The sequence below is a fragment of the Cajanus cajan genome, chromosome 7 (assembly GCF_000230855.2).
Source record: "Cajanus cajan strain Asha chromosome 7, NIPB_CcT2T_4, whole genome shotgun sequence".
Lineage (NCBI taxonomy): Eukaryota > Viridiplantae > Streptophyta > Magnoliopsida > Fabales > Fabaceae > Cajanus > Cajanus cajan.
In genome coordinates, this window is record NC_138523.1 from 27,210,496 (window position 1) to 27,282,584 (window position 72,089).

The 72,089-nt window shown below is 32.8% G+C and overlaps 2 protein-coding genes and 1 long non-coding RNA gene across 5 annotated transcripts; 1 reads left to right on the forward strand and 2 right to left on the reverse strand.

Annotated features, from left to right (window-relative positions):
* Window positions 1-4,811: 4,811 nt before the first annotated feature.
* LOC109806269 (bZIP transcription factor TGA10) lies at window positions 4,812-14,280 on the forward strand. Of its 2 annotated transcripts, XM_020368645.3 has the most exons (11): window positions 4,812-5,390; window positions 5,470-5,570; window positions 6,211-6,299; window positions 6,443-6,565; window positions 6,805-6,873; window positions 6,976-7,035; window positions 7,191-7,268; window positions 7,644-7,719; window positions 7,937-8,208; window positions 9,364-9,603; window positions 14,010-14,280. In XM_020368645.3, the coding sequence occupies exons 1-11, from the start codon at window positions 5,203-5,205 to the stop codon at window positions 14,157-14,159; spliced, it is 1,446 nt and encodes a 481-aa protein (XP_020224234.1). In that variant the 5' UTR covers window positions 4,812-5,202; the 3' UTR covers window positions 14,160-14,280. The 2 variants fall into 2 exon arrangements, with proteins under 2 accessions (XP_020224234.1, XP_082915599.1); XM_083059473.1 differs by lacking the exons at window positions 4,812-5,390; window positions 5,470-5,570 and adding an exon at window positions 5,615-5,981.
* A 7,573-nt stretch (window positions 14,281-21,853) lies between these two features.
* LOC145949613 (uncharacterized) lies at window positions 21,854-22,771 on the reverse strand. Its single transcript, XR_014427992.1, has 3 exons — window positions 22,140-22,771; window positions 21,959-22,060; window positions 21,854-21,886 (listed from the first exon to the last, which is right to left on the reverse strand). It is a non-coding gene; the product is annotated as an uncharacterized LOC145949613 (long non-coding RNA).
* Window positions 22,772-61,771: 39,000 nt separating this feature from the next.
* Window positions 61,772-64,669, reverse strand: FTIP1 (C2 calcium/lipid-binding plant phosphoribosyltransferase family protein). Of its 2 annotated transcripts, XM_020348611.3 has the most exons (2): window positions 62,542-64,669; window positions 62,121-62,378 (listed from the first exon to the last, which is right to left on the reverse strand). In XM_020348611.3, the coding sequence occupies exons 1-2, from the start codon at window positions 64,343-64,345 to the stop codon at window positions 62,260-62,262; spliced, it is 1,923 nt and encodes a 640-aa protein (XP_020204200.1). In that variant the 5' UTR covers window positions 64,346-64,669; the 3' UTR covers window positions 62,121-62,259. The 2 variants fall into 2 exon arrangements, with proteins under 2 accessions (XP_020204192.1, XP_020204200.1); XM_020348603.3 differs by having other exon boundaries at window positions 61,772-64,666.
* Window positions 64,670-72,089: the final 7,420 nt, after the last annotated feature.

The following is a 72,089-nucleotide window of genomic DNA, read 5'->3' on the forward strand; positions in this document are numbered from 1 at the left end:
GAAACACAATATGATGGAGGACCATTCATAGAGAGCTCACACATCAAGACCATGCCATCCATAGGGAGTTCACACATAAAAACCATTGAGCCTTTAACAAGGCCCATGGTTAGGAGGCTAGAGGAAGCTTCTACGTACAGAGGAGGTGTTTCTTAGACCTATACTTTACATGAACATTGAGTATGATTCCTCTTATTAATTCCTTAGTCTCTATTGTATATACCTTGTATAGTACTTTATACATAGTAGATACTTGTATATGTGTATTTTTGCCTTTGTATTTGTAAGGAACCTTTATATTTCTTTGTAGGTCATACCCTTAGGATTTTAGGGTATGTTACTTGGAGACTTTTACTCCATTTAACCTTGTATTAAGGGTCATGGTTTTTCATATTTTTAGTATTATTAGTGAGGTAGCAAATAGCAAATGTGTAGGTGAAGTTAGAAAGTGGGCCTTTAGTGGGCCTAGGCCAAAATTTACATATTGAACTTGTTTTCCTCCATTTTTTTCTGATGAATTGATTTAGTTAAGTCTCACCATCATTTGATAAACCTAACTAAACCAATTTCCAGATTTTGGATTGGATTGGATGAAGAAAAAACAAGCCTTAGCTGCCTATAGGGATGGCAAATATACCCGTACCCGCGGGTAATACCCGAACCCGTCCCGACTTTGACGGGGAATACCCGATTTGACCGGGTACGGGTACGGGTACGGGTAAAACTCGATATATTAAATCGGGTACGGGTACGAGTACGAGTATGTACTTACCCGCCCCGTACCCGTACCCGTCCCCATTCTCATTTTTAATTTAATATTCACTTCCAATTTAATTATATTAAAAAAATAATATTTTTTATGTGTGATTATTTATTATAATATGAGATAAAGAAATAACTTAATTATAATTATAATATAATAATTTTTTTTTTAAAATATCATTTTTTTACAAAAAATAAAAAATAAAAAAATTGACGGGTACGGGTATACCCGATACCCGACGGAGACGGGGATGGGGATGAAAATCTATACCCGACGGGTATGGGGACGGGGATGGGGATGAGTTTAACTTGCGGGGACGGGGAAGGGTATCATGAAACCCGTACTCGCTCCGCCCGTTGCCATCCCTAGTTGCCTAGCTCACTACTTGGCCAAAAATTTCACTGGCTTTTCCAATACACTTATCTCTTGGTTACCTAAAGAGAAAAGGTGACACTTCATACCTATTGATTGGTTCTTCTAAATCTAGGTGTCTCCTCCTTATCTCCCTAAGAGACAAGCTGACACTTGACACTCTATCATTGACTAATCTAGATCTAATTAAGTGTCCCTACTTTGTCCCTACCTTGTCTAACTTGTACTACAAGCTACTTCACCACTATATATAGGTTGTTTGACTTGTAAAAATCACTTTTGATAATTTGTCTATGAGATAGCCGAGATTTTCTCAGAGTTTTCTCCCTCAAAAGTCTTAAATTGTCTTTGATTTAGTTCTAATTCTCTTATCCTTTCTCTAAGAGTGTGGTGAGAGTTAAACTGATTCATCTTCTTCCTTGAAGTGAGACTACTTGAAGAGAATTCTTCACCTCCTAAGGTGAAACCAGAGGTCTCTATACTCAAAGATCTAAGGAGGAACTTAAAGGAGAAGCCAAAGTCATTTAGTTAGCTCCTAAGGTTTCAATCACAATATAAAGATAACTTTTCTAATCAAATGATGAAACTTTTAAGCTTTACAACTTTTCGTCCAACGGAAGAATATGAAAAAGTATTAGAAGAAGATGAGAAAGAGTTGTGACAAGGTTTTTACAAGTTGAATCTCTTACGTCTTTTTCGAATGATGTTCGAAACTTGTATTTATAGTATCCTATGAGATATTCATTAAGGATGCTTTGATTCTTGTTCTTCTTGTTTTAATTTCTCATTCAATGCATGAGGTATTCACGTTATATCTGCGATGACTTGTTTTTTTTACTTGAGGACAACAATATCGATCAGTTCTTTCTTCTTCACCAAAAAGGCACTACCACTTTTTGTTGCCGATACTACTTTTCTAATCATTCCTCTTTAATTCTTTCTTTTTTACTTGTCTCATTGTTCGCATTTGTTTTGATTAAAAGTTGTACTTTAACATTAGACACACTATCTTTTCATTAAATACATGGATATTATAATTATAACGCATCAATTTAATTATAGCGTATCAATGAAAATTTGTTTAAGGTTTGAATATATATTAAATGGGCACAAAACTTTAAACAAAACTAAGCAAACTTTGGACTTACCATAAAAGATTTGGAAGTTCATTGTATTTTTTTTTTCATTTGTTACTATGATAACGTAGTAAGCCTCTTGTATCAAAGTTCTTTAAAGGAGAATTTGGACACTCATATAAAACATTTGATTGCATATTTATAAAACGTTTTTGAATATTAAATGCATTTTTTTAATCTGTTAGAATTAAAATAATAACACTAAAATTTACAATTAAAATATTTTAATCTATATTATTTTAACTCTCATCACTAATATAAATCGAAAGCATTTGATAATTAAAAATATTTTAAAAATATATAAAACATAAAACTTAATGTTCGATCATGTGAGAATATTTTAACCATAGTTTGCACCCAATGATTTATCATCAGTCAATACTCTGATGCACGTGTTTCCGTATCCGCCGCCCCATTTTTATTGTTGAGTTTATGTTGACTAATTAATTAAAAAATATATAAATCAAATTAACAGATAAATGTTGGATATTTTAAAGAGCCCTGTCTACAATTGCAACTAATTCAACAAAGTTGTAAATAAGTTTCATTGATTAAGAATTATAAGAGGTATTGACTTTGGTGGTTGGGAGGGGTTGTATATGTTTTTTAAAATAATAGAAAGATAATTTAGTATTAAAAAATTAAACGACTTAAATATATAACTAAACCTGATTTTCCAAGAACAATATTTGAACTTACATTTTCTTATGATTTGGTGGAAAAAGAAAAACGGGGGCTTCTTCTATAGGAATATTTTATGTAATTTCTCATTGACATTCGCATAGTAGTCTTCAAGTAGTAGGCGATCACTGTCATCTGTGAAGTTGTGGAACTAGGAAACAGAAAGCGTATGATCTGGGCTTTGAAATTTTGTTGTAAAATTATGAAGTTGTGATATTCCAAGATATTTATTTATTTTAAAGGTCAATTTTATCCAAGTTAAGAAGAAAAATGTTAGAATTAAAGTATTATTTTCAGTGAAAAATAATAATAAAAGAAAACATGTAAAGAGATAACTTACGACTGCAAGTTAGTTCTTATGACTGAAATTATTCTATAGATATTCCTCAATCTGAAAAACGACTTATAAGATTCAACTTGTGAGAAATTATTATTTTTGAAAATTATTTTTCTCCTCCTCAACTCAAAGGGAGTTTTCCAATCTGGTATTTATTCAATGACTTAATTTAGACGACATCTGAATATAATTTAATATATATCTGCGTCGAAATCATTAAGGTCGGCGAATATATGTTAATTACCTCTCCAAGTGAAGAAGGGATTGCGAGGTAAAAAAGTTCACGCAATTAGCCAAGTTATGATTATAAAAAAAATATTCTTAAAAAGAGAGAACACAAGAATTAAATGCCAAAACATTGAAAAATTTGAGAAAAAAAGAGAGAGGCAAGTCAAAAAAACAAGAGCAAGCCAAAATAAATGTATCAAAAACAAAATTGGCTAAGTTATGATCCAATGGACAGAGGTGCCTCAAGAAACTACGTGTAAGTTTGCATGGAAACGTCAATAGTAAAAGTTGAACACAATTGAAGACTTTCTCGTCATTTCACACCAATAGCATACGAGGGCTGCCCAAGAAAGCCATTGCCCGTTTTCCATTTCACATAATCTCCGCCTCAACTCAAAAGTGGTTTTTCTATACAATATTTTTTGTTAAGTTCCATTGAATATATACTCTCTAGGGAAAAAAGAAAAATCATACATATAATATACAGTATGATAAAAAAGAAAAATTATATTTAAAACAAGTGTAAAACTGATTTTTATTAACATTCATTTTAAAGTAACATAATTTATGTTTCAATGTTTTTATTAAAAAAAACTAAGTTTCATATTATTTCTATATATACAAGACCCTATTTTTTTCATGGACATAATATATACAATTTTGAGTCAAAGACTAATTTGTCTAATTATATTATGCATTATATAATTTATCAAAATTAAAAAAATAATTAATCAATTAGTAATAATAAATCTGTCTTATTTATATATATTTTTATAAAATTATCATTATATTACTCTTCTTCCTAATTAATATTTTTCTTAATTTTTAGAGTCTGGTTATGTAAAGAAGATAATTTGAATACATACCCTTTAAAAAATTTATAATTAATATATTTTATTAAATAAATAAAACATATTTTAAATAAAAATATTTTATTCTAAAAATAATGAATTCGTGAGACAATTAATATAAATTGAATCATTTATATAAATGGGTCATATAAATAAGTATAAAATTTTTTTAGTCAATACAAAATTACTAAAAGCTTTTCAATTCACAATTAATTTTAATTTTAAAGTCAATTCCTTAACCTAAAATTGTATAAGTTAAAATTTACTTGAAATCAAGTTTAAGTAACATTTCAATGATATTTTGGAGAATTCAACTGAAATTAGTACGCGCTAATATTGTATTCTAAATAAAAACACACTCCTATTCATTAAAATAATAATAATAATAATAATAAACACACTTCTTCTCTTTCTTAAATAGTTTTTCTAGAGAGAGAGAGAGTTGAAGAAGATATCCTTGGAGAACCGCTTTGTCCGAATAAAATTGCAATAGTGAGAAAGTTGAGAGAGAAAAAGATGCAAGAGAGCTAAAGAAGAGAGAAAAGAAGCTTTGTCTTTTGTTTCCTAGCATTCAATTCCATTTCCTCTCTTCATTACCACTCTCCAGCTATTCGATCCCAAAGTTTATTATAACCGACTCTCTATCCCTTATTCTCTCTCTATCATCTCTTTGGGTGGACAAAGCAAAATGGTTTCATGTGGAAAAAACACAAGGCGGTTTCACCATTAATGAATGGGATTCAAGATAGGTATTGAATTAGAATAGAAGAGGAAGAAGAAGACCAACAACAACAAGAGCAAGAGACAAAGCTTTTAGGTTCATCCCCTTTGATCATGGCTTCAAGTGTTAAGAGCACCAACTCAACAACTCAACTTGAACCACTCCCCCCACCCCCACATCTTCATCAACAACAACCACAACATCATTTTCATCATCATCATCATCAAATACCAGACCAACAAATTTCTTTTGGAATGATGCCATCTTCCTCATCATCACCCTCTATCCCCGGAAATTACTTGTGAGAACGAAGTTAACACCAATTATATATTATAATATTATTTATTTTTATTAAATTTTTTTTTTAATTATGACAACAGAAGCAAAGATTCTGGAGCATATGATTTGGGGGAATTGGATCAAGCCTTTTTTTTGTATCTTGATGGACAAGCTGACCCTTCTAGTGTTCAAGACCAAAGACGTGAGCTTTCTCTCTCTCTCTCGCTCTAAGCACTCACACATAAAGACCCAAGAAAAAAAAACAAAAAAAAAAAAAACTTCTTTTTTGCTTTCAACGATCTTCTTCTTCAAATTCAGAAAGAGGGGCACTTTTCTTTTTTCATTTCAGTTTGAAAGATTCTCTAAGGCATGGGTTGTTTATTGGGTCACAACAAAAGCATGTTTCAGAAGATTCATATCTTATCTGCCGTATAGTACTTTTGTTTGACCAGATCCTTGCACAGAAGTAAAAAACCGAAAAAAATAAAAGAAAAACATGAGAGTGGCAGAAAAAATGAAAATTTGATCCTCTCTCTCTCTCTCTCTCTCTTTCTCACTAACCCACTTTAGTCTTTCTTGATTTTATTCATGTTCTTCACATGTACTGAAAAAGGTTACATGGTTGCTTTCTGCCTTTTACTTTTTCCACTCTCCTTCTTCTGCCAGAGCTACAAATGCATGACAATTTCCCATACCTCTTTAGTCTGTTGTATATTTTTCATTTCTCACAATATTTTTCTGTGATCATATGCATATATTTGTTAATTAATTTCTTTCATGATCATATATATATATATATATATATATTCATATTATTGATGGTGCTGAATGCATTTGGGCAGAGAACACATCGTCAGGAATGAGGCCACCACCAACGCTCAACATTTTCCCATCTCAGCCTATGCACGCAGTGCCACCATCCAATTCCAAGGTATAGTAATAATAACAATAATAGTCTTATCACACTCTCAATCGATTAATATTGTTAATATATACTATATAGTTCAGATTAGCCCATGTGTTAGCTAGCTTCTAATACTTAAATAACAATTTAATATATTAATGTTTTGGTAGGTTAGCATGGAAATTCCCTCTACACAAACCAGTGGCTCCAAGAGACCACCAGAGCCATCCTTGGCCAAGCCCAACCCACACACTGAAGCCCCCTCTGCACCTGAACCACCCAAAGCTGTGAAGGTACATACACAAATAATTTAGATGTGGTAATATCATGAAATGTGGGGTTTCTATTAAGTTATGTGTACACAAATCTACATGTAATTTCTTAAAAATTCTTCTTTAGAATTATTTTACTTCAAAATTACCAAAGGAAATTTTTTTCTTCATTAAATTTGGTCATTATTTAATCAATTTTTATTTTCCATTTTTGTCCCACTAATCATGTGTGTTTAATATGCATGTGTTGTATATATCAGCGAGAGGGCAACCGCAAAGGAACAACGTCAAGTTCTGAGCAGGAAGCGCCCAAAACACCTGATCCTAAGGTTGATTACTCTAATTAATTTAATTTCTTAATTTGATGTTATATATTTTTGGTTTTTCTATGTTATAATTTGGATTTGATAAAATTAAATTGTTGTGCATAGACACTAAGAAGACTTGCTCAGAATAGAGAGGCAGCAAGGAAAAGCAGACTCAGGAAAAAGGTACATTGAATTAATTTCGTGGAAGATTAAGATTATTTTATGTCAAAGTACTACGTGTTGTTATGCACATTTTAAGCAAAACTTGCCAACGGGTCTCTTATATTTAAAGTTTGAGATATAAATAACCAATTTATTTGTATTTCTCTCTTTCTCAGGCGTACGTTCAACAGCTAGAGTCAAGTAGGATTAAGCTTAATCAACTAGAACAGGAGTTACAGCGTGCTAGATCTCAAGTAAGGAAGAACTACTTCTTTATGGCAAAGGCTTGGTGCATTCTTTAAGTAGATTATTTTGGAAACGTATTTTAAAATAATAATAAAAATTTGACAAAAAAAAAATAATCATTCTCTAAAATACATTAGACTAGATATACACTTTATTAAAAATCCCATATCATTTAATAATATGATCAATAAAATATATATAAATAGAGAATAATCTTTATCTTTCAAGTTAATTTATAAGATTGAGTTAAGTTCAAATTCATATTTTAAAAATATTATTAAAATTTATTCTAACTATTGTTTTTGGATTTATTATGGGTTAATTACAATAATTCAATTTCAAACTGCAATAACACTATCAAGTAATTCGTGTTTCTATTTTAGGGCATATTAATGGGTGGAAATGCACTTCTTGGAGGGGAGCAAGGGATTCCTATGTCTATGAATGGCATTAGCTCAGGTGATTTTTCCATTACACATAAATAAAATACTTATTAATTCTACATTCTCTCAACTATATATACCCAGTATGAGATTACACTCTATAAATCCAGATTAATTTTTATTATCAATTTTTGGACATTGTATGAATTATATTTATAAAAAAAACACCCAATATGATATTTGTTCATACGTATGTTATATATTTATGCGCATTGATAATGAATTAATTTCAGAGGCTGCAATGTTTGACGTGGAATATGCGAGATGGTTAGAGGAGCACCATCGCCTAGTGTGCGAGCTAAGAGCTGCGGTCCAAGAACACCTTCATGAAAACGAGCTTAGGTTATATGTTGACAATTGTTTGGCTCACTATGATCATGTGATGAACCTGAAGAGCATAGTGGCTAAAACGGACGTATTCCACATTGTTTTTGGCATGTGGAAGACCCCAGCTGAACGTTGCTTCATGTGGATCGGTGGCTTCAAGCCATCTGAACTCATCAAGGTATGTATGTATACATAATTTTAACCCAATCTAGATTAATTACTCAAATGCTATACCTACATATGTCACACACAATGTTTTGTAACAACTATATGGTACATTTCACCACATATATAGATCTAGAGTTCTAGCTTATGTGGTCTAGCTGCTGATCTATATTTTTCGAAATTCCATCCTCATTGTATTTTTTTTTTTATACTTTTTTGTTCATTAAAAAATAAGTTTTGGATTGCAAACAGGGATAGATTGATATAAATGTATTTAGGGAATGGACAAAAATGAACAAACTTTGATGAACAACATGCTACCCTTACTACTTTTTAATAGCTTTTCTACATATAAACCAAGAAATGCAATAAATGCATACTAGTTATTAATATGAAAAATTAATTAAAATTTAAATAGCAGGTAAGAGCATAATTTTTTTTTCAAAAATAATTTATATTATCTTAAACTTTGAAAATAATAAATAAATTTATTCTAAAACACCAACAATTAAAAAAGAAATATCATATTAGTCTATCCTAGTTATATTATCATAAAAATTGTTATAAATAAAGCAGGGTCCACATATGATTTTTTATAAATAAAATAAAATAAAATTGGCCTTCCCTGGACTCATTCCTAATTTTAGATAACTTTGGAAGAAGATGATTACACAAGTGCATTGACTTGTCGGTGGGGCTTCTTCCAAAAAATAAAAATAAAATTGTGGGCGATGAATTTAATGCCATGAATGAAAATGGAATTAAAGGTATTATGAAGGTTTCCGGTAATGGGTAGAGTTAGGTTTCATTCCCGTTACGCCATAGCTTTCACTTCAATTTCTGGTTGGAATCAGAGACCAACCAAGAAAGGAAGAAAGAGTATAGGAAAGTGGCACGGGTCTTAATCTCTCATTGTCTTCTTCCTCTCTAGTTGATGCAAATCAAGTTCCTCTCTCCATGCCACCTTTTTCCTTTGTAGTGAGGTTAATCACCAAACAACCCTTCATTGACCACAACATTGTGTGACACACATATGAACAAAATGAACCTAACTCCTATAGACAATGACCTAATCATTATATAATTAAATCCTTTTTTTTATTTTTATTTTTTGGGTGGATACATATATATTAATTTCATTTGATTAACTAACGTGTGCTGATTTTAGATTATTCTAAGTCAAATTGAGCCTCTTACGGAGCAACAAATACTTGGGATATGTGGGTTGCAACAATCTACACAAGAGGCAGAAGAGGCTCTTTCCCAAGGGCTTGAAGCTCTCAACCAATCTCTCTCAGAAACTATAACTTCAGACTCTTTGTGGTGTTCTCCAAATATGACCAACTACATGGGACAAATGGCTCTGGCAATGAACAAGCTCTCCACTCTTGAAAGTTTTGTGAGACAGGTATGAATGTTACATTTTTTTTTGTCCTATTACAATTATTCTTTAATTTATTGGTTAGAAACTAATCTTGTTTGCGATAATATGACTATCACTGATTCATTACGGCCTTTGACTAGTTATATCCACAATTTTCAAGTAACTTTTTAAGAAAGTGCACATATAAACCTTCTCTACGTAGAAAAACTAATCTTGGATCATCAATGCATGTTGAATTTTTGTGGTGGTGATTAATTTGGGTAAGATTTGTGATCTTGGTTAACTAGTTTTTGTGGTCCCCCGTGACATTTTTACAAAGCTCTTCGTAACTGATCTCGTGGGGGGTAAGGTGAGAACGAGAATTTGTTCCTCTTTGAATGGGTAGGGAAACCTACTCCAACCCTTTGATGAACAACTACTTACATGCATTTCTCATTCACTCATGAGGTTGTTACATGGAATCTGTAGACAGATTATAAAATCCCACTCTTATTTTGATATTATATTAGGTGGTGGAAGGAAGGGGATGGCGTTAGCTATGCTTAAATATTTTCTAAACGTTTTGTTCTTTTTAGTTCAATTAATTTGGTTTTCATACTTGGAATATAAATATGGAATGAGGAGGGATATAGCAAAATGAGGAACATTCATTCTTATATTATAAATAAATTTATATAAAATATAAAGTTTTTTTTATTTAATTTATCATTATATATATAGTACCTATACATTATGTAAAAACTCCACAATAATAAAAATTAATTAATCGGTTTTCATTTTTTAACATTATAAAATATATATTACATTAATTTTGATATATTTAAATGAATCATTAATAATTTTAAATTGATCTTAAATTTTGCAAATATATGTGAATGATGTAATAGTGATGTTACTTTGGTGATTAGATTTTTCTACCTAATGTATTTGTTATGTGTTTGTGTGTCCAATTATATGAAACCAATTATTGAAGCTGGTACACACATATATATATATATATATAGATTTGTAGTCTAGGTAGAAATTTTTGGGAAAATCAATTCGCTCTTTTAGTTCTTGTTAATTAGGATTAAGCACTAAGAATTATACATCACAAAATGATAGGATAAAGTTTATTGTACTTAATTATATTTAGTAACCTTAAAAAAAGTACTATAGCAAAGGCTAGGCCGCACGGCCTGTAAGATATCCTGTGTATGTGATAGGATATATATATATATATATATATATATATATATATATATATATATATATATATATATATATATATATATATATATATATATATATTTATGAATGCAATTAAAATTCAAAACCTAAGTTAGTACTAATCAGCAAGTGTACCATTGGTCATATACACGTGAGTCTAAGGAAATTTGTGGTCCCTCATTGATATATGTTCCTCGTGGAAAGATACGTTTTGAATTCCATACCTGTATGATGTCATGGTGTAACCGCAACTTGAAGACACAACATAGAGCCCTCACTATAATTTGCATTTTGGCTATTTCTAAAATCGCACCCACATAATTATAATCTAAATAAAATTAAAAGTATTTTTTTCTTGACATAAAATATATCATATTTAGGATTTGCTTGTTTATTTTTGGTAAGATAGATACTCTTCTATTTGAACTTCAAATGTTTTTACATTAATTAACGATTCATAAGCTGAGTTATTTAAAGTATACTTAACATTATTATTTTAAAAATGATCTCATATATATATATATATATATATATATATATATATATATATATATATATATATATATATATATATATAACCCCACAAACATGATATAATTTTTATTCTTTTACAATAATATATTAAATTTCAAACTTAAAGTTTCTTGTATATTACTCCAATTCTTACCATTTAGTAGATTGTACTAGTTACACTTACATGGTATAATTTAATCTACCAAAAGTAATTTACCTATTAGTGTGAACATGTTTGATCCCAAGTTTTCAACAACAAGCACTCACACAAAGAAAAAGAAAAAGAAAAGAAAAAGTGGAAATAGAAGACTGCAGTGGTAAGATGTGATAAATTTCTTTATGACGTTCATGGTAACTAGGTCGGTTCACCAACTATGCTTAATTTTTATGATGAATAATTGATTTTAATTACTAGTTTCAGAAGAATACACTTTTTTTTTCTTTTTTTTTTATCGATTACGAAGAATACGTTTGAATCTATGATAAGTAAGCAATCAAAACAATATCAACAGAAACTACAGAAGAATCCTTAGGTAGCCAACACATCATCATAATAATTATAATATGGATTTTATCGCAAGGAACCTTTCCCATTAAATAGTCTGAAAGCTAGTCCTGTCGAAATTTGACCAATTTGTTGTTATTGTTTGGGTATGACTAAAACATTTGTTGTCAAGTACTCTGTCTAATATTTGACATCTTTAAATAATTTGTATAATAAGTATTCATAACAAAAGAATAAAAAAATAAAAATGAAATAACTTTAATCATAAATTAAAAATAATTTATACACTAAATAAAATTTAACTTTTAAAATAATTAACATGAGGCAACTTGTGTAAAATAGTTAATAAATCTCTAATATTAGCCACAAAGTTGACTCGAAAATTCTCTAATTTAATTTGACGGTCCAAGGTTTTAGTGTGAGTAATTGATTATCATTCTTCCTTTTGTCATTTTGGACTCAGAAATTAATCTAATGTTTTAAGATGCTGTAACAACGTTGAAAAATAACATTCAGACTCTTTATGTTTCCATCTATACTGGCTGCTTTTATTAATAAAAGAGGCTAGGTCCCAATCCAATGTTGTCCATATGCTAAAATTTCTCTATGTACTATATTTTTCTATGCTTCAAATTTTGACTACAGCTAAACTTTATCATAGTAATTAATAAATCAGTGGGGATAGTTTCCTAGCTGTTACAATTTCAGAACAGAAGGCACTATTCTAGTATCCCATTTGCTTCTCACAAATTAATTTTTATATCACTTCATTAGCTTCTAAAGTCCAGGTAGCTCATAGTTCTTTTAATTGCTACATTAGGTGTCACTATAATCACTGATATAATTTTAACTTTACTTTATTTCAAAAAATGTGGTCGTATATTTAACACGTATGTGCTTAAATATGTTTTTTTTTTAATTTAATATACTGATATATGTCCTATATATTTATCTAATACTGTCAACTCTTATATTCTCCAGCTCTGACTGCGTGAATGTGTAAAAAATTTACTATATTCTAAGGAATCTAATTCGAAGATTGATGTCTATTACATAAAATAAAATTATATTTTTCTATTTTAAACAAAGTAAAATAATATTAATAAAAATTATTATATAAAATATACAGAGGTATTAAATGCTTATTCAAAACAATAAATAGCATACTTAAATAGGTATATTAATACTCCTAACAAATGCATTTAATACATAGAATGAAAAATCAATAATCAACAAAATCATACAACTTGTACTTGTATTAACAGATTTATAGTATGTTTGAAAAAACTTATAATCCTTATCCAACATTTCAGTTTTTTTTTTTTTTAAAAAAAAAAAAAAGAGCAAAAGTTGTTTGTAGAATAAGTTGTATATTTGGAACAACAACTTAAATTTGTAAATAATCTCTTTTCTTATGAAAAATAAGTTTTTATTAAGAATATGAAAATTTAAAGCTTAAGATTATCTCTTAACAGTTTTTTCTTCTTTTAAGTTAATTTATTATATAAAAATTGTTTTTCTAATTATATCTAAACAAAATTAAACATTTTAAAATTGTTTATCAACAAACTTATATAAATAAAATTTTATTTTGATTATAATTAATTAGTAGAATCAAGAAATTTATACCTCTATTAAAAATAAAATAAAAATTAGATTAAATAATGAAATATGTTCATTCAATTGGTACTATGATTGATTTGTTTTCAAATTTCAAAATTTTGAGTTCAAGTCTTAAATTTGATAAATAAAAAAAAAATTATTTTTAATTTTTTAATAATAAAAATATAACAGTCTATCAAATATAAAGACTAAAATAGTTATTAAAAGAAATATTTTCTTTATATATAATATAGATTATAATAATAATCAATTATTCAAATAATTTATTATGAAAATAATCTAATTTTCAAATTAAACTTTCTCAAACATACCCTTAATAATCATGTATGACAAATTAAAACAAATTTATAATGTCAATAAAACAAAAATTATTATCAATACGACTTCAAAAGTAATTATGATAAAAGTTAATAAACTTATCGAACATTACCATTGAAATAAAGACAAAGTAAAATTTAGTGTATATTCTCTTTCTTTTTCTTAATCTTAAATATTTCTTACCATTAATATTGAGTGAGAATTTAGTAATAACAAAACTTGAAAAGTGATGAAAGTGTTTTGATAACTTACAATGTTACAGGCTGATAATCTGAGGCACCAAACCATTCACCGTCTGCATCAACTTCTAACAACACGCCAAGCCGCGAGGTGTTTGTTGGCCATATCTGAGTACTTCCATCGCCTCCGAGCCCTGAGTTCTTTGTGGTTCACACGCCCTCGCCAAGAGTAGTGGTTTCGCATTAATTTCATGCATATCTCTCAAGTTATGCCTAGCTAGAAATATTATAGATAGATCTATGACCTTGTAGCTTCTTAATTTCTCTTAAATTATAAATTAAATATTCTCTTTATTTCACTCGGGTACCACCCTCTTTCTCTCCCTCACCGCTTCCCCCACACAAACACAATTAACTAACTAAAAAGAGGAATAATTTGTTCTAAAAAATATTTGCCAGCCATTCTTGACTGGGATGGGATAGAAGAGCATGAAGAGGAAGAGAATGGAAACACGATTTTGTGTAGAAGTTAATGTTAATTTAGCAGATCATAATTTGCCGTCTGTGGAGAAGAAAAAGGAGATTATAAACATGAGAAGTTGAACTTGACTATCCACGTGGCCTTGAATTGTTGCATGCATAGGTTGTCGATCTCTATCAATTATGAACATATATTTTGGTTGAATCGTGTCGTCGGCGTCCAAGTTGATATTTGGTAAAAATAATTATGAGGTCTTAGAATATTAATGTGAAAAAAATATGTATATATTTTGGTCAAGTCATGGTTGCTTCTATTTTTCTCTTAATATTTATTTATACGTATTTGAGATATTTTTTATAGTATAGCATTTTTTTTTATTCATAAATGAACAAATAAATTAAGTGGTCGATCGCTAGGTGGAGAATGTGTTCTTTTGGAGACAACAATCGAACATTTAATTTAGTCCATCGGCATTCGGACCATATTGTCCTGTTTTACTGAGATGCTTTAATAATATGGCATCTAGAGAAGCTCAACACCATTCCTTTTTCAAGTAACCTGGTGTATGCAGAAGGTATTCAAAACTTGTCTGAGGCTTGGCTACATGGTCAGCGTAATGTAGTTAAGGCTCTCCAATATGTTTCTGAAAAATCTCGAGAGTTTTAATAAGGAGATTTTTGGAAATATAATTGCCAACAAAAAAAAAAAAAGATGGAAGCAGAGTTGCGTTGCATACAGAAAATTTTGGAGAATGTGGATTCAACTAGTCTTCTTAAATTACAGGAGCTTCACCATAAACATGAGGGCATTTTATTTCAGAAAGAAACCTTGGTTTCAAAAATCTAGAGAAAAATGGATTTGGCTTGGGAGTCAAAATACTTCACTTTTTTCATGCCCAAAGGGTCACACGGAGGAAAATGTTACGTATGTGCATGTATTTTAAAAGAAGTTTGTATTGTTTGGAACTTGTAAACCTTGAGTGTTTATATATCAAAGTATTTTTTTACACTTTTAAAGAGACAAATAAGTGGTGATGTGCTCGCAGACATGAGAAAGGGCATCATATGGACTTGTTGTAGTGTAAATTTATCAATTTTCACTCTTGTGTGTGCGACTATGGGATCCAAAAATATTTTTAATTAGAATAAATTATTTTATTTAAATGAAACTTATTTAAAATATGACCATTTTTTAGTTATGTTTTTAAATGTTGATCCAGTCTATGAAATCTTAATCGTTTCAATTATCCTTATCCTAACCAAATCTTTTTAGGATAAAATATACTTTATACTCTAACGGTCATTTTTTGATAAGTTATCCATATTTTCTCCTAGTGCCTATAAATAAAGGTTTATGCTTTGCTATTTTACAAACTTCACTCGAAATCTCTCTTTTGCTTTGGGTTCTCTATTTTCTTTAAACTTTAATCAGTTCTACTCTTCAGCTTTATTGACATAATCCTGTTATATCATGGGCTTGCATCCTTAAGGTTAGTGTCATTACACGCCTTAGGAAGAATTTTGCTAACAAAATTGTTTAATGCTTCAAGTTCCTTTACTTGTGCATCTGTCATTTCTCCAACAATCTTAAGGACTTATAATGGTTGACACTTCTAATACCACCATTTTTGCCATCTTTGTTGTTGTCACCCCTCCTCGCACAATAGCCATCACATATGCCAAAACCTTGCCAAATGTTTTCAAAGTCAAAATCTTTGTTGGCCAAAATTTCCATCGATGGTAGGAACGCATCCATTCGATACTAGACATGCATGAAGTTGCTTATGCTCTTACTACTTTGAAATCGAATTCCACTACCTCTTTTAGCGTTGCTTTTAAAATGTATGATTTGTCTCAAGCTAATAAGGTTTGTCTTCATACTATTCTCAATGTTTTATCTAATGATATGTTCGATGTGTGTTGCTCATACTAGAAAGCCAAAGACATAGGAGACTCTTTGATGATGAAGTACACCACTAAGGACGCCATAAGACAATGCTTCATGATCATTAGCAATTACTACCACTAGGAAATGAACAAAGAAAAAGACATTAAAGTGCAAACAAATGAATATCATAAACTAATTAGGACCTCAAATTAGAAAATATCTCCCTCCTTGTTAAGTTCATTTTGGAGCTGCTCATTGAAAAGTTACCAAAAACTTGGACCAATTACAAGCAACAGTTGAAGCATAGGCATTAACAAATGTCACTCACGAATCTAATCACTCGTATCATAATAGAAGATGTAAGTTGTAAAGAGTATGCTGCAACAAAGGCTAAATCATTGGCAACTAAGGGCAACTTGGACCAAGCGTAGGATCAACCAAATAAAAGAGGTATGATCAATGACTTCAAAAGAAAAAAAATCATTCTAAGAACTCTTAACCCTGTGCTTCTAATCTAATCCCGCCTTTAAGAAAAAGGGCAATTGCTTTGTCTATGGAAAGTCAGGTTACCATGCACCTTAGTGTCAATTTTGAGTGTCTAGAAACGAAAACTCTCATAAGGCTAATTGGTTAACATGGATGAATGGGATGATGTTATTATTGCAGTTGTTTCTCAAGCAAATATTGTGACCAATGTGAGCAAATGAATGGTAGAGTCTAAGGCTACTCACCATATATGTGCAAGCAAAATATACTTTTTCCTCCTACATCATTGTGGGGGGATGGAGAAGAGCAATTGTACCTTGGTGATTCTAAGACCACTCCGATTCTAGGTAAGGGTAAAGTTCTTCTAAAGCTCATATTTGGTAAAACATTGGCTTTAAGTGATGTGGTGCATGTTCCTTCCGTCAAAGTCAACTTGGTTTCTATAGCATTATTGGGCAAACACTAATACATGATGTATTATCTACATCAGTTCTGTGAAGTAATCTACATTGGTTCTAAAATCAATGTAGAATTGGGCGACTTAGAAATGCATACACTTCTACATAGGTTTTGAAACCGATGTAGATTTGTGCAAAATCTACATCGATTTTGCTAACAACCGATGTAGATTTGTGTACAAATCTACATCAATTTTTCTAACAACCAATGTAGATTTGTACACAAATCTACATCAGTTTTAACGGAGGTTCGTCATCATCATCATCATCATCATCATACTCATTTCCCACTTCATTCTGAGCCACGAGAGCATGGGTCCTTGCTGGTACTTCTAAAAATTAATAAAGGAAAAAGAATGAATTAGCAACTTACAGATAAAATTTATAATAAATGACAAATATATTCAAAATATAATTAACACGTTCTCAATTTACCAGGAGGAGCTGGTGTATTGGAAATATTGTAGTCTCCGATGAACACTTCTCCATAATTATATATCTGCAACAGGATGAAATAAATCCAGTAAGATGATGGAAAGTAAAATCTGGTTGGGGGGAGTGTCAAATGAAGCATAATGCAGTTAACACTAAAATATATGCAACTATAGTTAGCAAGAATTTTACATTCGAATTTTCTTCTTTTTTCGACTATATATTAGCCCATCCAATCAATTAAGTTTTCAAGTACCAAAAGCGTGGATTTAAGTTAGGATATAGAAAATCCATCCCGTTGTTACATAATCAACTAATTTAGGTTCCAAATTATATTACAATATCCATCTTGAATTCAAAATGCAATCACTTAAAGAATTCAAAAACATATGTAAATGGGAGTACTTAAAACTAAGATTTTTCTCACTACTCAGAACTTGCTAAAAAGATCTACTTCTAAACAGACACACCTAATAGTCCATTTCTTTTATAGTTTTGCAACAAAAGAATAGCTTAGGTTATAAATGAGAACTCATTAAATACAAACAAAATGGTTATTGAAACCTTTAACATTGAATGTGGTTATTAATTTCCAAAATTGAAAGTCGAAGGGTCTATTTTCCAAGAACTAAAAGTGGGTGGTATGCATTTTTCACAAAATTACAACAAACAATAGGAAATTAGAATTGAAGTAAACAAAGGCTCCTTTTGGATCAACTTCATAAAATCTTATAAGTAAAGAAAATAAGATAAGACTAAATAAGATTTTTTTCCATAAGCTAAATAAACCTCTTCATAAACACTTAATAAGAAAAGTAAATAAGAGAAAACTAAATAAGTTTTTTTTTCATAAACTAAAATTAGCTTATGCACCAACAAAAAAATAGTTCCATGGAGAAGCTAAAATGAGAGAGATTATTCAAATGTGTTTCATGAGTGCAGGAAATTAAGGACAAGTATCACTACTCACATTTGGAGTAGAAAGCACATAATCATCATATGGAATTGGTCCGTCAAGTTGAGGAATCCTAAAAGTCGACTCTCCAAATTTGCTTGCATTTTTCCTTTGGAAATAGTGGAATGTGAATTAATGGAGATTTCCCCTCCATTTACCTGAATGATTAATCTCCAAGAGTTTAGCAACTTGATAAACATTTTACATCAACCAAGCATGTCAATCAATTAACAAATAGAAATTAGGCATGCATGTGCACTGTAAAAAACCAATAGAACAATAAAGTGTAGGATGGGAAAGAAGCTAGCAATTTAAACTTCTCAATAAATCTATCTGAACATAATATCCATACTGCAGGTCATTATGATATAGTGAATGCTTATTATATTCTTTAAAAGGACAATAACGAATTGTATTGAACAGAACAAAAGGCATCAATGTGAAAAATCAGTCTTTAGGAAGAATTGTATTGAACAGAACAAAAAAGGCATGTGATCATTCGAAGGATTTGAACTAGTATTAAAACATTCATACAAGTGACAAATTGTTAGTGTCAATTTTTCTTTCATTTTAGGGTTAAACTCTGAAGTGGGCCTCATAGTTTTGATGTGGTTGTTGAAGAAATCATTATTCATTTATGTTCATGGTAAACTTCAACTAAATGGCAATATGTTACAAACTTCAGAGATTCCTATGCACCATTTTTTTTCTTCAAATTTACAGATGGAATATAGGTGTATGTGGCAAGAATTGCCCCCTCCAACTTGTCCCAACCCATGGAGACCCCCATTTGAGAAAAGTTGGGGAAGTAAAGTACCTCTGAAAAGCACTTTACACTTTCCCGGGATGGCAAGACTTGCTTTTACCATCTCTCATGTCCCGTCATCATGTCTCAACTCCACCCCACAAATAAGGACAGGAAAGGGAAGTGCCAAAACCAACAAAATAAGTTATAAAACTAGTATATCCTTATTCCCATTCAGTCAAAAATTACAAAAGTCATTTACAATGAAAACAACAATGATGATGAACACAAGAAATTAGACTACTAACATCATTACAACATTACTTACAAAAGATATGCAAACATCCTGCTGATGTATACGAATGCTGACCAATATAAAAAAACAAAACCTAAATTCCAAAAGCTCCATATGCATCATCTCTAGCTCCATCTTGTTGAGGTATATATCCCCCAGCATTATATTGAGAATTCAAATCATTGCACTTTCGCTTTCCTGACAACATCGTGAAGAAGTCCTTGATTTTTTAAAGCATCATAACATCTAAACCCTACACCGCACAATACGACAAACAACGTACTCGCACGATACAACCACCACATTTTAGGAAAGCTCTTCCGGGAGTGTCTCCAAACCCTACACCATCAACACCCATTTGTACATTAGTAGAAGAGGCAAAAAGAAGCAAAAGACAAAACTAAGATTCGTAGCTAAAATGGCTCCACTACACTATCGTTCGGTGAAGAGGGCTTCAATGCTTCCCTGGACAGTCGTTTCACTACAAAAAAAAAAATGGGATTTAGTGGGGGTTAATTTTGAATTTATTTGAGGTTATAACCCCCGCTAAACGCATTTCCAGGGGTTATCAAAACCCCCGGTAAATCATCCGTAGGTAATGTCTTTAGTCGGGGTTTTCATTAACCCCCGGAAATTGTGAATTTCCTGGAGGTTTTAAACCCCAACTAAGTAGTTGCAATTTTTAACCCCAGTAATTAACTAAGGTTTCTAACCCCACTTATATAGTTGTGAATTCTAACTCCTATTACTTAACAAGAGTTTCTAACCCCAAGTAATTAAATAGACTTATGTAACCCTCATTAAGTAACATGCATTTATAACCCCCATTAAATCATATATATTAGTGGGGGTTATATAATCCCAGGAATGTGTTAGGAGTTATATAACCCCCGCTAATATAATCTAAATTTTTCTAGATTATCTAATTTTTGTTAATATCTTTTTTTTTTAAAAGGATACTTTCTTATACTTACAAATTCAATATTATGACGGATATTCTTTACATTTGTTATGTAATTATATAAAATAATTATACTGAAAATTCAATATTATACTGAATATTCTTTACGTAATGACCTTTTTGTTATACAATTATATAAAATAAATCAAGTAACAAAGATGCAAATTACAAAGTATAGAAGTAGAACTAACACAAGTTTATATTAGTTTGATTATGAAACAGAAAGTACATAACATCACAATGTATAAAAACTTGTATACACTAGAAGAAGTTTCTGAAGACTCTTGTATAGTCAATCCTAGAAAATAGTGAATATAAAATGCTAAAATATGTTACTCAAAACAAACTAGTACAATGATAATATGTTCTATCAAATTTATGAAAATAAAGGATAAATCTTCTTTAAATTGATATCCTCTTCATCAACTATCAAATATGCTCATCTCCATGTTGATAATTTGTTTCATTAGTTGGTACACTTCCTTGATCAGAAACCTGAAATATAAACGTAAATCATAATTTAAAACAAAAAAATTATACAACAAAATATATTAAAATATTTATTTGACTTTTAAAAGTTACCAGTGAATGTTGAAACATTGCCAAGTTGGGAGGCAATGACCTTGATAATTTTGCGCAAAAAAGTTAAACATTGCCTCAAAGTTTTATTGTGTTCATCAAATTTTTGATTTTGCTCCCCCAATTGTGATTTCAAAGTAGTGACCTATGAAACAAAAATTTAATTTAGTTAAACCAATAAAAATAAAAAATCACAAGGAATTAATAACAATTAATTATGTCGTTTACAAATACACACGTATTAGTTGATAAATTCAATTTTCATTATTTTCTATAATTAAGGGATGGATATAAAAAATAACAAAATATAAAAGGGGAAAATATAAATAAGAATGTGAATGAGGGTTGAAATTGAAAATTTTTAATGGAAATTGAACTAGCATTAGCATCACCAATTCAGTCCCAATCACTGAATTAATTTAGTCCCAAAAAAATTAATAGCAAATAAAGAAAAATAAAAACATACTAACCTCATTTTGTAATTGTCTATAAGAAGAAGATGAAGCCATCCCATTATGTGAATGTCTAGTGTATCCAAACAAACGAGATGAACAAGGGCCCAATCCCATCCACTCAACATGTCCACAATGTTCTTGACTTCCTAAAGCATGTGCTAGGGAATCTTGAGTTGATATGTCTTGTGAATGATGGTGCATTTGATTCATATGCTTTAATTTTTTCCTACAATATAAGTAATAATATAAGTTGACAAATACTTGTTTAAGCACTAATATTTGCCAAAAATGAACTTACACTAATTTCTCTTGCTTCATCATTCACAAATTCTCCATTAGCATGTTTATGTGTTGTTATCCATACTTCTCCCCTACTAACTTTACAACCACATTCTTGTTCCTATAAAATGTAACAAAATTATATTAGTATATATGTTAGATGAAAAAATATAATTATATTATCGAAATTTTTAAGTTACCATCTCATGTCTCTTTCTTGCAATGCTCTTGGATCCACCAGTGTGAGGAAATGTTTGCCTCTTCCTATTATCCTTATTTTTTTTGGGAAATTTCCTATTTACGATAAAAAAAAATTAACAAATTCAAGTACATAAATATAAAGGATAAAAAAATAGTTTATAGTACCTTCATTTTTGAAGTTATACGATAGTCAACATAAGAAGCCCAATGGTCTATATTTATTCCTTCTGGAACCATTGCAATCAATTCATCTCTTGTACGTGTTCCATCATTCCTTTGGTTCCATAATTGTTTCCTATAGTCACTCCATTTTATGTTAAGTGGTTTGAAGACATATTGTGCATGAGCTTCAGAGGGAATTTCAAACTTAGCCTTCAAATTATTAAATAATTAAAGTTAACAATAAATTGAATATATTTGAAATCACAAATAAATGAAATGCATACATCACTTACTTCAATGGTGTGCCTAAGAGCATTTTCTTTGTAGTCTTTTGGAATCTTTCTCCATCTTTGATAGCAAATAGGAAATATATTGACATTTCTTGCAACTCGACCTAAAAACCTATTCAACAATGCTCCAGCATTGTCAATCGGTTGGTCCTCACTATTCCAATTCACAACAATCTTTTCAGTAGGAGGTAAATACCAAACATCATTGACAGTTAATTGTTTTTTACTTTTACTGCCCTAATCATCTGTTAGAGTATCACACAAACATGACAGATAAGAATTTAATTTAATCATATACTAGTAAATTAAATCTAACATATCAAGTTAACAAAACTTGATCTTTTGTATAAGGAATAATTTTTTTTATATACATATATATAATTTAAATAATATTAATTCAAGCTTACCTATCACATCAACAAGCCATGATCTCTTATGTGATACAACCTTTGATTGCTTTGCTTGCATGCCAATTTCCTCATTTTCTTCCTCTTCACTATCATATTGTAACTCAAGTGTAGCTACAGGTGTAGATTCATATACAAAATCATGTGTAGGTTGAGAATCAAATTGAGATTCACGTGGAGGTTGAATATTTAGTTGAGGTGCAGAGTTATTGTTGATGGTGGAAAATGTCCTCTCCTTCAAATATCCTAGAAAATAATTAGAGTAATACAAATGAAATAAGAAATAAAGTCCATACAACTAATGCAATTGATGGATGAGTTCCAAATTGAAGTGAAAGTTAAGGAATCTTACTAGGTTGAGATTGAAGAGGTATTGTATTAGACTGAAGTGCTGGTTGGGGTTGAGAATCAAATTGAGATTCAAGTGGAGGTTGAATATTTAGTTGAGGTGCAAAGTTATTGTTGCTGGTGGAAAATGTCCTCTTCATATATCCTAGAAAATAATTGAGTAATACAAGTGAAATAAGAAATAGTCCTTACAACAAATACAATTGATGGATGAGTTCCAAATTGAAATGAAAGTTGAGGCATCTTACTAGGTTGAGATGAAGGAGGTATTGTATTAGATTGAAGTTGATGCATCTTACTAGATTGAGATGGAATATGAGTATTCACTTGAGGTGCTGTAAATCAAGTTGATCAATACAAGTAAAATAAGACAAAATAATTAATGCAAGTAAAATAAGTCTAAATTGATATGAAAGTGGAAATATCTTACAAGGTTGCTGAGGTAATGATTTAGACTTTGTTGAGATTGCAAATTTCATCTTCAAGGTTTCTAACATCAAACATATTATATTCATTAGAAAGGTGTTGTCTTGTGCAATTTTAAATAATAGTAAGGAGACATTGTATTTTTAATACGTACTAGGATGAGATGAATGATGTGAAGATGAAGGTTGACTATTTCTATTGTGGGGAGTGGCTGAAACATGGCCAAAAGAGCCACTTTGGTTCGTGTGTGCTTCACTGGTCTTCTTGATGGAAGTTTCCTTCATCTTCAGGTATTCTAAAACCAATAACATTAATATAAGTCAAATTACCAAATTAATATATTAATATATAATAGTAAATATATAACACAAATAATAAAAATGATATTAAAAGACAATTAGTATATAAAATAAAAACTAAATTTAGACCTTGTTAATGGAATATTCCCTTCCCCATCTGGAAATAATATTTCAAAATTTTGTTGCACAAAAGGCTCACATTCATGAAAAGTATCACCATCTTCTCCACCCATGTCATATAAGTCTCGTGGCTTTACATGAACAGGTATGCTCCAATTTTTATCTAACTCATCCTCTACATAGTAAACAGCTTGAGCTTCTGAAACCTGAATATATGGCTCATCGTCTTCGTTATCACCCGTATGTATCAAATGTACAAAACTTACTAATGTAAATCCTAAGTCATCTTTCACAATCCCTCTAGAAGTAGTTGTATTGGCCCACATACATTTGAACAAAGTAACTAAGAATCGACCTTGGTAGTTTATCTCAATTATATCTATAGTCACTCAATTTCGTCCGGGGGCATGCAAACAACGGGACAGGACTTTAGAGGGCCCAAAAGCCCAGACAAGCTGATTTTAGAAGCCCGGAACGGGCTGTTTCAAAACTGGAATGGGCCGTTCCAATTTACAAAAAGAGCCTACAACCCTAAATTGGAACGAGCTGTTCCAAAATTGGAACGGCCCGTTCCAGGCTCTTTAAAAAAGGATAAAAGCTACATTCGGAACGGACCGTTCCCAAATTGGAACGGGCCGTTCCAAGTAACAAAAAAGGCTTGAATTCTTAAATTTGGAACGGGCCGTTCCAGAATGGAAATTATGTGTTAAACGCGCCTCTAGAACGGGCCGTTCCGATTTTAGAACGGGTCGTTCCAATACACTAAATTAACACGTAACGTCCAGATCCAGAACGGGCCGTTCCGATTTTGTAACGGGCCTTTCTAGACCCCTTTTGAAAGCTATAAATAAGCAGCTTGGGCTCATTTCTCCGGGCTCCGAAATTTCGTCCAACACTCCTTAGAGCTCGAAATTTCTCTCTTTTTCTCTCTCTCTCTCTCCTATTGTATTTCTTGAGTATTGTGAGGAAATTGTAGTGTGAAAGGTTGCCACAAAGCACCTAAAATCTCCCTATTTTGAAGATCCAATAAAGCTCATTCAAGAGGTATTTCAGTTAATTTCTTTCTCTCTTTTTTATTTCTTATCTATAATAATTATTGTTATAATAAAAGCAATCATGTAGACATTTTAGGGTCAATTGTATAATTTAAATTTCAAGAACGTAAATAGTTATTAATAAAAGGGGATCTAATATTTAATTTATTATTTTTTATCACATTAACTTCATCATAGGGTACCGATTTAGGGCGTTGTAGGGGTGCTTAATACGTTCTTTACGCGTAACTGACCCCCGAACCCAATTCTGGTTATCAAGGCCATTATTGGACCTTTTAAAAATCTTTTCTTTTTCCAATGTTTTGAGTAAAATATTGGTGGCGACTCCATAGAACCTATTTTCAAAACCATCAATTAAGGATTAGTCTGTGTCTGGGCATTCCTTAATTGACGAGATCTTTAAAAGGATGTTTAAACCATTAGTCGCGAGATCGGAAATGTTCGGGTTGCGACAGATGGTGACTCCGCTGGGGACGTTTAAAGAGGGTCAGGCCCATTTAATTGATGAAGTTAATAAAATAAAAATAATAATTTAAATATTTTTTCCCTTTACTTTATTTGTTTTATTTGTTTGGCTTTAATATTTATTTGTTTGTTTAAATTCTGCACCTGTTTGAATAAAACTGTACACAATTCTTTGCACACAACAGTTCCCCCTACACCCGGGGGCATGAGGGTATTAAACATAGGGGGTGGTTGACGTACAACCGGCCCAAGTTTGGCCTTGGAGCCTGCGAGCCTTGTCGGAAATCACACTCAAGGTGATAACCGGTTACTCTAGCCCGAAATACTGCGACAAGCCTTAGAGTTTGCCAGGTGACGGCGACAGAGATACTGGGTCCCTATAATGGGGGCACCTTGGGGGCCTTAAGACCAGTGAGATTAGAACTGTCCTATAAAATGCACTTTTCTTGCAGGGACCACAAACCAAGGATTTAAACGTGACTGTTCGTGGGTATATCTTGATTGAGCATGTTTGTGTGCATTTGTTTGCATTATTTGTTCTAATAAGAGTGGATTAATTTTTTAAAACAAGCAAACTGATAATAAAAATATAAAAAAAATAGAGAAATTTATACCCCTTTTTTACATTCTTAGGTCATCATATCATAGCATCATATAAGTAGTTTCCTTTCAAAAAACAATTTATGTATAATAACTTTAAAAAATATATGTATATTCATATCATGCATCATATATCATAGTTAATTAAAACATGATAAAGTTTAGGCAAAAACAAAAATGGCATGCATTCTAGGTTAAAATTAGGTATTAGCAACATATAGAGAAAGTTAAGAAAAGTGAATACTCTAATATACGACAAAGTCCAAATCGATTTTATAAATAAAAATACTATGGTTGGGCCTTTGCTTTGATATGTTAATACTGTCAAAATCTATTTGAGCAGTCACAAATAAACAAATCAATGAGACTGATATTTATTATTCTTAACTTTCTCTTCATTCTGCATTGCATTCATTTAGAACATATCCACCTTGTAAAATAATAAATGAGAATAAAAAGGGAAATTAACCTATGTGCATTAAGGCAAAGTGAATAGAGCATTCTCGAAAAGTGAATAGAGCATTCTCGAAAAGTGATTTCAATAAGAGAGAAACATTGCTTGTTAAGAAGCTGCTAGAATGAAAACCCGCAAAGGGCGTTCTAGGCAAAAAAAATAATAAATAAAATAAAAAAATAAAAAAATTGAGAAGCAATGTTTATTCGAGCTGAAAATTGAGAGACAGCTTAAATGTTCTTCTTGAGAAGCAAGACTCCATGGAAAGCTCTATCATCACTTTTACCCATTCCTACTTCTTCGGAAAGACTCAGGATATGGATTGGCAACACCTTCATGAGAGAAGAAGCCAAAGGACCTCCCTCTACACGAGATCTTCTGAAGTTCCACATCCAAGCAAGTGTGGGACTAGCCCAAAAGTCAGACAACCTAGGCCTCTCTAAGGGACAACCTCCCTCTACTTCTCTGTGTATGAATCACGAACTCGGGGCATGCCCGGGCCCTCGAGCTACATTAAATGGGCACGTGTAAATTGAAAATTCCATTTTAATGCCATACACTTTTCTACTTCATTTCTCTTCTCCCTTTTATCTACTCTAAGCCTCGTCAACAAATCCTAAATGAACAAGTACATTTGAAATAAGGACGTCATTAGAAACAATGGCTTTATACACCATATAAAAAAAACACATAAAGATCAATCAAACTTGGCATGACTTGTGGATAAAAGCCCAAACGAAATCAGTGCAAGGGGCATCCCCCTTTAATGAAGGAATGAAAAATGATCACAAATGCTGTAAAGACAAAGGCCCGATAGGAAACCCACTAAGGGGGCTGCGTAAAAGTTAGGGCAAGATCTGCTAGGCAACCCACAATTAAAAAGGGTAACCTAGGCAAAAGTAAGGATCAAAAGAAAATGTCCGCTAGGGAACACATCTCAAGTAACCTAGGCAAAAGTTAGGACAAAGCAGCATCCCGAGCTGAAAACTGAAAGGCGGCTCGAGATGATCACTTAATCAATATGCAATCCCAAGTCATTGCTTAACTCTAAAGGAAATAATAAGCTAACGCGAAAAATGATTTCCTCACTTTGAATGTGCTTGTTCATCAGCCTAAACCACTAGCCTACCTCGGCCAACCATTCTTCTATAAACCATTTTTGAAAAAATCTTTTCTACCAAAACTTTTACAAAAAAATATATATATATCCTCTTCCTTTCTTTCCTTTTGACCTATATGGCATTAAGATTAATTTGAGAGATACACGGAGTATGCACAGTGAATACTTACAAGGAAAAGATGGAGGTGTCCTAGAACAGAGTCTAGGTACACCTGATCTAAGGGCTAACATATCACATCCGGTACAAGCGAGAGGGTTGAACTACACAAACCTCAGGTATAGGAAGCAACACTGAATTCGACAGGGCTAAAGGCTAACAGTCGATGTCATTGATCAATGTGAATAGATTAATTTCTTGAAAGTAAAAATAAATTTGCATTTTAAGCATTAACATAGAAGCATCATTGCATAACATGTATATCGCACAAGCGTGCACAAAAGGGTATAAGGTCATTTTAAAAAAATAAAAAAATAAAAAAATAAAAAAATAAAAAAATAAAAAAATAAAAAAATAAAAAAATAAAAAAACAAAAAAATCCAATTCATTCCTGCTTTGCATTTTCTTTTGCATTCTTACATTCTTTGTGTGTGCCTACCCATCACTTGCTGGAGAAATCAAAAGGTTGAAGCACTCGTATAAAAGATCAACAACTATACAGTGCCTTAAAATCCGAGATCATGTAAAAAAGCATAGCCCCAACAAGGGCATTCCATACAAGTGGTTTCATATAACCACCAAGAAAAAAAACACATCAACAACAAGACGAGATAGAACCGGAGTCGACCGAATAAGCAAGCCCATAAGCATGAAGAGGCCATCGCACCCTACTCCTCAACTGAATGAAGGATGATCTAAGAGAATGTCAAGACCAGAAATGGCTCCCTAACCAAAGCCAGGAGTGGCTTCCAAAATAATACTCACCAATAAAGATTTAGCAAATAACATCATGGGAATAGATTCCTCCACCAATGATGACAATAAAAAAAAAACAAAAGCAAAATGAGAAAAAGGCAAGCTTCGAAAATGTCAAAAAACCCGAAGCATTCAAAAAAATGATAGCAGAAAAAGGCAAGGTTCAAAGATGAAAGAGCTGAAGCTAAATAAAAATGAAATTAAGAAAAAAACCCTACCACAAACAACGCCTGGAGAGGCATTACAATACTCACCTTGACAAGAACAACACCAAACTCTTACCAAACATCCCATATGAAGACGCCTGGAGAGGCATCACAATACTCACATGGCAGGGGCAACACCAGAATCCATGTCAACCATCTACTCCTTTGCCCGCCAGCATAAGGGTACCACTTACCAACAATCCTCGTCAAGGGGCAATCACATCATCAACACCAGCAGACGGCTTGGAGAGGCTATGAAAATACTACGACCTGGAGAGGCTATGAAAATACTATGGCCTGGAGAGGCTATGAAAATACTACGACCTGGAGAGGCTACAAAAATACTACGGCCTGTAGAGGCTACGAAAATACTACTGCCTGTAGAGGCTACGAAAATACTACAGCCTGTAGAGGCTATGAAAATACTATGGCCTGTAGAGGCTATGAAAATACTACAGCTTGGAGAGGCTATGAAAATACTACGACCTGGAGAGGCTATGAAAATACTACGGCCTGTAGAGGCTATGAAAATACTACGGCCTGTAGAGGCTATGAAAATACTACGGCTTGGAGAGGCTATGAAAATACTACGGCCTGGAGAGGCTATGAAAATACTCCCTCTTGAACAAGCTACAAATAAAGAAACACACTACCATGAGACAAGCAGAAGCAGTAGGAAGCATCTACATCAAGACCAGAAGCCTAGATGTTTCGGTTTACCATCCTTATCACCCGACGGAGCATATAAACCAACACTCAGTTGCTCTTAGGGACAAGGATACGGGTAAACACCATCTATCTGAAGGAAATGGTGTGGGGCATCTACACTGTTGAAGTAAAGGAGAAGATTCGGACATAGCAAGCGACATAGGGCATTCACATGGATCTTGAAGCCTAGATGTTTTGGTTTACCATCCTTGACACCCAACATAGCATACAACCCAACACTCAGTTGCTCCAAGGGGCAAGGGTATAGGGAACACCGTCTATCCGAAGGAAACAATGTGAAGGTATCTATTGTCAAAACAAGAGTGAAAATCTGAGTTTTCACCTCACTATCACAAGAGAAACAATGGAGCTTCTACTCGAAGACTAAAGATCAGGTGTATAGTTTTTCACCCTTGTTACCCCATAGAGTATGCAACCCAATACTCAGCTGCTCTAAAAGGTAATGATACGAGCAAATACACATATCCAAGGGAAGCAACGTAGAAGCATCAACACAGAGACGAGAAGAAGACCCGGACAAAATATCTACGTCTTTACTTGACTTTAGAAAAGTAACATAGCTATTCCAAAAGACAAGTAAAGAGGGGCAGCTGTAGACACCCAATTTTGTCCGGGGGCATGCAAACAACGGGACAGAACTTTAGAGGGCCCAAAAGCCTAGACAAGATGATTTTAGAAGCCCAGAACGGGCTGTTTCAAAAGTGGAATGGGTCGTTTCAATTTACAAAAAGGGCCTAAAACCCTAAATTGGAACGGGCTGTTCCAGGCTCTTTAAAAAAGGATAAAAGCTACATTCGGAACGGATCGTTCCCAAATTGGAACGGGCTGTTCCAAGTAACAAAAAAGGCTTGAATTCTTAAATTTGGAACGGGCCGTTCCAGAATAGAAATTATGTGTTAAACGCGTCTTTGGAACGGGTCGTTCCGATTTCAGAACAGGTCGTTCCAATACACTAAATTAACACGTAACGGCCAAATCCAGAACGGGCCGTTCCGATTTTGGAACGGGCCGTTCTGGACCCCTTTTGAAGGCTATAAATAGGCAGCTTGGGCTCATTTCTCCAGGCTCCAAAATTTCGTGCAGACTCCTTAGAGTACGAAATTTCTCTCTTTTTCTCTCTCCCCCTCTCTTTTGTATTTCTTGAGATTTTGTGAGGCATTGTAGTGTGAAAGGTTTCCACAAAGCACCTAAAATCTTCCTGTTTTGAAGATTCAATAGAGCTCATTCAAGAGGTATTTTAGTTAATCTCTTTCTCCCTTTTTTATTTATTTCTTCTTTATAATAAACATTGTTATAATAAAAATAATCATGTAGACGTTTTAGGATTAATTGTATAATTTAAATTTCAAGCATGTAAATAATTATTAATAAAAGGGGATTTAATATTTATATTATTATCATTTATAATGCTAACTTCACCATAGGGTACCAATTAAGGGCGTTGTAGGGGTGCTTAATACCTTCCCTACACGTAACTGACTCCCGAACCCAATTCTAGTTATCAAGGCCATTATTGGATCTTTAAAAACCTTTTCTTTTTCCAATGTTTTGAGTAAAATATTGGTGGCGACTCCATGAGCTCATTTTTTAAACCATTAATTAAGGATTAGTCTGGTGTCCGGGAATTCCTTAATTGATGATACTTTTAAAAGGATGTCTAAACCATTAGTCGCGAGATCGGAAATTTTTGGGTTGCGACAGATCTGTCGCAACCCGAACATTTTCGATCTCGCGACTAATGGTTTAAACATCCTTTTAAAGATCTCATCAATTAAGGAATACTCGGACACTAGACTAATCCTTAATTGATGGTTTTGAAAATAGGTTCTATGGAGTCGCCACCAATGTTTTACTCAAAACATTGGAAAAAGAAAAGATTTTTAAAAGGTCCAATAATGGCCTTGATAACCAGAATTGGGTTTGGAGGTCGGTTACGCGTAGGGAAGGTATTAAGCACCCCTACAGCGCCCTAAATCGGTACCCTATGATGAAGTTAATGTGATAAAAAATAATAAATATTAGATCGCCTTTTATTAATAACTATTTACTTCTTGAAATTTAAATTATACAATTGACCCTAAAATGTCTACATGATTTCTTTTATTATAACAATAATTATTATAGGTAAGAAATAAAAAAAAAGAGAAAGAAATTAACTGAAATACCTCTTGAATGAGCTCTATTGGATCTTCAAAATAGGGAGATTTTAGGTGCTTTGTGGCAACCTTTCACACTACAATTGCGTCACAATACTCAAGTGTTGGACGAAATTTCGGAACCCGGAGAAATGAGCCCAAGCTGCCTATTTATAGCCTTCAAAAGGGGTCTAGAACGGCCCGTTACAAAATCGGAACAACCCATTCTGGATCTGGCCGTTATGTGTTAATTTAGTGTATTGGAACGACCCGTTCTGAAATCAGAACGGCCAGTTCTAGAGGCGCGTTTAACACATAATTTCCATTCTGGAACGGCCCGTTCCAAATTTAAGAATTCAAGCCTTTTTTGTTAGTTGGAACAGCCCGTTCCAATTTGGGAACAATCCGTTCCGAATGTAGCTTTTATCCTTTTTTAAAGAGCCTGGAACGGCCCGTTCCAATTTTGGAACGGGTAACGACCCGTTCCAATTTAGGCCCTTTTTGTAAACTGGAACGGCCCATTCCAGTTTTCAAATAGCCCGTTCCGGGCTTCTAAAATCAGCTTGTCTGGGCTTTTGGGCCCTCTAAAGTCCTGTCAAGTTGTTTGGATGCCCCCAGACAAAATTGGGTGTCTACAGCTGCCCCTCTTTTCTTGTCCTTTGGAATAGTTGTGTTACTTTTCCAAAGGCAAGTAAAGACGTAGACATTTCATTCGAGTCTTCTTCTCGTCTCTGTGTTGATGCTTCTACGTTGCTTCCCTTGGATAGGTGTATTTGCTCGTATCATTACCTTTTAGAGCAGCTGAGTATTGGGTTGCATACTCTATGGGGTAACAAGGGTGACAAACTATACACCTGATCTTTAGTCTTCAAGTAGAAGCTCCATTGTTTCTCTTGTGATAGTGAGGTGAAAACTCAGATCTTCACTCTTGTTTTGACAATAGATACCTTCACATTGTTTCCTTCGGATAAACGGTGTTCCCTATATCCTTTCCCCTTGGAGCAACTGAGTGTTGGGTTGTATGCTCTGTTGGGTGTCAAGGATGGTAATCCAAAACATCTAGGCTTCAAGATCCATGTGAATGCCCTATGTTGCTTGCTATGTCCGAATCTTCTCCTTTACTTCAACAGTATAGATGCCCCACACCATTTCCTTCAGATAGATGGTGTTTACCCGTATCCTTATCCCTAAGAGCAACTGAGTGTTGGTTTATATGCTCCGTCGGGTGATAAGGATGGTAAACCAAAACATCTAGGCTTCTAGTCTTGATGTAGATGTTTCCTACTACTTCTACTTGTCTCATGGTAGTGTGTTTCTTTATTTGTAGCTTGTTAAATAGGGAGTATTTTCATAGCCTCTCCAGGTCGTAGTATTTTCATAGCCTCTACAGGCCGTAGTATTTTCATAGTCTCTCCAGGCCGTAGTATTTTCATAGCCTCTCCAGGCCGTAGCATTTTCATAGCCTCTCCAGGCCGTAGTATTTTCATAGCCTCTCCAGATCGTAGTATTTTCATAGCCTCTACAGGTCGTAGTATTTTCATAGCCTCTACAGGCTGTAGTACTTTCGTAGCCTCTATAGGCCGTAGTATTTTCGTAGCCTCTACAGGCCGTAGTATTTTCGTAGCCTCTCCAGGTCGTAGTATTTTCATAGCCTCTCCAGGTCGTAGTATTTTCATAGCCTCTCCAGGTCGTAGTATTTTCATAGCCTCTCCAGGCCGTAGTATTTTCATAGCCTCTCCAGGCCGTCTACTGGTGCTGATGATGTAATTGCCCCTTGACGAGGATTGTTGGTAAGTGGTGCCCTTATGCTGGCGGGCAAAGGAGTAGATGGTTGACATGGATTCTAGTGTTGCCCTTGCCATGTAGTATTGCGATGCCTCTCCAGGCGTCTTCATATGGGATGTTTGGTATGAGTTTGGTGTTGTTCTTGTCAAGGTGAGTATTGTAATGCCTCTCTAGGCGTTGTTTGTGGTAGGGTTTTTTTCTTAATTTCATTTTTATTTAGCTTCGGCTCTTTCATCTTTGAAGCTTGCCTTTTTCTGCTATCATTTTTTTTGAATGCTTCGGCTTTTTTGACTTTTTCGAAGCTTGCCTTTTTCTCATGTTGCTTTTGTTTTTTTTTTTATTGTCATCATTGGTGGAGGAATCTATTCCCATGATGTTATTTGCTGAATCTTTATTGGTGAGTATTATTTTAGAAGCCACCCTGGCTTTGGTTAGGGAGCCATTTCTGGTCTTGGCATTCTCTTAGATCATCCTTCATTCAGTTGAGGAATAGGGCGCGATGGCCTCTTCATGCTTATGGGCTTGCTTATTCGGTCGACTCCGGTTCTATCCCGTCTTGTTGTTGATGTGTTTTTTTCTTGGTGGTTATATGAAACCACTTGTATGGAATGCCCTTGTTGGGGCTATGCTTTTTGACATGATCTCGGATTTTAAGGCACTATATAGTTGTTGATCTTTTTTACGAGTGCTTCAACCTTTTGATTTCTCCAGCAAGTGATGGGTAGACACACACAAAGAATGTAAGAATGCAAAAGAAAATGCAAAGCAGGAATGAATTGGATTTTTTTGTTTTTTTGTTTTTTTTTTTGTTTTTTTTTTCAAAATGAACTTATACCCTTTTGTGCACGCTTGTGCGATATAAATGTTATGCAATGATGCTTCTATGTTAATGCTTAAAATGAAAATTTATTTTTACTTTCAAGAAATTAATCTATGCGCATTGATCAATGACATGGACTGTTAGCCTTTAGTCCTGTCGAATTCAGTGTTGCTTCCTGAACCTGAGGTTTGTGTAGTTCAACCCTCTCGCTTGTACCGGATGTGATATGTTAACCCTTAGATCAGGTGTACCTAGACTCTGCTCTAGGACACCTCCATCTTTTCCTTGTGAGTATTCACTGTGCATACTCCGTGTATCTCTCAAATTTATCTTAATGCCATATAGGTCAAAAGGAAAGAGAGGAAGAGGATATATATATATTTTTTTGTAAAAGTTTTGGTAGAAAGGATTTTTTCAAAAATGGTTTATAGAAGAGTGGCTAGCCGAGCTAGGCTAGTGGTTTAGGCTGATGAACAAGCACATTCAAAGTGAGGAAATCATTTTTCGCGTTAGCTTATTATTTCCTTCAGAGTTAAGCGATGACTTGGGATTGCATATTGATTAAATGATCTTCTCGAGCCGCCTTTCGGTTTTCTGCACGGGATGTTGCTTTGTCCTAACTTTTGCCTAGGTTACTTGAGATGTGTTCCCTAGCGTACATTTTCTTTTGATCCTTACTTTTGCCTAGGTTACCCTTTTTAATTATGGGTTGCCTAGTAGATCTTGCCCTAACTTTTGCGCAGCCCCCTTAGTGGGTTTCCTGCCGGGCCTTTGTCTTTACAGCATTTGTGATCATTTTTCATTCCTTCATTAAAGGGGGATGCCCCTTGCACTGATTTCGTTTGGGCTTTTATCCACAAGTCATGCCAAGTTAGATTGATCTTTATGTGTTTTTTTTATATGGTGTATAAAGCCATTGTTTCTAATGACGTCCTTATTTCAAATGTACTTGTTCATTTAGGGTTTGTTGACGAGGCTTAGAGTAGATAAAAGGGAGAAGAGAAATGAAGTAGAAAAGTGTATGGCATTAAAATAGAATTTTCAATTTACACGTGCCCATTTAATGTAGCTCGAGGGCCCGGGCATGCCCCGAGTTCGTGATTCATACACAGAGAAGTAGAGGGAGGTTGCCCCTTAGAGAGGCCTAGGTTGTCAGACTGTTGGGCTAGTCCAACACTTGCTTGGATGTGGCACTTCAGAAGATCTCGTGTAGAGGGAGGTCCTTTGCCTTCTTCTCTCATGAAGGTGTTGTCAATCCATATCCTGATTCTTTCCTAAGAAGTAGGAATGGGTAAAAGCGATGATAGAGATTTCCATGGAGTCTTGCTTCTCAAGAAGAACATTCAAGCTGTCTCTCAATTTTCAGCTCGAATAAACATTGCTTCTCATTTTTTTTTATTTTTTTATTTTTTTTAATTTTTTTTGCCTAGAACGCCCTTTGCGGGTTTTCATTCTAGCAGCTACTTAACAAGCAATGTTTCTCTCTTATTGAAATCACTTTTCGAGAACGCTCTATTCCGCTTGGATTTCATGGTTGCACGACACAGAGTTGGCATCTTGAAAACTCTTTATGCATATGGCTTATATCCCATTACTTTCGACTAATGCACATAGGTTAATTTCCCTTTTTATTCTCATTTATTATTTTACAAGGAGGATATGTTCTAAATGAATGCAATGCAGAATGAAGAGAAAGTTAAGAATAATAAATATCAGTCTCATTGATTTGTTTATTTGTGACTGCTCAAATAGATTTTGACAGTATTAACATATCAAAGCAAAGGCCCAATCATAGTATTTTTATTTATAAAATCGATTTGGACTTTGTCGTATATTAGAACATTCACTTTTCTTAACTTTCTCTATATGTTGCTAATACCTAATTTTAACCTAGAATGCATGCCATTTTTTTTTTGCCTAAACTTTATCATGTTTTAATTAACTATGATATATGATGCATGATATGAATATACATATACTTTTTAAAGGTATTATACATTTTTTTTTTTGAAAGGAAACTACTTATATGATGCTATGATATGATGACCTAAGAATATACAAAAGGGGTATAAATTTCTCTATTTTTTTAATTTTTATTATCGGTTTGCTTGTTTTAAAAAATTAATCCACTCTTATTAGAACAAATAATGCAAACAAATGCACACAAACATGCTCAATCAAGATTTACCCGCGAACAGTCACGTTTAAATCCTTGGTCCGTGGTCCCTGCAAGAAAAGTGCATTGTATAGGATAGTTCTAATCTCACTAGTCTTAAGGCCCCCAAGGTGCCCCCATTATAGGGACCTAGTTTCTCTGTCACCGTCACCTGACAAACTCTAAGGTTTGTCGCAGTATTTCGGGCTAGAGTAACCGGTTATCACCTTGAGTGTGATTTTCGACAAGGCTCGCAGGCTCCAAGGCCAAACTTGGGCCGGTCGTACGTCAACCACTCCCTATGTTTAATATCCTCATGCCCCCGGGTGTAGGGGGAACTGTTGTGTGCAAAGGTTTGTGTACAATTTTTTATTCCAAACAAGTGTTGAATTTAAACAAGCAAACAGATATGAAAGCCAAACAAATAAAACAAACAAAGCAAAAGGAAAAAATATATAAATTATTATTTTTTATTTTATTAACTTCATCATTTATATGGGCCTGACCCTCTTAAAACGTCCCTAGTGGAGTCACCATCTGTCGCAACCCGAAAATTTCCGATCTCGCGACTAATGGTTTAGACATCCTTTTAAAAGTCTCATCAATTAAGGAATGCCCGGACACCAGACTAATCCTTAATTAATGGTTTAAAAAATGAGTTCATGGAGTCGCCACCAATATTTTATTCAAAACATTGGAAAAAGAAAAGGTTTTTAAAGATCCAATAATGGCCTTGATAACCAGAATTGGGTTCAAGGGTCGGTTACGTGTAGGGAAGGTATTCAGCACCCCTACAATGCCCTTAATTGGTACCCTATGATGAAGTTAGCATTATAAATGATAATAATATAAATATTAAATCTCCTTTTATTAATAATTATTTACATGCTTGAAATTTAAATTATACAATTAATCCTAAAATGTCTACATGATTATTTTTATTATAACAATGTTTATTATAGAGAAGAAATAAATAAAAAAAAAAGGGAGAAAAAGATTAACTGAAATACCTCTTGAATGAGCTCTATTGAATCTTCAAAACAGGAAGATTTTAGGTGCTTTGTGGCAACCTTTCACACTACAATGCCTCACAAAATCTCAAGAAATACAAAAGAGAGGGGGAGAGAGAAAAAGAGAGAAATTTCGTACTCTAAGGAGTCTGGACGAAATTTTGGAGCCCGGAGAAATGAGCCCAAGCTGCCTATTTATAGCCTTCAAAAGGGGTCCAGAACGGCCCGTTCCAAAATCGGAACGGCCCGTTCTGGATCTGGCCGTTACGTGTTAATTTAGTGTATTGGAACGGCCCGTTCTGAAATCGGAACGGCTCGTTCCAGAGGCGCATTTAACACATAATTTCCATTCTGGAACGGCCCGTTCCAAATTTAAGAATTCAAGCCTTTTTTGTTACTTGGAACGGCCCGTTCCAATTTGGGAACGGTCTTTTCCGAATGTAGCTTTTATCCTTTTTTAAAGAGCTTGGAACGACCCGTTCCAATTTAGGATTTTAGGCCCTTTTTATAAATTGGAACGGCCTGTTCCAGTTTTGAAACAACCCGTTCCAGGCTTCTAAAATCAGCTTATCTGGGCTTTTGGGCCCTCTAAAGTCCTGTGCCGTCGTTTGCATGCCCCCGGACGAAATTGGGTGTCTACAATGTCCAACAATTTCCCATAATAAGGCACACCCCCAAACTGCATTTGATTGTCACTACTACTAGCATAACTTCTTGTTCCAAATGTACCAAATATTCCACTATTTTGTGTTTTAAGTCCTTGGTCTCTCTCCGATGTACGAAACTTGAATCCATTTACATTATTTGCACTAAAGCGCATTGCGCAATCAATTGGACCCATAGCTAAAAACTTTAAATCATCTGAATAGGATCCATTAGAGTCATTTCTTATCTAAAAAAGAAAAAAAATCATCAGTGATCAACATTTTATATATATATATATATATATATATATATATAAATAAATTTGAATAGTGTAAATATACATACACGACGTGAAAACCATTATGCAAATTCTCTATGAACTTTCTTATCTATCATAGTGGATGATTGTGTACGGCTTCTCTTTTGTCTACGAATAATTTCTCTGTGTTCCCTATGAGAAATATATAATGTAATTACAAATAATAGTTTAAGTAAAGAATTATTATAGTAAATTATATAGTCAAAGTATTTACTGGAGAAATGGGTCAACTCACAATTAATCAATACATGACGATGTGCTTGTAACTTTTCCTTTGTTGATAAAGTGAAGTAAGTATAACCTCCGACTGGCTTACCAATAGTTGGAAATAAAGTGATTTGGCTATGTGAAACATTATTAGGTTCATCATTAACACGACCCAATCGATTGAATATAGTCTCAATTCCATCTAAATATCTAGAGAAAAAAGTTAAAGCCTCTTCAGCCATGTACCCTTCAGCTATGGAGCCATCTGGTTGAGCCCTGTTACACACATAAGACTTTAATTTTCCTAAGTACCTCTCAATGGGATACATCCATCTATATTGAACGGGTCCTCCAAGCTTGGCATCTTCAACTAAGTGCATAATCAAATGAACCATGACTATATAAAATGAAGGTGGAAATAACATTTCCTGTGACATAATGTAAGAACAAATCTACTTTGTAGTTGGTCAAGTTCGTCAACTTGTAACACTTTATTACACAATTGTTTAAAAACTGAACACAAATCAATCAACACAGAACCCACTTGCTTTGGGGGTGTCTTTCTAATTGCAAGAGGTAGAAGTTGCTCTATCAAAACGTGTGAGTCATGACTTTTCAATCCTCCATGTTTACGTTGATTGAGATCAATGCATCTACTAATTTTGCTTGAGTAGCCATCAGGAACAGTAATGTTCTTCAAAGTTCTAAGAAAGATTTCCTTATTTTCTTTTGTCAATGTATATATCGCAGGAAGATATTTACCATTCTGTTCAGGCCAAAGATCAGGTCTGATACCCCATTCTTGTAAGTCTTTTCGTGCACTTAAGTTGTCTTTTGATTTTGTTGAGTCATTCAATAATGTAAATATCACATTATCACACACATTTTTTTCAATATGCATGACATCAAGATTGTAGTTTAACAAATTGTCTACCCAATAAGGAAGCTAAAAAAATATACTCTTTTTTCACCATTGCATAGTGGTTCCTGTAGTATGCGTTCTCCTTATTTTCTTTTTCCCTGAACCTCATCTTCTGGTTGTTTTCCAAATACAACATTAAGATTCTCAACTTGCTCTAAGACATTTGTGCCTGTAATTGCCAAAGGTGGATTTCTATTTTCGACATTTCCATCAAATCTATTTCGAAGTAATCTAAATTTATGCCTTTGATTAAGAAAACGACGATGACCCATAAAGCAAAATTTTTTACTATTACGAAGATGATTAGAAGTAAAGTCAAAATTGCATCTAGGACACGCCAACCCAGTATGTATATTCCACCCAGATAAGGTTCCAAGACTAGGAAAATCACTAATAGTCCACAATAAAGCTGCATGCATATTAAACACTTCATTGCTATGTGAATCAAAAGTTCTAATACCATTATACGACAAATCTTTTAACTCTTCTATTAATGGTTGTAAATACACATCAATATCATTTCCCGGTGCCCGCTTACCAAGAATGATCATGAAAAGCATGAATGAACTATCTTTCATACACATCCAAGGAGGAAGATTGTAAGGTATGAGTACAACTGGCCAAATACTATGACTTACGTTCATATGTGAAAATGGATTGAACCCATCAGTAGCCAAACCGAGTCTCACATTTCGAGGGTCTAAAGCAAATTGAGGATGCTTCAAGTCAAAGTTCTTCCATGCTTCAGAATCTCTTGGATGTCTTAACATGCCATCATTTGTTTTTTCTAATGCATGTCATTGCATATGCTCAGCTATTTTATAAGACATAAACATCCTCTGTAAACGTGGCTTTAGAGGAAAATACCTCAAAACCTTTGCAGGAACCTTCTTTTTCTTCTTAGCACTAACACCACCAATCATACTGTTCTTACTTTTTGGCTTCCATCTAGATGTATTGCATTTCTTACAAGTTTCTCTATCTTTGTCTTCTCCAAAGTATAACATGCAGTCATATGGGAAAACATCTATTTTGGTGTAATTTAGGCCAAGTTTCTTAATGATTTTTTTGGCTTCATATAGAATGTATGTGGGATTTTAGCATACTCAAATACATATGCTAACAACTCTAGTATCATTGACATACCTTTGTCACTTATTTTTCATAAACACTTGATGTGATACAACTTGATTAAGAACGAGAGTTTAGAATACTTATCACATCCATCATACAAACTTTGTTGCCCATCTTGCATCAACTAAAAATACTCTACAAAATCATCCGGCATCATTTGACTTGATTCTAGTATCATATCCTCGTCATCCTCAACATCATTGTTATAGACAAAATGCCCAAATGCATCATTAACCATGTCACATATGGGATCATTAGTAGGAAATTTATCTTCATTTTGTTGCGATATTAGAGGTGTTTCGACAGTAGTCTGTTCACAATTTGTTTCTCCATGTAGAAGCCACAACATATACCCTTTTGGAAAAGGTTTAATAATCAAGTGTTCAAGCACTACCTCCCGAGTTTGCCATTTGTTAAGCTTACATTTTGGACATGGGCAAATTATCTTTCCTTCAACACTCTTATTAGCTAAAGCAAAATCCAAGAATTTATTCAACCCTTCCATATATTGAGGCATATTTCGAGGCATGTCAATCCAAGACTTATCCATGAAGATTAGGTATGTTCATGACATGGAAATTAAAAATAATTTAGAGAAATAAAATGAAAACCTCTTCACTTATCAAAGAGAAATAGTTTTTCTAGAAAACTAGAATCACTAAGATTGAGCAAGGAATCTAAGTGTTATTAGGTTCTAAAGACAAAGGAAATGGAACCAATTACAAGTTCTCTCATAAAAGACCCCAATGAATACATAAATAGTGACAAAAAATCAATAAAAAATTAAGAAGCATAAAAATATAGATTTTCACTTAGGCTACTTGGTAAGCATGCAACAACCTAATTACACAGTAAATAGGCACGCAACAATGTGAATTTAAAGTAATAGAATGAGTTTATTGCATATGATATAATTAAGTGTATTTCTTAAATTATTTAGCATTCAATTTTTTTTCTTCTTCTATACAATATTTTTTATTAAAATAATATAATATCTCTTTAAAATATATTTATTTACTATATATTATTCTTATTTAATAGTTATCATACAAGATTGATTGTTGCAACACAAAAGTTTCACCACATAACTTAACCAAATGATAACATCCTACCACGTAGACTATTGGATTAAACAAAAGCACCTGCAACTAATTACAATACCCATGCAACAACTTTGAGAAAGCCATTATCCAACTGATCCATATCCAATTTAATCTATAGAATTAAACATGTGTGCTTAATTGCCTTGCCAATTGTAATTTATACTTCCTGTATAATTACTTACCATATCATCATCGATAATGATTTATTGGACTTCACGAAACTAAACTCAAACTAAATGAATTTAGACTTACAATTATAAGATAAAGATTTAAATTAAATAAGAAATACACCACCACTACAAACGGTCCACGTGCTATCCAAGTCATTGAAAAGAAATCACATTAGAAATATAAGAAATATCATCTTTCTTATATGAAATATAAGAATTTTTTACTCAAAATTTTTTATTCTATTATGGTGATGCCACATACTGCCACGCATGTCCGAGAGAGTCTAAAAGATTCTTTTACCAAACACACCTCTGGATATAAACAGTGACCATATGTTATCTTTTCTCTCCTAGCTACAAAGAGAAATTTTTTTGTTACAGGAGTATTATCACCACACCTATATGCTCATCATATACTGGCACTTGATTTAAGAAACTCCATTTTTTTTTCAGAGGCTTCCATGGGGATTTTCTAAAATTAAGAGCATTTATATTACTAAATAATAGTGATTGATATTCTCAAGTACACAATCGCACACTTCACATAACATTGTTTACACTCAAAGTTTCTGAATTTACTGTAATCTCACAGTCTCACAGATCAAAAGAAAATAAAATAAAAAATCGTAATGCAATAATTTTATTGTTCACCCCAAAAAACTAGATTATTACGGTAGAAACCATAACTCACCAGGCTTTCCTCCAGAGAGCACTAGACTTTCAACTGGTTCCACACCAATCAGCTGCATAAAGGGAAAATATATATATATATATATATATATTAATATATATATATATATAAATTCTAATACAGTTTACATTATTAGGGTAACTGGTATACGTTGCGAGCCAGCTTCTTATCAACAAATTAATATCTTCATTTTTTGTATTTGCATGGAGTTCTATTATACTTTCACTTGAATTAAGAAGGATTTTGATATATTTAATGTCCTATTATATAAGTAAAAGGTTGGGATATCTTTATGCCTAGAAAAAAAATATGTTGCTAACAATTGAACAAGTAAACTAAACTTACCTTTATAGATAATAAAATTATTAAATTTGAACTTTCACGACTTAATTCAAGAAGAAAATATGCTACCAATTGTAACGAGTGTTGTTCTAATAACAAGTACGCTTGAAGACAACTATTAGCAACACCTTAAATTAAGAGAATTCTCTTCTTCAAAGTAAGATTCCCCTTCTTTGTTTGACCCCCTTATTAGTTACTAGCTAATGTTATCCTCTCTGGCTAAAGTGTAATTACTATATTATGAACTAATTTTAAGAATTCCAGTTATGTGACTATCAATACAGTAATGCAAAAATTACTCCAAAATCAGGGGCACCAAGTTCTTACTTATAAACAAAAGTCTCTACGCCCAAAAAACTAAAATCTGAAACTCATAGCTCCATATTTATATTGCAAGAAAACCATGACCCTTTAAACAAAAATAAACAAAGAAATAGACAAAAAGTGAAATCTCGTTTCATGAAAAATCCCGAGAACTCACCAAATTACAATAATTAGTTACAAAAAAAGAAATCGAATACGTGAGAAAGAGAATGATTATAGCCTAAAACAGAGATAAGTTCCCTTGATCAAGTATCCCAATAAGTTCCCTTTCAGATGTTTTCCAGTACCTATTATTGTACCACCAGTGCCTATACCGAAAACAAATGCATCAATTTTCCCATTTGAGCCTTTTCATATCTTTTGACCAGATAATGTTTCAATTATTGTAGAAAAGGTTAGGAAACGAAAGGAAAAACGGGAAGAAAACACTTGAATGGGAATGCGTATGTGTGTCCGAAGAAAAGATTAGGAATTTAGGGTTGGAAGAGGGAGGGTCTAAAGAGGTTGGTTGAGGAGGGAAGGAAAATAATTAGCAGGAAATAAAAAAAAAGGAATGAAATTTTAATCTGAACATATTAAATTAAAATAAAATAATTAAAAAGAATGTTATCTAGAGTTTCTAAAAGAACACTAAGCACTTTCTTAGGGTTTAAAATCAAATTCCTATAATTTAACTAAGGTTATTAAAACCTCCACTAACTATACACATTCCTAGGGGTTATAATAACCCCAATTAAATAACCTCCGTTAAATACAATAATTTTTGTATTGTTTTTTGAAGATCAACGAGCATGGACCGTCATTAGTAGAAGATCAATGAGAGCTCTTTAGGTCCGAGAGTGTTTAGAGGGTTTGCGTCCGAGAGTGTGTGTCTGAGAGTGTGTTGAGAGGGTAAGCTTCTACTGTGTTTTCGCGTGGGGGAGGGGGAAGAATTTGTTCAGCCCTTCTACATCGATCAATAGGAAACCTAATGAAGAATCATTCACTGATTTTATTTCTACATCGGTCACTACTATAACCGATGTAGAATTGTTCATATTTACATCATTTTTTGGAAGAACCGATGTAAATAGGAACCTTTTGTAAAAATTTTGGACAGGGAATGAATTATTCAGAATTTAGATATTTTTCAATTGAGAGGATTTTTTCTCTATAAGTTCTTAGGAACTACTTTTGATTCTTATCCTTGAATTTCCTAATTCAAAGTGGCGAATCTTCCTCAACTTATCAATCTTTAGGGATTGTGGCGTTGTTCTTCCATTTCTTACCTCAATCCATAATTTTTTCTTTTAGTTTCTTAATTATGAGCATTCTAGCCTAGATAGATCTGTAAAATGAATCCATCCCTCTAGGTTCATATCACTAAACTACTTGGTTTAATTCATTCTAATCTCATTGATTTAAAACAAACCATGTTAATAGGCGGTAAAAATTATTTTGTAACTTTTATTAATGATATTTTTAGATATACAAAAGTTTACTTGATTGAGCAGAAAGATAAGCATTTGACTTTTTTTTATCCTACAAAGTGGAAGTTGAAAATCACTTGAATAAAAAGATTAAAAGGATTAGATCTTATAGGGGTGGTGAGTACACTTTATTTAATGAATTTTTCCAAAAAAAAAAAAAAAGAAGCTTGTTAGGTTAAAAGACAATATTAGATCTCTCTAGTTTTAAGTTTTATTGTTAACAAATATAGATGATTTTGATAAATCAATATAATAAAGCTTTCAAATTGACTAAGACGAATCTTCTCTAAGACGCAAATCGTTAGTAAGACGAATCCCTATATAAGATTATAGTTTCTTTAAAATGATCTTGTTAATGAATAAGACAAACTTTTAGTCATAAAAAGATATATGCACTGAACCTTTATCATTTACGATCCCTAACAAGAAATTGATTAAGTCTAAATGTTTCCTTAATAGATTGAATTTAAAAATGCTTCATTGGTACCAACTTTCTACAGAAAGGGAAGAAATACATGTTTTGCATCCGAAAAGGACAAGCAAATCTCTACAAACATGAAAAGTTGCAGTCAAAAGTTGTTTCATCATTGCAACATCCTGACACACGCATGAGTCTACCTAATCAATGTCAAAAGGTGATAAATAGCTTCTTTGAACAAATAAGAAGTGACAAGTTAGTGAAAGCATTTATGTAAGCATTTATTACACCAACGAACAATTCTCTCCTCAAGAAGAAAATCACAAAGATAGGTGAAGCAAGCCATGAGAGAAAATCCCAAGGATTTACAAAGGTCATCTTCACTAAAGCCTTATAAAAAGATGTTTGAACTTTAGAAAGAAAGCAACGACAATAGAGATTGATCATTATAAAAACTACATTCTTTCTTTATGTAAAAAGTTTTTGTATGAAATTCGATGATCATGTCTTGAAAAAAAATGAAGCAACATTGTAAACCTTTGTAACTTTAAGTTATTGGGTTTGAGTCTTAAAGATGCTTGTTTGTAAAATAATACTTATTTTTTAAGCCTGGAGAGGTTTGTTTTTAAAAAAATATTCGATGTTGAAGCCTAAAGAGACTTTTGTAAAAGAATACTTGGATAGATTGCTTGAAAAGACAATTCAAAGAATACTTAGATGTGAGTCAGACGTGGCTTGGTAAAGAATACTTTTTTATAAGATAGTAAAATTTGATCAGGTTAGATCAAGAACTAGATATAGTCTCAATGGTTGAGATGAACCAATATAAACCTTTGAATTCATTCTTTGCTTCGTTTGCCTTCTTATATTTGTTATGTCAGTACTTCATTACTCTATGAAAGGTGGGATTTTTTTAATAACAATATGCAACTCTCCTTCTAGAGTTTCTTTTTTCTCCACAAAGGTATAATCCATGAGGTAACCCCACCTTATTCACCTAAATCCAATGGAGTAGTTGAGAGAAAAAAAAACCCTTAAAGAAATGATGAATGCCTTGTTGATTAGTTCTTCTGCTCTTGATAATATTTAGGGAGAAACCTTATTAACTGCATGTTTCTTACATAATAAGATACCCTATAAAAGGATTGGTGAAACACCTTACGAAATATGGAAATGATATCAACCTAACATAAAATATTTGAGAGTTTAAAGGTGCCTAGCTAAAGTATTGTTACCTGATCTTAAGAAAAGGAAAATAGGGCCTAAGACTCCTAGTTGTATGTTTATTGGTTGTTAAATGTATTGCTACTGCCTATTGGTTTCTTGTTCTTAAAAGTAGTGTGATTGATTGTAATACCATAGTAGAGACTAAGAATGTTGAATTCTTTGAGGAAAACTTCCCTTTGAGGTCTAGTATTAGTTCTAGTCAACCTTCACCTTTAGAAATTTCTAGTGAATCTATGTTTGAGGACTCGAGGAGGACTAAAAGACAAAGGAAAGAGAAATCTTTTAGGGATGATTTTTATACCTATCTAGTTGAGGATGATCCTATAAGTTTCTCGAAAGCTATTAGTTCTTCAAATTCAAAATTTTGGGAAGAAGTTATTAGGATTGAAACTGGTTCCATTAAAGAAAATAATACATGGACTTTAATGGACTTACCTAAAGGAGTAAAACCAATGTGTTGTAAATGGATCTTTAAGAGAAAGTATAACCCTAATGGATCCATAGAGAAATACATGACTATATTAGTGGTTAAGGGGTTTATTAAAAAATAGGATATAGATTTATTTGATACTATTTCTTTGTTGCCAAGATTTCCTCTATTCGAGTATTAATAGCCTTAACATCTATCCATAGGCTTGCGATACATTAGATGGATGTAAAAACCTTTTTTTCTTGAATGAGATCTAGAGGAGGAATTTTATATGACTCAACTCAAAGGGCGTGTGGTTCCTAGCCAAGAGAACAAAGTGTGCAAACTCTTAAAATTCCTATGGTTTAAAACAAGCACCAAAATAATGGCATGAAAAATTTGATCAAGTTCTACTTAATGATGGGTTTACTTCTAGTAGCGTTCAAGATGTATGTACACCAAGTCTGCGAATGATGATTGTGTTATCATATGCTTATATGTGGATGATATGCTTATTTTTGGTACTTGTGATAATATAGTTTTCAAAACTAAATATCTTTTGCATCTATGTTTGGTATGAAAGACATATGTGAGACAATTTTAATTTTGGGAGTTAAAGTTGTAAGGAAGGGTGATGGTATATATATTATTATCCCAAGGACATTATGTTTAAGAAGTATTGTTATTATGACTTTAAATTTGTGACTACCCCTTATGATGTTAACTCTCGACTAAAGAAGAATAAAGGAGATTCTCTTACTCAATCTTAGTATGCCTAAATTATAGGGAGCTTATTACATTTAATGAATTTTTCTAGACCCAATATTGCATATGCAATAGGTAGACTGAATAGATATACCCATAGTCCCAATCAGGACCATTGAGGAGCACTTGCAATACTCATGAGATGCTTGAGAGGTACCATGGATTATTGTATTAAGTATAGTAGATTTCCCACTATACTAGAAGGTTATAGTGATGTTAATTGAGTCTTTGATTTAGATAAGACAAAATCCACTAGTGGCTATGTATTTACACTTGCTAGTGGTGTAGATGGAGATCAGTCAGGCAATCTATTATTAATAGATCAACTATGGAGTTAGAGTTTGTAGCTCTTGAGTTGACTAGTACTAAGGTTGAGTGGTTGAGAAACTTCTTGGCAAACATTCATCTAGGAATGAAACCAACTCCATTAGTGTCAATACATTGTGACAACTAATCAACAATAATTATTATTCAGAATAAATCTTACAATGGAAAAAATAAACGCATACAACTGAGACATAATATGGTAAAATAGTTGCTAAAGGATGGAATGATTTCCATCAGTTATGTGAAGTTAAAAGAAAACTTAGTAGATCTTTTAACAAAACCTCTACGAAGAAAATTGATTTTTGAAATATCAAGAAGAATGGGACTCAAGCCAATTGAAAACAAACAAGTAATGGTAGCCGAATCTTTGTGATTGGAGATCCCATAAATAAGGTTCATATGGGTAAAAACAAGTCACTGGTTAGTTCTTTAGCACTAAATTGATTTTTAGAATATTAATCCCTTCTTGTGATGTGAGAAAGTACTAGAGTTGCATTAATGAGAGGATAAGTTTTATAGTTAAGCTTTAAATGAGAAAACTTCATACATTGTAAAACTTTTAATGATTTTCATAGCCCTTATAGGTGGTGTATGATTTGCGGCATACACTTGACAAAATCACCTATATAAATGTTAAGTGGGGTTGTTTGCATGAGATCTTGACAAGATCTTTAGAGCACTCATGAATACTGGTCAGGCGCATGGCCTAGTAGCATAAAACAACGATAATGACAAAATTGTGGGGTGTAATGTGATTGGTAAACCTCTAATATACGTCAAGTGATTTTGGTTCATATATTTTGCTACACCAATCTCATTGTATGTTAAGTATTATTAGTCTGTGGTTCATATAGCTTGCTACACTTGGTCCAACACATTATAGTCAATATGAGAACCCAATATCTTTTTTCTTAAACCTTCCTCTTTCATTTTATGAAATAAATAAAATATGTTTATTCTTTTGAAATATGTGGGAGATTTTGCATATGTATGTGTATTTTAAAAGAAGTCCCACATTGCTTGGACCTTGTAAGCATTGAGTGTTTATATATCAAAGTGTTCCTTACACTTCCAAAAAGGCAAGCAAGTGGTGGTGGACTTGCGCGCATGAGACATGGGCCCGTTATAGAGAAAATCCTTTTATGTTTCAATAATCCTTAATTATCTGGTGGTGCTGGTGTTTCTAACAGTCATTTTTGGATAAGCCATCTAAATTTTCTCCTTATTTTACACATTTCACTTGAAATCTTTCTTCTCTCTAGGTCCTCTACTTTCTTTAAACACTTGTCAGTTTTGCTCCTTAACTTTGTTGAAACAACCCTATTATATCCTAAGGGGGTTGCACGTATATCATGGATAAGTTCTTAAGGTCAATGTCATCACATGCCTTAGGAAGAATTTTGCTAATAGTTTGTTCAATATTTTAGGTTCCTTTACTTGTGTGTCCACCATTTCACCAACAAAAAATAAATAAAATTCATTGGCCCCATCTCGTATGCAATAACAAGTGTACTAATGTTGATATTCTAATGATAAAATTCATTAAACTTTTTAGAAATTTCTTTTGTACAGAGACATTGTCTCAAGCTTCTTTTGGTGAAAATGTTATCCCTTTACTTATGGAGGCACAATAGCCCTTTCTTAAACCCATTGAGAAGGTGAAGGTGTATAATGCATTGAAAGGCATGAAATCTTACAAGGTGCCAAAGCCTCATGGTTACCAACTAATTTTCTTTAAATGTTTCGGGAGGAAGTTAGGGATGATCTTTGGAGTTTTGTTGCTAATGCTTTTGAAACAAACATTTTTTATGCTTAGCTAATAAACTTTTATTGTTCTTATCCCAAAAAAAGGTCCTCTTACATCCTTTAAGGAATTTAGGTCAACCAATCTATGTAATGTGGTCTATAAAATTATCTCAAAAGTGTTGGTAAATAAATTTACACCCATTTTGAGTCAGATCGTTAGCCTGCTACAAAGTAGTTTTATTCCTTGTAAACTACTAAGGATAATGCTATTGTTTTACAAGAGATATTGTCAATCACAAGCATAAATCAAGAAAGAAACAAGGTGATTTGGTGTTCAAAGTAGATCTTGAGAAAATGTATGAAAAAGTTGATTAGGAATTCTTTGATACAAACTCTCATCTTGTTTGGATTCCTAAGAGACATCATCTATCTTACTATGCATGGAATTTCCAATACATTTATCTCTCTTCTTTGCAATGGAATTAGAACTAGTAGCTTTACACCTTTAAGAGGGCTTCAGATAGTGTTGGACGACAACAAAGGATGGACCAATATAGCGAGATGCTACCTATTCTAATACCAAGTTGAATATTTTAGTATATTGGAGAGAACAATTAATGAGTTTATTTCCATTAATATGTATTACTATTATATATAATATTTGAGAGATGAGTATATAATACAAAAGTTAAGTTAGAAGAATGAAAGGATTGTGACACCTATCACTATAGCTAGATACAACCAAAAACAACTTTATAAAAGTTGAACATAAAGGTAATTGATTCCTCTAATTTACAATTTCTATAGAATTGAAGTAATTTACAATTTCTATAGAATTGAAGTGGCTTTAGTCCAACTGGTTAAGCCACATAACCCATCCAAATGGGTTAGGTTTCATGTTTTGTCCCTTAACATATATTTTTTTTACCAATTTTAGTCCTTCACACTTTCATGAAATTTGTTTTTAGTTTTTCAACAAATTTTCAACTAGTTTAAATCCCTTAATTATTTTTTTTATTTAGCTTTTCTCATCAAGTATCACCATTAAGTAATGATGTAGCAACCACATTAGAAACTACATGACTTCTCCTATAAACTATTAGTTTCACGTAACAAAACACATTGTAAAATGTTGTTGGTATGAGACATTTTCTTAGTAGGTTTAAGGTACTATAACTTTTTGATAGTGCATAATGGCCAAAAAATGAGTTTGAAAATTTTAAGAAAAAAAGAGAGAATGAGATGTAGTAAGCAAAATCAGCAATTATCTAAGCACAAATTAACAACCAAAAAGTTAATTATTTTTTTGTTATTTTTTATTAGTATTATTAATTAAAAATTAATAATTTTACGCGATCTCAAACGTGTTTAGTGATATTTCATATGTCCACCCTAATTAGAAACCCTTCCCTATGTAACACCCTAAGATTTATAAATAGATTAGTAATATTTTTTAAAAATAATTAATTGGGTTATTTTTATAAATTTGATCATTTTAATTAAATAAAAATTATGGTTTTAAATTAAATTGTTGTTTTATTTAAATGCTTTGAGAGAAGGGAAGTGTTACTATTGTTTATTTGATTAACTAATGAGTTAGACATGTGCTCTAAGTTGAAAAGTTGTTGTGTTGTTAAGTAGTGATGTTGATATGTTGATCTGTGTTATTGAGTAGAGCTTTGGTTGTTGCTATGTTGCATTGATGAAGTTGTATATAAAATTAGCTTATTTGCTTCTATGTTTACCCCTATTTTTCTTTATTATTGGGCTACGAAAATCATGTATTATTATGAGAGCATAACAATATTAGGTGGGGAGAAGAGGGGGAAACATGTTGTGGTGTTATGTTGGAGGCAGCGTATTTTGGGTGGTGTTGTTCTGATGCAACATTTGTATAGTTGTTACTTGATCGAAAACTTAAAATCTTTAATTATGTTTTGCAACCTAATATTTGTGTGTAAAAGATTTAGATAAAATGTAACTAACATATTTTATGTTTTCAGTTGTTTATTCTTTAAATATATTATTATTGCATGAATATCCAAGGATTACTTATATGATAATTTTAGGTTAGATTATTTTTTATATTTTTCACTATGTTGTGATAATTTTAGGTTAGATTATTTTTTATATTTTTCACTATGTTGTAGTTAAGCTGTAAAGTATAGAAATCTGTTGCGTCATTACACTTTATTTTTTTTTTCTTAATCAATATGGTAATTGCCAAGTTGTAACATATGGATATGACTCATGAGCATTGTAAAAACATTTACATATGTTTTAAATGCTCAAAGAAATTGTGAGGCATGCATGAAAATAACACAAGCATATCACGGAACCAATTTTCCTTGATCAATGTAACTAGTAAGTAGTTGTCACTCACTCACTCACTTGTCAAGACAGGTAAGTGCGATACTACAAGATGCTATTTTTGATATATGGTCTTTTCAATGTAGTAGTTGGAACTTGGACTTGATAACTTATTTATTTATTTATTCATCATTTTTTTAGTAGTGAATGTACTTAGCTAAACGTGGCAGATTCATGGAATTTTCCTTTGCGTGATTGGGACGTATATTAGACGTTAGAGTTTATTTTAGTTTTTTGAAGTTTATTTTTTGCTTGGAATAATTAGATGGGTATCGAATCCTAACTTTGTAATTTTCTATCGATAAGTTGAAATTTATCTACATGAGTCGCTTTTATATGTGTTCCTCTCTTTAATTAAGCTTGAGGAAACCTGTTACACTTTTTTTTAACACTTTTTTACTAATAATTCTTCTTTATTATTATTTAAAATTTATTAGAAATCATAAATTTTTTAAGTCTTATATTTTATTTAATAATTGACTCTCTTTAAAAGTTAAACTCATTAAAAATTATAATTTTTCAATAAATTTTAATCAGTAGAAGACAATATTAATAAAAAGTAACAGAAATTTCTGATAAAATTTATCTCTAATATTAAAATAAGAACAAGGGAGCATGCAATTTACAATGAGATCGTGAACTCAATTTTAAATGCGTATGTTCAAATTTACGTTAATAAAAGCATAGAAAGAAAGTTGGCCAACTGCTAAGTCTAACTGGACAAAGATTTAAAAACAAAATAAAATTAAATACGAAGGGTACTGAATAGAGCAGCTAAACCAATTATTACAAAGAAAAATGTTCCTTTCTTTTTGGTCCAACTCAAAGAAAATGTTGAATTCACTTGATTTTGGTTGAATTTTATCACATTTTATTGTTTGGAGTTTTAGTTTTTCTTCTTTTTTTTTAAACGTAGTTTGAGACCTTGTGTCATAAACTAATAATACTTTATGTGTTTGTTTTTCTATTTTCTTTTGGAGTTTCCTCCCTGAACCAATGACATGATTCTATATCAATCCGAGGTGGCCATTTACCTGTAGGAATTAGCTGATAGCTTGACTCTGGACCAATTATGTGATAAGTTATTCATGGGCCAATTCTAGACCCATAAACGGTGCTTTTTTTTTTTTTTTTTTTTGCCGAGGAGCATTCAGGGCCGATAACTAAGATTTAACGCGGCTCCATATACAAGACAGGATTCGAGTCCCTGACCTTGTTTAAGCGTGGATCAACCCCTACCACTGAACCACACTCTTGGGATTATAAACGGTACTTTACGGGTCATGTAGAGTCATGGATAAACTTGCGATACTAATATTTTTGTTCACAAGTTAAAAAAAACTATGGACCCGTCATTAAATATATCGGTAAATATGTAATATAATGCACAAAATTAGCCTCCTATATTCGAGTGTTGTACACATATTCCTGTCTTCATTTTCACAGGTTTAGGTATCATCACTATTGTGAGAAATTTTTATGACCAGTGTTTTAGATATTTTATGTTAGTGTTGAATCTGATATTGATCTTGATCATATAAAATACACAAACATTTTATGATATGTCAATACCTGTCCTAATACTTTTTATAACCAGTGATTTACGCTTGTATAGAAGTCAAATATGATGTGTTTTTAACATAGATTTAAATATATTTTTATTCCTTTAAATTGAAGGTAAATTTGTTTATAGTATCTCAAATTTAAAATTGATCTTTTTAATTTTTATAATTTTAAAAATATTATTTTAGTCTTTATATTAAAATTTTGTTAAAAAATTTATCAAATATTGTTGTATAAAATTTATATACTAATGTATTTATTAGTGAAAACATCATATTAAATTCAACAGATACTACATAACTGTTTCAATCTATCACTTTTAGACATATTATTAGTGACTTGAGAGACTACAACAAGATTTTTAAATTATATGAACTTAAAACAACAGTTTTAAATTTGAAAGATGGAAAACAAATTTACCCTAAACATTTTAGTCTTTAACATATTACACTCATTCCTATGTCAGGTGAGTGCAAACTCACCATAAAAAGTGAATTTTCTATAATGGTTTGACCTTATCTAATATAAAAAGTAACATATTCTATGATAGATGTGAGTTTATTCGACATAAAAAATATTACATTATATTTCAGGTAAAGTCACACTCATCATATAATATGAAATTTATTTTTTAATATCCTATTCATTTTTCCCAATCTATAAATAAATAAATAAAATTTCCAGCAAGATTAATATTGCATAAGACACTAGTGGAAAAAGGAGCTACTACGTCTCTTCATTTACGTCGGAAACTAGCATACCCGACGTTGTAAAAACGCGATGGCAGTTCCGTAAATAAGAGGAGGAAATTTACGTCGGACATCGATGGGTCCGACGTAAATGAGATAATTTACGTCGGAAAGCTAAAGCAGCCGACGTAAATTATCTCATTTACGTCGGACCCATCTTTGTCCGACGTAAATAACTCCTTAAATGAAGGGCGCGCACTATAGATTTCAAATCGTGGCATTCTTCTTCACCTTCACGTTCTCCCGCGCGTTGTGGATTTTTCTTCCTCATCCCTCCGCCTCCTCCTCAAATCGTGGTTGTCTTCCTCATCTTCACGTTCTTCTGTTTTTCTTCTTCGGAGTTGCGTTGGTTTCTTCTTCGCGTGTTGATGGAAATGGCTTAACCATACATCCATCTGTTTTTCTATGAGGTAGCATCTTCTATCAAGTTTGTGTTTTCTGGGATGTTTTTCTATGAGGTAGCATCTGTTTGTGTTAACGTTTGTATTGCATTTCTTGTTTGTGAAGTTGCTGAAGGAAGTGACCACTGCCTGGGTCTATCAAGCAGAACGGGCCGTTCTCCAAGCAGAACGGCCCGTTCTGCTTGCACTCGTTTTTCTTTTTTTTTATTTATAAATTTTTATGACTTTTTTACGTCAGACCTTGGCATGTCCGACGTAAATTTACGTTGATTTTTGACCCCCGAAGTAAATTTTACGTCTCCTGTATTAACGTCTGATGTTTTTTCGACGTAAAAGGCTTCAAATACCCGATGTAAAAAGGGTCTTTTGTACTAGTGAGATTGTCCAGTTCAATGCAACCCTATATAATAAATGATATATCTCAAATTGACACCTAAACAACAATAATAAAATAAAGGAATGTCTTATATATAAATTAGCACTCAAAGAACAATAATTTATATGAAATCACTATGTTAATAACATAGAATGAATGTCAAACAATTTTAGGTTCATACATGCAAACTTATTATTATAAACTAATTATACATCAACTAAACCATTAAAAGGAGTTTATATAAATTCTAAACAAGTTGTCCATGCGAATTTCATTCAACTTATATATTAATGGAATTAGATATTTGGACACCTAAAAATTAAAAAGGAAAATAAGTTAAATATTAGTTGATAATTAAATAATAAAAGTTAATTAAAATAATTCAATTGATATATATATATATATCCCTCCATGCACTTCCTAATGTTTCTCAGAAATAAAGGTGATCATGAGCTTCATCACGTGGTAACAATATCTATGATTACTCGGTTGGTGTAAGCACTAGAATGTAAATATATATATATATATATATATATATATATATATAATAAGAAAATATTTGAATTTGTAATTAAGTATTAAGTTTGGCATTTGACTTACTTTTGGAACAATATATTGAAACTTTTTTCGAGCTACTTAGGTAAGCCCTTACAATCTTAAAAGATCTATAACAATGAATAACAATCCATAAATATAATTAAGGAAAGAAATTATAATAAGATATGTATATAATATTAATGTTTCATATTGTGATAGTCTGGTGTTTTTTATTCTTCACACTTCATGGAACATGGTTCCAACTAGGTAATATACTAATCTTGCCTTTACTAGTCAAGGCTGTGACACCCTTCTACCCCATAATAGATAAGTAACAACAATAAGAATAATTCAATAAATATAACATCAAGAAGGGTCCACATATTTTAATAAAAACTCATAGGTTCACAAGTCTTGAAATAAATAGAAATAATAATAATAATAATAATAAAGTTTTACTCTTAAAAGAAAATTATCGAGGTCTCTAAAGAAAAATGAAAGGGATCCAGAATTTACAAATATAAGGTGAATATAAAACTCCTAAAAATAAGTCTCCTCAAACGACAAATAACAATTCATAACTAAAGCATCCTAAATTCATGCCCCAATGTCCCATCCTATCAAAGCAGAACCCTTTCCCTTTAGAACTCAACACTATGAGTGTCTTCATCTTCACCTAAAAGAAAACCACATAAAAACAAGACGGTGAGAGATAGATAACATCATATATGAACATAGAGCAACCCAATTCCCACCCCACGCCGTGCACCAAAATATCATTAAATATAAACAACAAATACATCTCATATAATTACCAAACATCATTTTTTTTCAATCATACAAGCTTTCATACACATACTCACTATATGCTCATACACATCTCCTCTCCTAAGAGTCTCAACTTGGCACTCCGCACAATGGGCGTACCTCGTCAATTCCCTTAGTTGTTGTCAATGCGGGCATACCGTTCTCACACCCTCCCAGGGCCGGTATGTTGCACGGTTAAACACCCAGCGGCCCGTGCAAAGGCAATCCACCCACCGTTAAACCCTCTGTGGCCAGTGAGCTGCGCAGTTAAACACCCAACGGCCCACGCATGGAATGCCTCCCGTCATGGTCCCCCCTGTCTCAACCCCTCTCTGGGCCCAGGGTCCAATGCAATATAGCCACGTCTGGCTTCTCAAGCACCACATGCAACTCATAAGTCTCATGCAACTCATGCATCCCACGTAACTCATAATTAATGCATCTCCATTATATAACATCATCACATGTCAATAACAATCCATGCAATATCATCCTCACATGCTAGGTACCTATCATTAAGTTATCAACATCATAGACCACAAATTTCACATAATTCTTCACACACATCACAATATCTATGACATTCAGTTAATAATTTAACCATAACTCGAGATATACATATCCTTTCTAAGTGATCCCAACTCCATTAGAATCCTAACATCAATATCTACAACTTTCATGAAGAACACAAATCCTAATAAAGTCGTTTAGGTTACCATTCAGGGATCACAAAGATTGATGTTGTGGTTCGCACACAGATTGGAAGGCTCAAATTGCAACTCACATAACTTGATCAAATATTAATATTTGTACACTATTCTTGTGTCTAAATGGTAGCCCCAGATGTCTAGTTTCTAACAAAATAAACGACACTCGATTTGGATAACTACACAGAAAGATATCGCAAAATTACAAACGTATGTCGGGGTCCCGACGCCCGACGCCCAAAACTGGCGCTGAGCGCCCAAATCTCTACCCAGACTCCCCTATGTGAAATTAAACCTGCGTTTTACGAGTTTCAACAAGGTTTTTACCAATTTTCACTACTTCTACACCTCGTTGGTTCAGTTTAACTCCATTTATATTCTTCATACGTTCCAAATCAATCCATACACATCTCAAGCCTCAAAAATTGGTTTCCATTGGTTTTACAAAAAAAAAATCTAAACTCTTCTTAACACATAAAATTCAAGTCATCAAATTTAAGGATAAAGAATTAACAAGAAAGCCCCAATGGAATTCAAAGACAATTCAAGAAATAAGTTCTTCCAAATGAATTAAGAATTTAGAACATCGATTGCACAAATAATCGTTCAGAATTTTAAATAGAGTTCCTAGAGGGATTTAGGGATTGCCCTCACTACCCGAACACCCCTATATTCACATATGAAGAAACCCATCTCCCCCGTACCTGGATGAGCAGAAGATGAATGGTCTTGGTGTGATCTAAGATCGTTCTTGTGTACTCTTCCTTAGAGCTCTTTGTTTCTCCTCATTTTTTCCCTAACCCTTCAGAACGCAAATGAGGCAGATAGGGTTAACACCACCTGACTCCTTTCTTAAAATTAATCCATTGGACTGGGTCAACCCAACCCATTTTCCTTCTCTTCTAACCCACTTCTAATTTTCCTCAAAATAATTAAATAAAATAAATACATGTATATTATAAAATATTTTTTCTCTATAATAATAATATACTTCTGACCCTAAATATAATAATATAATTTCAATAACAAAATATCATATAAAATCAACCTTCTCTTAAAACATATAAATATTTATTTAAAAATGCTAATAAAAATACTTATTTAATACGTACAAAAAAATTGTCCAAAATAATAATTATTTAAAACGTACAAAATAATATTCTTCTATAATTATTAAAATAATTATGACCAAATACCATCTAATAATAATAATAATAATAATAATAACCTTTTTGAAAATTGGGGTATTACAAAGGCAACAAAGTTGTAAAACTTTTTTTTTCTCGACCTAAAAGCAATCCCCATCCACATATCAATGTTAATGTACTTCTTCTCCCAATTGTTACGGCTAGCAGTCAAGTCCTTCAAAGACACTGATTGTCTAATCCTTTTCTTGGTATGGGTTGACTTTATTGACTCTATTCTTCACCTTCTAAATGAAAAGGAAGAGGAAGAAGAGGAGGAGGAGGGGGAGGTGGAGGTGGAGTATTGGATGCATCAACCATATGTCTATTAAAAAAACTAACATAAGTCATGTTAGTTTAAAAGACAAATATTATCTTTAAAATAATTTTTTATATTTATATTCTAATTCACTTATATTTTAATTCAATTTTTAAGTTAATTTGCATTCTAATTTCATTTATCTTAATTTATATCTTATAATTATTAATTTTTAATATATATTAGTACCTACCTAAAATATATCTAAGTTATATTGTAATTATATATACTCATAATAAATTTTCAGTTTATTTAACTGTGTTATGGGTGTCTATTATTTTTCTTGGATTATAATAAACTTCTCATGACGTATAATTTTAGCTTAGTTTTCTAACCTATAATCTACCTAAATAAAGTTATATATGGATTTATCTAAATAGTCCATCAACTTAATGACCCCAACAAAGATATCAAAAGTCTCGTACATAGCCTCCAAATCAGCTTTAATACAAGTTATTATCTAATTTAACCAATTCAAAAAAAAAAAAAAAAAAAAAAACCTCCATACAACTTAAGTTGCCAACTAAAAAGATCAATAAAACAACCTCGATATAATGAATTAGTTCACTATTTAGCTCAAACCATAATCTAACAGCCACCAATTCAACACAAAACCACCTCATATCAACATCCAATTTTATTCTGGCATTTCACCAAACACATTATATGCATTATCACAAAACCTCAACATCGTTAAGATTTGACATATCATGCATCCAATATTTAAAAAAACAATAATATAGATACAAAGTTAGCTTTGAACCAAAGAAGAATCTAATAAGAACCAAAAAACATTCTTTCCTATGGGGTGGAGTAGTAGAAAACAATAAAATTGCTTGGGTGAGATGGGAAACAGTTTGTCTCCCAAAGTAGAAAGGTAGTTTGGGAGTGAAGAATCTATAAATGTTTAACCTCAACTTACTCATAAAGTGCAAATGAAGATGTCTCATGCTAAAAATGTAGCTTAGTACAAAATACTTAACCATAGATATGGGCCATTGGACAAAGATACTATAGAAAATAGGAACTACAAATTAATGTCATGGTGGTGGTTGGACTTAACCAAAATAGAAAGTCAACCTAACATTGCTCCAATGTGGTTCTCTAACAATGTGAAAAGGAAAGTAAGAAATGGAGAACAAACCAATATTTTGCATGACACTTGGTTAGGGTCCGTTTCTCTCAAAGATGCATTTCCAAGACTTTTTCTTTTTTCTCAAAATAAGGATGTAAACATTGCAGAATTAGGGGAGTGGGTAAGAAATATTTGGAAGTGGAGATGATCATGAAGGAGAGAGGTGTTCATTTGGGAAAAAAACACTACTATTAGATTAGACAAATATGGTAGATACCATTCAATTAAGCAAGGACAAAACTGATTACTTGGTATGGATAGTGGAAAACAAGGGGACTCTATAACAAAATCCACATATAATCTTATAGTCAATTAGGTGCAATATCCACAAATTTGCACTAATAATTCAACACAGTTCAAAATGTTGTGGAGATGTCCAATGCCAAATACAGTGAAGGTATTCTCTTGTTTCCAACAGAGAAAGCTTTGTTCAATAAATGAGTGTTGAATGATGCAAGTCTCACATTGTGTCCCTTCTGTAAAAAAACAACAAGAAGACATCAATCATATTGTTTTTCATTTGTATATATACGGGTGGGACAATTTTGATGTTGTTCTAACACACACTAGTATGAAACACTTTACTCAACATGATAGGATGATTGAAGGCAAAACAGAAAAAAAATATTTGGTCATTAATTTGGCATGCAATGACATGGTCCATGTGGTTGTTACATAACAAAATTGTTCTCTCTTAAGACCCTTTTGTTTCCACCATGTTGTTGGATTTTACAAGGGTACAATCTCGGTCTTAGATAATTGTTTCCATTGGTAGAAACTCTCTGTCCTTTTTATAATGGTGCAACAATCCTCTAACATGTATCTTTATTGCTAGCTTTGTAAAATTACTCCTCACATCCATATCCTGGTAACGATGGAGTTTTTTTTTTTTTTTTTTTTTTTGTCAAATTCTTGTTTTTAGAGTGGATAAAGGGTGATGTTGGAATTATATAGCCGAGTTTTTACGAGGATATAATTGTACTAAGTAGGTTAAGACATGGGTTCAACTAGACAATATTTCTTTTGTTCTACACAATTTTTTTTATCAAGAACAATTGCTTTTCACTCTTTGTTTTTACTTAGTAGGTTCAGTGTATTGGACTCTTCATCATAAACTTAGAATCCCTTGTGCTAATGTTCATTTTCCATTAAGTATTGAAATTTTATTTGCTTATAAAAAAATAAGAACAAAAAAAAAAAAAAAAAAAAACCTAGCACTGGTTGTGGGTTGTAGTAGTGGTTGTGGTTGGATTTGTTGACATCATTGTAGAGTTAGGACATTGGAACCGAGTCAAGAAGGAAGGTGAGAGCAAGAGAGTAGACCATGACTGCTAGAGAGAAAGAAATTGAATGTAATTCTTTCTAAGTTCACGATTTGACCCCTAATAGTAATTCTTTCTATGTTAAGTGAGTCAACATCCATCAAAAAAAGGATGGGATCAATTACAAAGTTGATCATCCCAACATATTTTATGATAGATGTTGATTTTCTTAACATAGAAAGTACTTTTTATGTCAATTAAAACAACATTCAACATAAATTTTTTGTCATATTTATAATTTTATTATTACGTCACTTCTATGATGTGTAGATTAGACTCGAAATAAAATTTTAATTATTGAAAGTTCTTTCGTATGAATTTCTTCGTTTTTGGTTTTGAGTAATCACCTCAATAGACAAGAGGATTTGACCCACGTTCACATATGAAGTGAACAACACTATTGAGTTTATAAATCATTGCATGTAACAGTAACAAAATCAATAATAGAGGAAAATGATGCTGGTTGGTATTTAGCTTTATTGTGAATGGCAGTCCCATATAGCACAAGAATTAAAAATTTTCTGACAAGATGAAAACCCAAGGTAACTCTGCACTAAACAAAAAGTATAAAAATCAACAATACAATAACACAACACAAAGACATCTCTTCTCTATGATTCATTTGGAGACTTAAAGCATGCCATCAGCACGAGATGGCAACCTCTTGAAGAAATTACTAGGCACAGATGGTAGCTTGCTTCTAAACCTGGGGTGCCTAAGCCAGAAAATGCCACCAACTGAAGCCACAACCTTGAAAGGTGTCACATACAAAGCCACAGCAGTAACGAGGCAGAAAATCACAAATAGGCTTGTGGCTCTTGGGTCTCTCCAACTGAGCAATGCATGAAACCTCTCACCTTGAGTTGCAATGTCTCCAACCACAGTTTGTATTCTCCCCGCCACACTCCTGAGCCTATCATACCTCATTCTGATCACATCCTGAGCCTTTGAGGTGGGAAAAGTGTCGAACTCTTCATCAAGTTCATCAGGGTGTGCTGCTTCTGCCCAAGAAAGCTTTGTGTCCATGTGAGGAGGGTGCCTTGGTCTATACCTGAAGTTCCATATTCCAATGAGAAACATGTAGAGGAACATGGTGGGGAGGATCAATTCAGGGTAGCATATCAAGATGAAAAAGAGTACATGCACTAGGATTGTGGTCACTGGATTCTTCCACTTTTCCACCTCACCTAGCCACTTACTCATAGATATTGCACCTGAAAAGAGTGACACAATTCTGAAGAAATTGGCCTTGCTTCTTCTCATGCTCCATATGTGAGAGTCCACATCAAGCATGTACTCCACAACCTCTTTCCTAAGAGGTGGTTCTGCCCTTCCAAGCCTAACTGCCACAATGTTCATAGCTTGGTACCTCAAACTGTCTAACTGGTTCACAGTGAATGGATGCAAGTAATGCATCTTTGGCAACAAAGGGTGTCCATAAAGGTAGATTATGTGAGCCATGGAGAGACATGTGAAACGAATAGCCAATTGAAGTTCTCCCATCTTCTTCAATCCAGAGGGTTTCAGAACAAGTAGAGGGTATGAGTTAGTGTAGATCCTATCCATTTCCAATGTAGACAAACGAATCCTCACCTTGCCAATTCTTGAGTCAACTTTGGCTCCACTTCCTTGCTGAGATCCTCCCAAATGGCTGTTGTCAAAGACCCCAAAAGTTATGACAGTGCAAGGGTCATACACTTCCCATGTGTATTGCTCATTCCACTTTGGATTGAAGCTCTCGGTGATTGTCCTAGTTCTCACCCATTTCTGACCATACTTGGCCACACAATATGCATCTGTTGAACCTTTACCATTGTTTGTCTTCATAGATTGGAGCCCTTGAGCACTCAATATCCCCACTTCAAGAATCCCAATTGGTTGCTTCCAAAGCTGTCTAGCAGTTGGCCTTGTGTCACTAATATACATTGTGGATTCATCCAGCACATGATAAGCACCCTCAAGACACACCCTTAGGTGAATCCTACTCGAGAACTTTGTCTCATTCCTCTTGTCACCCTCCAACACACCAAAGCCAAACCTCTCAAGGTTGTACCAATGTGAGTGCACTGGTCGGTGATCCAAACGAATCTCAAACTTGTTAAGTTGCAAACTTATTTTAGCCACAACCTCATCTTTCCCGGGAGAGGCCTTATTCTCCACTGTTAGCACAAGCTGTTCCTCAAAGGGTTCTGCTGCGACAAACACCAAATCCTCATTCCACATTGGGTTTGGTGTTTTTGTTGGACACAACTTAGTTTTAAGCACTTGCTGTCCAACTTGACCCTTAACAAAAACTTGGGGTGGCTGGCTTTTGTCATTAGGCTCAACATCTTGAGCTTCAATCACATTAACCCTGAGATACCATAATTTAGGATTAACATAAACCTTTGACCTTATATTATAAACACCCTCTCCCTTAACTGAAGCTGAATCTGAATGCCATGCCTCAGGAAATGCTTCATCAGCTTGTGTCCCCATCCAAACAGCAAGCATGATTTCTCCTCTACTCCTTGTTTCCCCTCTCAGATTCTCCAACCTATACCACTGAGGAGCTAAAGGGCTATCTGGGGGAACCCTTGTTGGAACTTCATGCATGTCAAACTCCACTTTCCCAATGTACTCATCTCTAGCCACCATATCTTTGTCCCTCACAAAAACCTCAACAACCGAGGACTGAATCTTCTCCTTTGAGAATGCAAAAACCTGCTTCCACTCAGGGTTGGTCTTCTTCTCAAAGTGCCTTGTTTTGCCCTTGTAGTTACCAACCTTGACCTCAACATAAGGGTCAATGTTGCTGGTGACAGGGTTTGGTGGAAGGTCCTTGGCCTTCACAACGCGAACATAGAGGTAGAACATTTGCTCCACCAAGTCATAAGTGCTTGTGGCTCTCTCACTGTAGATCCAACCACTCCCTCCACGTTGCCCTCCATGTGGCCAACGCTCTCCAAGTTCTGGCTTTGTGTCCTTCAACTTGTAGTCCTCTTGGTTTGGCTTTGCTGCTGCTTGAGAAGAACTCATAGTGTTGCAGACTTTGGAATTGGAAAATTCACCTCTCAAATTTCTTCTTGATGCTCAACCTCTACGTTCATGTGTCGTGTGGTGAATGGAATATTATTGCTGCAACTTCTATGTGTCTTTCACAATTGAGCAAGTGTAGTGATTTGCTAATGAAGATGAGAACTAGCACAAGTACTTGGAATAGCAGCACTTGGAAATTGGAGAAAGATTTGCTTTAATTGGACCTCTACAAAATAGAGATTTTTTTTTTATTTCTTTTTTATTTGGTTGATGCCGAAATAGAGATGTGAGAGTTAAGTTTTGTTATCTTTATGGCACTAACATGAAACTTGAAAGGAGGTATCATTTAAAGGTTCCACTCCTCTGTTGCTTATTCACACTGTGTTTTAATTTTGGTCCAAATATGCTTTCGGCTACTCTTTTTAAGATATTCCTTTTGAAAAAAATTGGTCTCTAGTTTAATTTTAAACAAATGTATTTCGTGATTTTAATGACATAAAAATTGAAATTTAAATAAAGATTAAACAAACAAAAAAAACTCATATTTTTAATGACCGAAAATATACTCTAGTCTTTTAAAAAAATAATTGGAGCCTTTATAAAATTGTGCTTATGGGGGATGTTTTAGACTCCAGAGTGAATTCGAAACACCCAATTGAGATTTTATCATGTTCGATCGGATGCATGAATATATTGGAGTTTTGTTTTAGTTTAATTTAGAACAATAATCGCCTAATTTTATCAACTTAATTTTTGAAAGAATTTTAAAAAATTAACTTATCAATTTTCTAACTTTAATCTTCATCAAACATGTCAACGCGCTTCAAGGCAAACTTTCTGTCACCTTTTTGTGTTTATGCAGTATTCCGCCTCCAAAGGAGGTTACTTTGGTAAAGGCAATCTTCACTGATATTCCCATTATATAGAATATTATTCATTTATGCATATAGAAAAATTAAGGGGAACTCATTAAAAATAAAAATGTTTATTAATGAATAAATTCAATGTGCTTTCTATCTGTGCTAGAGGAACATTCCAGTCCACAATTATGTGCTTTATGTAAACGCTTTGATAATTAAAGTAAAGATAAGAAAAGCCCACTTGTTAAAATTCTTCAACTTTGTAAAGGTAGACTTGAGAGGACAAAGATAGTCTTTTAGAATAAAAATAAGTGTAGACTTGCACATAATCGCTGCCTATTTTTATAGATTCTCTTGTCTTTCTTCCATAACTTAAAATTTTCTGGTCAAAGACCACTTTGCCCTTGTTTGGAAACTTCACATTATGAGTCATGTTTAGTATTTAGGATTTAAGATTTAAATTTTCTGGTTAAAGACCACTTGGCCCTTGTTTGAAAACTTAACATTATATGAGTCATATGCATTCAGTAATTTAGGATTTAAGATTTAAATTTTCTGGTTAAAGACCACTTGGCCCTTGTTTGAAAACTTAACATTATATGAGTCATATGCATTCAGTAATTTGACTTTATCTATATCAACTCGGTTGAAGAATATCGAGCCAGTATGGAAGTAAGGACAGTAGTCAATAGTAAATAAGCTGAAACAATTAAAGAGGAAAAGGAGAAAGCATCATAGAAAGCTTATGGAGTAAGTGACCCTTTAAAAGATGCTTTAGAATGTTATTCTCCATCTTTATTCGTCTTTTTAACATAATGTTACCTAAACTTGGAAATTTCTGGTAGCGGGAAGAATCAGAAATTCCATAGATTTAATCCAATGCCTTCAGGTTCTCTTTTCTTGAGGGTGAAGGGAGCATACATAAGTTGAACTCGACAATTTCAACCCAACTTGTGGATAAATTATTAGGTAATTTACAATTATTATAGTTCCAATATTAATCTTCATATGACTTGGATGATAAAAATATTGTGATGGTCCAACTTGTGGGTATCTAGCTAATCATGTAACACCATGCTGTGAGGCTCGGAAGATGTTATAAGGTTATTATTTAACTTCGCAAAGCGGGTTAGGTGTGGATTTACAGATATGATTATTTTACACTATACTTTTTTATGCTCCTTTCTTCACACCATATAGTTACAAAATTAATGAGGATGGGATGTGAGTGCGATAGTGATAAGTCGAATATTGATGATATAGAGGGGTGTATGAAATCAAAAGTAACCAACTTACCGCCAATACTAGTATTTGGAGATAAAGAAAAGATTTCAAATTTTATCTTAGGATGAAATTTGATTACATTCCACGATTCAAAGAGATTAAAGGAATGGTGTTAATTTAATTCGTGATATACATGTATATTATTAGTATGAAATATTTATTGACTTTATGGATGATAAATTTCTATCTATAAATTTAAATGATTATATTTAATAAAATCTTCTCTTTTTATCACATTTTTTTCACATAAGATTTGAACTTAAATCCTTACTTAAAGGAATCGCGTCTAATATCACTCGGATCAATGATTTATTAGTTATTCTTCTTGTTTTTGTTGTATATATAAACATGTAATTTTCGGATATTCTAATTATTAAATAATACATAAGTTTGTCATGACCACTACTAGAATCGATATGAGAAAACATAGAAAGTTTTGAATATTAATTAAGTCTCAAATTATTTGTTACATCTCTCCTTAGCATAAGAATGAGATCCAAATGGTATATCGACAAGGGTTGCTAATGACAAATAATAGGATAAATGTTTATGTTTAGAACCTTTTGAGGAATAAACAATTGCCTTTAGAGGAACCAACAGGAAATATTTATGGTATACATAAGGTTTATAAATTTCTCTTACCTTCCATTAAAAATATTTTGTATGTTAAAGGGGTTGAAGTATGATTTGATAATTAAGTACATGTCAATTTTGTGACAATGATTTCACGTTTCCTTTTACAAAAATTCGTGCATAATTCGAAAATGTGAAAACTTCATTCTCTTTTATATTAAAAAAACATTGCAAACTACATAAGATTAATTTAGAGAAACTAAATAACCAATGCGTAACTTGTTTATTTTCCAACGAAAATGAAAGAAGAATTTGACTTAAATATTAATTTAAAAACATATTACAAATTTTTATAAAAAGTATTTAATTTAAAAAATGTGTAAGATTTATTGAAAAACTTATCTTTAATAGTGAGTATTTTAGAAAATAAATCAAATCAATTTTCATTTTTAAATATTACAAATAACTAAAATGTATAACTCACTCTCATCATATATGTCAACTTATTTTAAAGATAAAGTGATATTTTCAATTAATCAAATTTTAACATTTAATTAATGAAAATAAATGTTGAGTCACTTTATATCAGCATTTTGATAAAAATCAACTTCAATAACATTAAAAGAAAAAATATTATTTTCCTTGATTGTATAAAGCTAGAACTTACATAATAGTAACACTTCTCAAACAAAACTTGTGCATATTCAAATATCAACTAGCTGAGAAGAACATGGTGTTTTGGGAGGCGGAGTCAGCTTCTTGAATGATTCGGAGTGACATACTTTGAGTTGAAGAAAATTATTTTCACTAAAAAAGCAAAAAAATTATTTCCAGGAACCGCTTAAAATAATATAATTAAGCATTAGAGATGTCGTTTTGGTTTCTCGTTTATTCCGTGTATTATTGTATTAAGATGAAAATTTCTAAAAGAATAAAACACCGAATCAGATGCCCCTCTTAAGCTGACGGTTCTAATTTATTTCACTTTTTAATTATTATAACGTGGTGGAGGATTCTTCATAATGTGGGTAATGGGAAACAGAGTTTTGTATGAGTTTTAATTGTTTAAATTACTTCTTGTTCCAGTGATGTATTAGAATTTTAGAGGTAGGAGACTTTATGAGTTAAATTGGTCTTTAAAGTAATTAAATTAGAGATAACTTGGATTAGCTCAAAAAGATATAAAAGAGTTTTATTAAATTGTGAGTCTTAGGACTTAAGTTTTCATAAACCTAGAGAGAAAATCTAGTGAGAAGTTCTTTGAACTTTGAGTCAATCCTCTCCACTTGTCCTTGTTGATTTGTACAAGGCCATTTTCTTCCTCTTCTCCTCTTATTGATTTGGTTCTACAAGAGGTAATAGAGGTTTGTGACTTGAATGATCTATGTAGCGTGTGGTTTGTTGTTGTCTAGAATCACCCAAGTGTGGTTGATTCTGATGAAGATGCATGAAATGTGGCTTGTTTGAGTTTTTAGCTCTTAAAGTGGTGTATAAGTGGAAATGTTGTATCTTGGTTGATCATGGTTGCATGTTGTAAATGAGGTGGTTTTTGAGTTGTTCATGATGTTTGCATGTTGTTTTATACAATTCATGTTGGAAATTGGTTGAATTTTAGGTAAATTGGATGATTTTTTAGTTTTACATAACTCTAGGACTGCACACCTTCAAGGCATTGGGCATGGTTCAATTAGTGGCACTTTGTGCTACTCATGTTGGATACAAGATTGACGTGGGGAGAGAGAATGTCTTAGGCTGAACTAGTGTCAGACGTAGTTTGAATGAGGTTGAATATGAGGAAATAAAATCGTCTCAGGTTGGTGTGAGGCCAAACATGGGTTGTTGTCATGCAGAATGTGAGGTCCCAAGGGTCCTTACATAACCATGCCGAGCGCCGGTTGGATGGTGTTGGATGTGGGCGAGACAGGGAGTCCCTTTCCTTAATGGCACTGAGTGGCCCTTAAGTGGAGTTGAGTGCGAGTTTCATGATAAAAGTTTTCTTTTTTGAATACGTTTTATGGTTAAATGACAATGAATAAGTTATATGTATGATGGGGTATGGCGATGAAACTATACGTTGTAAGTTGATGCATGATTGATGATGTTATATTGATAAGTTGTAAGATGATATGTTGAACGATGATGAATATATATATATATATATATATATATATATATATATATATATATATATATATATATATTATTAAGTTGTAAGTTGATATACTATATGATGATATTTATGTTGTTAAGATGTAAGATGATTTATGAATAAGTGGTATACATTGTGAGATGTTGTAAGTTGGATATGTTGCAAAGTTGTATGATGTTAAGTTGATAAGTTATTGACATGTGGGTTAGATACATGTCTTCGCTAGATACATAAAAATTAGAGGGGAGTAAAATTATTTTTTAAATTGAATATCTCACTATGAGGATATACTTTATGGTACTTTGAGAGTTCGGTTAAAATCCTTTAGTAGGTGACTTGGCCTTTGAATAGGTAAGTTGTTTTCATTTGTCCCCTCTAAACTTTATATGTTTTTTGTATATGGGCAAGGTTAAGACATACATATACAAAGTGACTAATCAAGTAAAATATCGGGTTGGGGACTTGGTCTCTAACCTATTATCGAAGGGACGTAGTACTTGGGGGGTAATTGGTAGGCTAATCTCATATGCGGCTTAATGTTATAAACTAATGGAATAATAGACTCATATTTAATTTGTTCTATCCTAACAGTAGTACTAGACTTCCTAATTTAAGTGGCAAAACCTAAGAAATCAATTTAGCTTATGCTAGTCATTGTTTCTAGTTTTATGCTAACTGTTGTTTCTGGTCTTAGTATCAACCATTATTTCTGGTTTATACTATCAGTTGTAATTCAATAAGGTCTAGCCACTTAAACTGCTCACCTCAGTTGTAGGAGATCTCTATAATTGATATGCATTACGACATATTCAGTTGTTTATTATTATTCATGTTGAATATGTTGCTAAAATGAAGTTGACTCTGTTGAACTATGTTGTAAGTTGTGTATGTTGTAACTAATGAAAAAATATGATGAAATGTTATAGTTGTGTAGTTGATGTTCACATTGTGTTTATATATTGATCTCTTTTCACAAGCTTACCCAGTGTTTTTCTTATAGTTGGGGCTATGATGATCATGAATCTTCATGGGAGCAAAACAAGATTAACAGGATGACTTGTGTAGATGACAGTTAGTCATGTTAATGACGGCTTGATTTTGCTATGGCTACTCTGATGTAGTCACATCTTGTATAGATGCTCGATCGATGACTTAAAGATCCTTTTGTGTATAGTGTTAACTGTTGTATATGTATTGTATATATGTATAGGACTTGTTAGCTTTCTTCTCTTTACATATATTTGCGTGCATGAGATTTAACTCATGTTACATGATATCCCTAGACTAGTTATATGTTGTTTTATTTTTCTTTGTTGCGTTGTTGCTAAACTGTAACAATTATAGTGACCTGCTGGATCGTTACAAGTTTCACATACATGTCTTTATATTGATATAATATTGAGTATGTTTAGATAAATTACTTTAAAAATACTTAAAGGAGATAAAATATAAAGAAAAAAATTATATTTTTTATAAATTAATTTGTAAAAACTCTCTTATTAATTTTTCAAAATCTTGTTTTTTATTTATGTAAAAATTAGTTTTAACTTATGAAAAAATTTGTTTTAATTTTTCTCTTCATTTTTTTTCTTGTAAAAGTGCTTCTAGATAAGCTTGTTTAGACAAATCCATTTTTACTTTAGATTTACAACGCGCATATATTTGCGCTCTCATAGATTTATTTATTTATTTTTATCACCACTTAAAATAGATCTCATATCAATCAATAAAAAAATTGTGTTTATAAAATTAAATTCCTCAATGACATGGTACTTTAATTGTTTCTCAACCATTGGTAAGGGAAGCTAGGATTTTAAATTTGAAATTTTGAATAAAACTTTGATTCAATCATGTGCATGTTTTCGATGGTTAATTCCTATCATATCTTTAAGTAGATTCTATATTTTGTATAATAGAATGGATTTTAGAAGGTTTCAAACCCTAAAAGCAAGAAAACTCATCTGCTTTGGACCGATGCAAAGCATCTTGCAAGAGTCCTCCTTTTATGAGAGACTTGCAATAATATTTTGGTTCTTTTGTATATAAAAATAATATTGGAAAAGATAAAACAAGAGATGACGTAAATGTGTGACACCCTCTACCCCGACATAATACACAATAATTGTAAGATAAAATTTGAATGAATAAAAACTTTCTCAATTAGCAAATAGGTAAAGGATTCACATTCACATACATAATAATAGTTCACTTGCGGAAATTACAAAAGAAATAAAGTTAAAGGTTTTCCAAACAAGAAAGAAACTAAAGTCCTAAACTAGTCCTAACTATGCCCCGATGTCACATATCCTATCAGAGCACTCCCAATTGAAGTCTAAGCCTCATCACCAACATCCTCATGTTGATGATCACCTGCAACACAATAAAAATACATATAGAGCAAACAAGGGAGTGAGAAACATCTCACTCAGGTTCAGGTGCAGAAATAAAGGTTAGACAACACACACACAACAAACATAATACAAGTCACAAGCACAAATCACATGTAAACAATACACATACACAATCGGTATCACATGCACACTCATTTATCATGTAATGATGTCATGGACTTGACTCATAAATGCATGCATGTGGCCCCAATCACATATCACATATCACTGATGTGCTTCCTAAACAACACACATAAGGTAGTCTAGGAGTACATGTCGGGAGCTACCCATACACTCTCAACTAGAAGAATGTACTGCTAGGATCTGGTCGGGATAGCGAAGATGCACAAGTTACGTCTCGTGCTCACAAATGGGCAGAATCGAGACATCCAAACTGCATTATCCCCCAAGACTCCCCCAAGCTGTTACACAAGGAGGGCCTTCCCTAACGGTGTACTCCATATCGTACCCTTCACATAGATGCACAT

What these genes read in the sequence shown, in the direction of transcription:
- LOC109806269 (XM_020368645.3), top strand. Translation starts at nt 5,203, where the DNA reads ATGGCTTCAAGTGTTAAGAGCACCAACTCAACAACTCAACTTGAACCA. An exon ending in AACCACCCAAAGCTGTGAAG is followed by an intron (nt 6,566 to 6,804) that starts GTACATACACAA and finishes TGTATATATCAG; the next exon opens with CGAGAGGGCAACCGCAAAGG. An exon ending in AGCCATCTGAACTCATCAAG is followed by an intron (nt 8,209 to 9,363) that starts GTATGTATGTAT and finishes TGCTGATTTTAG; the next exon opens with ATTATTCTAAGTCAAATTGA.
- FTIP1 (XM_020348603.3), bottom strand. Translation starts at nt 64,345, where the DNA reads ATGAGTTCTTCTCAAGCAGCAGCAAAGCCAAACCAAGAGGACTACAAG.